This window comes from Cydia strobilella, chromosome Z (assembly GCF_947568885.1).
Source record: "Cydia strobilella chromosome Z, ilCydStro3.1, whole genome shotgun sequence".
Taxonomy (NCBI): domain Eukaryota; kingdom Metazoa; phylum Arthropoda; class Insecta; order Lepidoptera; family Tortricidae; genus Cydia; species Cydia strobilella.
The window spans coordinates 20,414,431-20,486,519 of record NC_086068.1 but is presented as its reverse complement, the minus strand read 5'-3'; the positions used below and the strand labels follow the sequence as shown (position 1 = coordinate 20,486,519).

General features: G+C 36.3%; 2 protein-coding genes and 1 long non-coding RNA gene across 3 annotated transcripts in view; all 3 read left to right on the top strand.

Moving 5' to 3' along the window:
* Positions 1-668, top strand: part of LOC134753834 (uncharacterized) — an 11,026-nt gene extending 10,358 nt beyond the window's left edge. Inside the window, exon 3 of the mRNA XM_063689775.1 lies at positions 1-668. This exon is cut by the window's left edge and continues 221 nt beyond it. Coding sequence (XP_063545845.1) covers positions 1-653 — 653 coding nt within the window. The 3' untranslated portion in view covers positions 654-668.
* A 34,785-nt stretch (positions 669-35,453) lies between these two features.
* LOC134754511 (uncharacterized) lies at positions 35,454-67,632 on the top strand. Its single transcript, XR_010128916.1, has 2 exons — positions 35,454-35,572; positions 67,525-67,632. It is a non-coding gene; the product is annotated as an uncharacterized LOC134754511 (long non-coding RNA).
* On the top strand, positions 52,069-67,632 carry LOC134754402 (CCR4-NOT transcription complex subunit 7-like). Its single transcript, XM_063690715.1, has 8 exons — positions 52,069-52,385; positions 52,493-52,597; positions 53,477-53,586; positions 59,724-59,837; positions 63,251-63,369; positions 63,950-64,107; positions 65,815-65,955; positions 66,496-67,632. Exons 2-8 carry the CDS (start codon positions 52,493-52,495, stop codon positions 66,610-66,612), a joined length of 864 nt encoding a protein of 287 aa, XP_063546785.1. The 5' UTR covers positions 52,069-52,385; the 3' UTR covers positions 66,613-67,632.
* Positions 67,633-72,089: the final 4,457 nt, after the last annotated feature.

The following is a 72,089-nucleotide window of genomic DNA, read 5'->3' as shown; positions in this document are numbered from 1 at the left end:
TCGAAGACTGTTCGTCGTTGCTCACTTGCTATTACTTCGATGACTACATCAAATACATACTTAATCCTGAACAAAATGCACCTTCCTCTGATAAGTCTAGCATTTTATATTGCGCGCATAATAATTTCACGCAAAATAAATTACTACAATTTAAATCCAACGGGACCGATGTTAAGAAATGCAATCAAATTAATAACAATCTTAAAATTAGTTGTATCGCCAAGGAAATGAAGGAATCAAAAGAAGGGCTGCCTGATCTAGCGCTAGAAGATACAAAGGTGGAATATTACAAGTCAGGGAAGCGCAAGTGTCTCACGCTATCGCGAACTCAAAGCCCGGAGACCGTGCAGGTGATCCGCGTGGACGTTGTGTGCCACCCGCGGGCCGCACCCGGTGACGCGCCCGCACCCGATGGCTCCAAACAAACCCACGTCGACAACGAAGGTGCATTTCACCCTACATCTATAACCAATGTGAAAACAAACCATTTTTCTAATAAATATCTGCTAACAAACACGATAAAAACTCTGGATGCAAATGTTTCAGGGGGAGCTAAAGTGACTCTGCTTTGTAAAACATTTAGGCTGTCGAGCAGGACTAAACCTAAACCCAACAACGAGATATCCTCCATTAAGAATCCTACTCAAAAATAAATCGTACATAAAATCTTCCAGATGTAGGAATGTAATGTGTTAGGTTTTCTACTATTTAGGTATAATATGTTAAAATATAATTTTTCCCAGATGTAACGATGGAGAACTTATTTTTTTGATAAGGTTGAATAATCTTTGAAGTTATATATTATTTCTAGATCTTCAATCATCCATTACAGTAATAATAATAAATAAACATACAAATTTAAATAAGCTGCAGTTAACACATACAAATGCATTAAACCGCTTATCATACTGCCCTCACTTTTGTTTCACACTCAAATAAATATACTATTTTTATTTTATTTCATTAAGATAATTAAATTTGATGTGACTATAAGATAACAAAAACGCATTAATAACTAAAATAATAGTTTCGGTTTAATCTTCGCAAATAAATAAGAGTATTTGACAAATAAAATCTGTCAGTACCATAACAATGTGAACTCAATGTGAACTGAATTTTTTAATGTAGCCGTACTTACCTGCCGAGAAAAATGTTGGCGAGCGACCCTCTGGCGCCACCCCCACCCCCACCGTAACTAATGGCTCTCAAACTTTTGTTCATTTTACTATTTATTTATTACGATGCCAGGTTTGGGGGATCTAGTACTTCGTAGCTGTGGCTTATTGAAGTAAACTATTACATATTCTAGGAAACCCTAAATCTAATAACGAGTGTCAAATTGAATGTTATCAGTATGGTTACTTTTGAAAAATCGTATAGAATCTCAATCAAGTATGACAATTTATTTTGTAGTTTTATTTAAATACGATGGTGAACGTTCAATTAACATTTACTGGGAGTATATGATAAGTCCTGCTCACGTCGCATGAATCACAATGTATATTAAATTATATAAGCTTGGAATACATAATTGGAGTATACATAATAGTCAATAATCATATACCGGGTGTTTCCTCTAACAGGAGCATTAAATTAAGCTGTAGGCTGTACTCCTCAAACTGACCAACATTTGTTCAGCAACTTTTAAAAATAACTTTTGTTTTGAAGTTTATTCTAAGACGCAATGTATTGCAAAATTTGTTATGTTTAAAGGGTGACAAGTAACGTCAAACACACAGGTGGCAGCGTACATTGAAAATAATATTTAATTAGTATGAAAAAGGTACTTAATCAAAAAATATCATAATTTTAAAAAGTTGCTGAACAAATGTTGGTCAGTTTGAGGCGTACAGCCTCCAGTTTAATTTATTGCTCCTGTTACAGGAAACACCTTGTATAATGGCCTTAAATAATTGGTTTAAGGGTATAAATTGTAATCATATTCAGAAATTGATAACAAGCAAGTGTCTTATGTGGAAAGTACAGAACATTAGGTACTATTATCGAAACTACATAATGAAGTGATTATAATAGAAATATTACTAGTAGTATTTCTAAATAATCAAATTTACATTGCATAATGAAAATACCGATTAAAGTAAGGTACTTATGGCTTCTCGCACTCGCCAGCCGCTACCGCGGCATGCTCGCTTCCCTCGTTCGTCTCGTGCGAGATATTATCTAACCGTCACACCATTTTTTAAAGATTGATAGTTTAACACTTAGGTATCAAGGGATTTGTAATTTTTAAGGGGCCCACTGACTATCAGTCCGCCGGACGATATCGGCCTGTCAGTTGCTTGGAACTGTCAAATTTTTGTTCTAACTGACAGGGCGATATCGTCCGGCGGACTGATAGTCAGTGGGCCCCTTTATTAACTGCTGACTTGTATTTCGGATTTGGCACTCCCCTGAACGTAAAGTGGCCGCAGCTTGTAATGTAACTTTGAGAATCATTGCATTGTTTTTTTTTTTAAAGCAATAAATTCGTAACACATGTGGTAGTTTATTTTCAATTAACTTCCCATTTAAAATAAAGTCACTTAATAAATGAGCGTTTTAAATATACTTATAATTCTTACTCATTATTTTGTAATTTAATAGATTGGTACATAGACACCGATTTTTTTAGTTCAAGTATGTTCGTTTCTGGACATTTTACAGAAATCATAAAAAAAGTAATTTAATATAAATTTTAATAAAAAAATGCGCAAATGTCGATTTTAAGAGGGTGTGTAAACTAGTAAAGTCAAGAAAAAACGGGAATGAGAAACGAACAAAACATAATGGCGCGCGAAACTTGCAACGCTAAAAGGCTAACGTACAAACTCGGCCAAGTGCGCACAAAATCACGTCCAGGAAAACATCGTGAGGAAACCGGACTAATCCTAACAAGCCCTAGTTTCCCCTCTGGTTTGGAAGGTCAGGTGGCAGTCGATTTCGTAAAAATTAGTGCCTACGCCAATTCTTGGGATTAGTTGCCAAGCGGACCCCAGGCTCTTATGAGCCGTGGCAAAAAATGGTGGGACAACGCGATGAAGATGATGATGAATAACTTAATTACTGAAAGGAAGTTAGCGTGCAGCGTTCGCGACCTGGGGTTACGTTACGGGGGACTTCACCGCGCCGCGCACCGTGCACCGTGCACCGTGCGGCTGCGTGTCGTGTCGTGTCGTGAGCCAGCGTGCGGCATACATTTACTTACCTACATTACGCCCGACCGACCCGACCGATACCCTACGATACGATAGGTAGGTGCAGTGCTGCCCAAGCTACTACCATCAAAAATAATTAGTAGCTGCTGAGTAAATTAATTGTTAAACTCATTTTCAAGTTTGTAGTTCGTCTTTGATGTTTTAAATATCGACCTACCTACCCAGTTTTTGTTTCTTTCAACTTCATAACACTACAACAAGGTTTTGGGCTTTTAACTTCATAACCTAACACAGTAGGAAAGGGGACGGCCGCTTCTTCATACAAACGTAGTCCCCATTTTCCTCTCTGGATATTGACATTATGAAAAATATTTTTGCATAATATGATGTATATTAACCATAGCTATGCCCCTACGTTAGATTTTTTGATTATTGTAAAAAAACAACAACTCTTATAACAATTAAACATTCGAAGAAAATCAAACGTAGGCATAGCTATGGTTGATATGCACTAATGGTGTCAAAATATTTCACATAATGTTCAGAGAGGAAAATGAGGAAGGACTACGTTTGTATGAAAAGGTGATTTCGCGCGGGAAATCGACTTTCGTCTTAAATATGTCAACTTAGAAGGGACATCGTGAATTCTTGACAACGTTAAATTCAATTCGTTAAAGCAATAACCTTACCTTACCAAATTAGGCTGACTGTTCGCTTAAACAATAACGTAGAATTTTTCTGACCAAACAGAAATACGTCGTGAAAAGTACCGAGAGTTCCCAAACAGTATATTTCGTATCAGCATTTCGGGGTTCGGGTAGCCGGTATTACTATTGCAAACCTCGGTGCTACGCTATGCCTTAATACTTGTAAATAAAGTGTTTCTATAAACAAAATCAAGTGAAGCAGGAACTCGGTCAGTAGGTGATTTGATGGAATCGTGCCTAGTTGATGGCGTGAAGATCCGCAGTACATGAACTGAGCCGAGATCACGAGCAGAGAAAGCCATGATTAACGATCCGAACGGAAACGTTTCCGAATATTAATTTGTAGTGGAGGTCACCGACGCGGCCTCCTAGCTAGTGTGACATAGCCGCACCGAAAGGATTGGGACGCCACGGGCCACCCCACCCGATGGGGTGAAATGTGTGTGCCGAATTTATAGGTGTGAGAGATGGAACTTCAGGGTAGCTAAAGGGTGAGGTGGACTTCGGACCTCCCTTAGGGGGGTTGTAAACCCCCCAATTTGCCCTAGTCCGGCACCCCCGCCCGAGGCTCCCCGTCCGTTCCTGTCCAAGCGATAAGAGGGAAGAGGGGTGAGCGTCAAATGGACGTTTTACGCATAATTTAGAGCAGTAAATGGATTCGAACAGTCTCCACACAGTATACCTACCGTGGAGGCATTAACGTATAGTCTCCCTGGAAGAACGACACCACCGATTATGATGATATGTGCTTCCAAGATAAGCCTTTGACAGTAAATTACGACTTGAAATGTTTTGCAAATACATAACTCGTTCTTTCTGGCACCCAGCACTTTTTCAGTGTTCTAAAACACCGAAACAATTGACTACGAGTACATTATATATGGTCAGTTTAGTAAATACTTTTCACAACTCGTGTCGATTTAAAACACTCCCTGCGGTCGTGTTTTATTTTTTCGCCAGTCGTTTCGAATTTCCTCTTTTCCGCACTTGTATCGTAAATAACTACTTCGTACTATCTAAATAAAAATACTATCGTAAATAAACCGGACAGGTGCGTGTCGGACTCGCCCACAGAGGGATCCGTCCTTTTTAGCGGCAACAGAAATACATCATCTGTGAAAATTTCAACTGTATAGCTATCACGGTTCATGAGATACAGCCTCGTGATAGACAGACCGACGGACAGACAGACAGTGGAGTCTTAGTAATAGGGTCCCGTTTTTACCCTTTGGGTACGAAACCCTTATAATAGGGCCCCGTTTTTACCCTTTGAAAGAAGAAATTCAAAATTCAAAGTGGCGGCCATTTTTTACAAACTGACTACGTGTTCGTATAAGGGTACCTTTCGGATACTCAGATATCAATTTCCATCATGATTAGAACAAATTTTCCGTCAGACGCAGTCAGACGTACCGTGTTCGCGCTACAAGTAAAAAATGCTGGGAATGAGCAAACTTGGATTACACGCATTTAGGACCAAATTAAAAAAAAAACTAATTTAATTGGCCTACTACTGACAATGCAAATCATATTTTAAGTAGGTACTTAATTTCCTAAAACTTGTTATTTTTTTCCTTAGTTTATCAGTTCCCAATTAAATAGTTACTTGATTGCAATAGGTACTTTCGTATCGTTCATAATATGCAATATTTCGTATTAATATCTCGATACGCAACACGCAACCGCTTACGTCCTCACTTTTTTAAATGACGTAGGTAAAGTACTTATACTTACTAAAAATTTTGCTCTCGCCAGTAGCGACATTAAAAGTTCAAAAATCTAATCTTGACGTGATATTGATTTTTACATTCTTTTCAGTGCAGATCACTGCCGCACACTAGTATACACCATGGGATTGGGTAGACATATACTCTGATCTGATCTATTATGATCAGTCAGATTTCTGATCCGGAATAAAGGCTGTTATTAAATGCAAGGGTGGATGGAATAATTACTAATTTAAATAACTTTCAAGGGAATAATGAATTTTATTTAAATTTGGCATTAATAAGTAACATACCCAGCACCGGTAAAAAATATAGAACCTGAACCTGGGTCCTTTAAAAATTAGATTTCGATAACCCCTCATTTCGAGGATATAATATAGAATGAACAAACCGTGTATTTACTTGTTACTTGTTACCTACATGGCATTGTTACTATTTGACCGCTGACCGCTTGATGTACGCAAGCGTTCTAACGCACGCAAAGCGGTGTCCAAAATCATGCGTTCCATTTTTTTTTCCAAAATAAAAACAATACAATACAATAGGTACATACAATATTTTCGCCAAACTGAAGACAGTTTGTTGGTGAATAATGCGCTCTCAATTTTATATGTAGGTACTCACCTACTTTCTTGTTATAACTTTATACAGAGTACAGAACCAACTGAAGGTATAAAATATACTTTGCCCCTCACTAGCTCGGAAAGCCGTCTTTTATCCTTTAAAACAAGTGGGGAAAAACGCATTTTATCCACTAGTGGGGAAAGTAATTTGACCTTGGATGGAGCGTGTTTAAGTAGCTTTTGACAGATAACAAAACGTAAAACGCTCATAATAATGGTTCGTTCGATATTAATTATCATTAAATAAATTGTTTGAGAATTTAATAAAAATACCAAATTTAGCTTTATTTAATGATTTTAAGTCATAAACCTTAAATTCCATAAGAAACATTTGTTTTTTTAAATGATGTTGAATGTAATTCTGAACGCACAAGGTGAGTCGATGCAATTTCAAAACGCGACATCTTCTCAGACACGTAAAAAAAATACACAACTTCCAGAGTTTTCTGTTATAATATCGTATTATCGTAAAAAAATGAGTGATTCCAGTGATGAAGATGATCTATAACGCCTGTGGATGTTGCACTTTCCTCGCTATAGTGAGGGGAAAAGTTTTGTGTTACACACGGGTGCAAATGTATTTTAGTTCTCGTGTGTTGATACACTCGCTACGCTCAGGATTCTATTTTAGAACCACTCGCTTCGCTCGTGATTCAACTATAGAATCCTTTCGCTTGCTCGTGTTTCAATTCCACACTCGCGGGTAAAATACAACTTTGCACCCTTGTATAACAAATAACTATAGGTTTACTCATTATTTATATTTATTAACAAGTTAGTTTAAGGTAATAGTTAGTTTAATAGTTAGCAAGTTAGTTTAACAATAATAGTTTTTTAAGGCATGTATTTAACAGATCACCAGGTTTAGTAAAATTTAACACCAAAAAAGTCGTTTTTACCACCAAAAATAATGAATGATCACCAAAATAAGAACTCCTATATAATGAGAAATGATTACCAAATTTGTTTTATCCATTTAAAACAAATAACACCAAAATAATCATTATTAATCCAAAAATAGTAAATCATCACCAAACTTAGAACTCCATTTTAATGTGAAATTATAACTATAAATTTTAATCTTGTTATCCTATTAAAGCAAATGACTCCAAACTAATCATTGTAAACCCAAAAATACTTACCTATAATGATTACCAAAATTAGAACTCCATTTTAATGTGAAATTGTAAACAAATTTTTTAATTTTGCTATCGCATTAAAGCAAATGACTCCTAATTAATAATTGTGAACCCAAAAATAATAAATAGGTACCAACAAAATTTTTACCACATTTTAATAAAAATGTGCAAATAGTTATCATCTCGTACTAACCTAACCTAACCCACTTTTATAGTAGCATTTTGTTTTTGTAAGGGTCGCAGTTCTAACGTACGGTGCGGGGTACGGGGGGTTGAGCGGGAGGGGCTAGTAATTTTGGCATCATTTTACTTTATTTGGTAATATGTATAAATTTTTTGGTAATCATAGCTGTTTATTTAGGTAAAAATATCGCATTAATTTGCTCTTCAAGATTTGGTGGTCATTCATTATATTTGGTGATCATTCATGATTTTTGGTGTTTGAATACAATTTGAAGTGCAGTCGTGATTTAAGCAGGTGGTAGTTTTGTAATTTTAGACCTTATTTTTTTGGTGTTTAGTATTTTTTTTTTGTGAAAGAGATTTCTCTATTTACACCAAAGTATTTGTACCAAAGTATTTTTTGGTGGTCATTATATTTGGTGCCGTTTTTAATACTTAATAGCTATCGTGTGTACTTATTTCATCTGACGAAGGACATGACCTTGAACCGGTTATTATAGTATTTAATTGTAGCTATGTCGCTTTCGTGAGATGAAAAAATTATCTACACCTGCCTACCCAGTACCCACCATTTGTATAGACTAACATCATTAGAAGTAATAATATATACTATGTAATATATTATCTAAGAGTATTGATATCAATCTTTTTTTGAATATCTGTTTACTGCTACATTACATTGTTCAATCGATTTGTGTAATTGATTTAAAATCTTAGGTAATAGGTGTTTGCGAGTTCTTTGGCCGTATTAATTATTAGTATTATATTCTACATATATGTACATTTCCGTTTTGTACTTAACCTGAAATTACGTAATGTTTTTCTATTAAAGCTGTAATTTTTCACGAAGGTAATATTTTTAACTTTTTATACAATAACGTGTAATTTTGTTTACTATCTGTGTTTTTTTATCCACTAATCCTTCATCATGGAAAGTAAGGGATGTGTCAAAAATAACACCGACGTCCCTTACAGTTTGTCACACGAGTTATGGCTTCGGACCCAAGCACATATCGGGCTATAAGTGGATTTGACGAGCGAGTGAAGGACATTACGCAACATTTAGCCACGTTAAATAGCATTTTGTTCGCGGCACTCCATTGCAGGACCGAGTTAATATCCTCCTGCAACGCTTCGCAATCAACCATTTCTTTGACACCATAGATGAGCTTAAGGTCGTCTGCGTAAAGGAGGCACATAGCATGTTTCAAAACTAAGTCAAGATCATTGATCATAATGTCGAATAGCAGAGGCCCTAGGATAGATCCTTGACTGACCCCTGATTGAGTAGAGTGTTGAAATAAAGCAACCATGTCTCACGATTTGCTTCCTACCACACATGTAGCTGGCGAACAATTTAAGTAACCGAGGCGAGAAGCCAATCCTGCAGAGCTTACCGAGCAACACGTCATTATCGACCCGATCAAAAGCTTTCTTAAAATCGAAATAGAGAACATCAACCTGTGTACCTTTATCTAAGTGCTCAGAGATAATACTCGTGGTTGTCAAAAGGTTGGTGTCCACTGATCGCCTCGATCTAAAGCCATGCTGCGCGTTACCGAGGAATGACTTCAGTTGGGGTGAAATCAGTGTTTTCAGGACAGATTCATAAAGTTTTGCCAAGGATGAAAGTATGGCTATGGGTCGATAGTTATCTACACGAGAAGTGTCGTTTGATTTAGGGATCGGGGTAACTCGTGACAGTTTCCATCGTTCAGGATAGATGCCCATCGCAAGCGACAAGTTAAATAAATGCACTAAGGGCAGGAGAAAGTACACTTTACATCCTTTTAGTATGTAGGCGGGAACTTTATCTGGCCCTACAGAACTACGAGGTTAAAGTTTCCTTATAGCTGTCTCAACGTCACGTAGTGTTATAAGACTGATGTGCACATAGTTTGCAGAGCAGGATGTGTCATGCAAAAGTACAGCATTACAGTCTAGTGACGGTTTATCCGACAAGAACACGCTGGAAAAGAACTTTGCAAATGCATCAGCCGCGTCCTTTCCAACATGCTCCTGTCCTTCATAGCTGACGCACGACTCAAAGCCACCCTTCGACTTTTTACATGCCCCCAAAAAGCGCGGGGATTAAAACATATATTGGCTTGCAGGTCATTGACGTAACAGTTATAGGCATTGCCTATTCGCCGCTTTATGTCAGCACGCAATTTGGAAAATTCATTGTATACAGCGACATCATTAGTCCTTTTCCATTTCTTATGAAGTGTGGCTTTCCGAGTAATGTCGCTAATAAGATCTTTACTGAACCAAACCGGATAGCGGCGAGAACGTTTCTTAGGTCGCCTTTTCCTAGGAAATATTTTATCAAACAGACCGTATACAATATTATAAAAGATGTCGACAGCTTTGTCAACGTCCTGTTCTGCCAGGACCTCCTGCCAGGACACTTTTGATACGAGGTTATAAAGCAAGCTGTAGTCACCCTTAGCAAAATCCCAGTCCATTTCAGAGTCTATGTTGCTTGGATCAACGAAATCAGGCGCGGCCCCCGCGCGACTACGGTCAAGGCAGACGAATATATCAATAGGCGGGTGGTAAGCATCGCGCTTGGGTACGAGTCCGCCCCCATTAATTTCCCTAACACCGGTAACTTGAACTCGCTCTGTCACAAGCACCACGTCAAGCTTACTTTTACAGACATTTTCAATTTCATTACACTCGGTCAGACCACAAACAGCAAGAAAATAACAATAATAATTTAAGAGACTCTGAGAAGTATGCAAAGGATTAAGATTAAGGTCTCCCAAAATAATTACGCTGTCGTTTAGCGATTCGATTACCGATTCAACTTTGTTAAACCACGACATATACACATCGTCCGCAGCACTCGGAGGTATATAGACTACACAAACGTGAACACGAGCATCACCAATCTTCAACGTAGCCCAGAGATCTTCACCACCAGCGGTTTCCAGCTCAGAGCGCCTCGTTGCCTTAATACCAGGACGGGAGGCGAGCAGTACCCCTCCACCGCGAGTGCTGGTGACCCGGTCACGTCGAAGCAAGCTCCAGCCAGCGCTAACAATTTCAGTATACTCGACAGACTCTGTCAAAAATGATTCGGTGACTGCAACGATGTCTGTGTTTGAAGCAAGGAAATTGTGTCGAAAATAATTCAGCTTCGTATTAAGACCTCTTACATTTTGATAAATGATATGGATGGTGGGCTTTGCCATTGAGTGAGAGTCGCTTGCCCCCGGATGCAGGAGTATTATGTTCTTCGCTCCGGGGGTCGACGAAAGGACCATTCCTTAATTCTCGCATTATGAGGCCACACATCCGTCGATAAGCATTTATCAAAGTACTTACTCGCTATTCCAATTTTAAATGATTTGTAATCACCTTTGGGCTTTAGTTTATCCACGGTGCATGACCCTTCAGGGCAAAGATCTTGCAAGTAAGTACGTATTTCATCAGGACCAGACAGCATGTTCCACAATTGCAAGTACTTACGCTGTTCTACACCTTTAAGGGATGTTACTCCTGGTCCCGCCGTGCCACGCAGCGAGAAGTATCGCTTGGATTTCCTACTTTTAGCAGTTTTCCACGAACCACTGTCATCCTCTTCTTGAATGATGGGATCAACATTATTAGCACCGGCCGCCAGTGAGTTAGATAGCGCAGAGCTTGGGACTTCGGCATTATAGTAATAAAGGTCCCAGAAAACTATTTATTTGATATTATACACCACTATGTTTATGTTATTTGTTTTAAATTTAGAAACTAATTTGTGGAAGTAAACGACATAAATCCTTTACAACCTTGTTCGCTTTATATACTTATGGTATAATCATTTTTAGGGCGGGTCGTAAAGGGCAAGTAAAACAATCAATAGTAAAATATGTCATTTACGGCCATCTTGACTAAACGATATGAAAAATCATCAAGACAAATGAAGGGAGAAATTATGTGGCTTGGCCGTTTCGTTACTATAAGAGCTATTGTATAATAAAAAATAATGAATAGTGGATCAGTTTTTCACCTTACGTCCACGTGACGGTAGCGAAACGGCCACGCCACATATTTTGACAAAGATGTAGAGTTTGTGAAGTTAGGGCTTGTAGAGTTAGTAGCTTGGCTTTACAAGAGATCTGATAACTTTTTGACAGTGCGAGCCTTATGGTTTCGTCTTGGCAACATTTTACATGAAAATGTTTTTGTTGGGATTTATATTTAACGGTAACCTTTACGATAATATCTTTAAACTTTTAATTTATAACTGGTCTTTTACGTCCCTTGAGCTAAGCTGTTTTTACAAGCTCATGGTGTAAAAACTGTGTCGTAAAGCCAACTTTTTAAGAGATCGAAATTTTAACTGTACAGAACGAAAGCGCTTGGAATTGTGAACAAAACTGTATATATAACTCATTTTCGCGAAAATGTCCTTTACGCCAATTGAATCCAAAGTTATAGAATTCTATTTAGATACATTCCGCATTTTTTTGTCTATAACTTTTGAAATGTTTTCATTCATTTTTCTTTACATCATTCCGAATCCAATGCACACTTATTTTTAGGAGAAGTATCTCTATTTTTCACCATTTTGAACTCGTCGACTAGACTACATTCTTGACACAAGTTGTTTTTTTTTTTTAACTCGATGCACTTTCCTCTTGGCTTTTTAGTTCGGGTTCAATTTTATTCAGTTAATGGGAATAGTACCTATACACGGTAGCTAGAAAATAAGTGCATTCCCGTTGCCAGGGAGGTTTTGGGATTATAATGAGCAACTTTTACTATGGAACAATGGGAAAATTTGTCTGTTTCATACATTTTGGCTGGTCCATTTTCTATGGGAGGGTAATTTTATTTTTGCGATTTCGTGGTTGGTCCCATAGTAAAAGTTGCTCAGTATAATCCCAAAACCTCCCTGGCAATGGGAATGCACTTATTTTTTAGCCACCGTGTATAGGATCTTACCACGCCAGTCCAAATTGTTTAAACTACCTCTTTCTAATTAGTAGGTACTCTACAAAACGAGACGAATAATGCTGCCTCGGTCGACATGTGGCCTTTTACACCGCGAGATAATTTTGTACCTAAATAATTTTAGACCGTCCGTAAAATTGTACGAAAATATTGTTACACCCATAAATGTATTTATAAAACTTGTGTTTACATCTTCGATACAAATTTGACAGTACCATAGTCCAATGTTAATACATTGGGTTTTGTTTAAAAGCAAGTTTTTCATAGATTGAGTAGTCTCACTCTACCTTGCTTCATACTAAAGTGATAGTATCTGGAATATGTAAGTATATAAACAGAAAATAGCTATCGGTAACACTCGTGAATAGAGGCAGAGTCGTGAATGTAAATGAGCGTGTAACATGCCGCGGCCGAGACCTCGCCGCAGCAGCGCTCGGCGGACGCGTGACGTTGACGGAGTTTAAGACAGTTTAGCCTATTGAATTTTTAACAACTATGCTACCCTTTTCAATTACCCACTGAAAATGGGGTTGCTACGCTGTCCAACCTCGACTGACAATCCTTTTTGCGCCAATTAATTATTAACAGAAATTTCCTAATTTAGATGCGCATGGAAAAAATCTGTCAGCATATATTCGGATTTGTTTTTACTTTGTCATTAAATTGCTTTCTGGCCTTAAAAAAAACGTAGGTAAATAAACAACGTAAATTTGCGCATTTTAATAGGTCAGTGTAAAATGTGTTCTATAAAATAACATGTTTATTCGGGTCGTTGTCGCTTTCCACATTATCTAGATTACCTAATTGTTTATCTTTACGCCCCCAGTCTATCTAATTTATACTATATTAGGTCTCACATCATTTAATAAGATTATACTCCAATTTACACTCATAAGAATATTATTTCTTGTTCAACCAGTAATCGGTCGAAAATAAGTCGGACCCGCGCAATGTATGTTTCATGAGTCGGACCCGCGCAATGTAGGTTTCATGAGTCGGACCCGCGCAATGTTGGTTTCATAAGTCGGACCCGCGCAATGTTGGTTTCAGGCCACAACTTAATGTTTTTTGATGCGATGAGTTACATAACGCAATATACAATGCGTGTTATGCGTGTTTCTTTTAATGGGGCTATTTTTAGGGTTCCGTACGCAAAGGGTAAAAACGGGACCCTATTACTAAGGCTTCGCTGTATGTTTGTCTGTCCGTCTGCCACCAGGCTGTATCTGATGAACCGTGATAGCTCGACAGTTGAAATTTTCACAGATGATATATTTCTGTTGCCGCTATAACAACAAATACTAAAAATAGAATAAAATAAATATTTATGAGAGGCTCCCATACAACAAACGTGTTTTTTTGCCGTTTTTTGCGTAATGGTACGGAACCCTTCGTGCGCGAGTCCAACTCGCACTTGGCCGGTTTTTTTTATTAAGGCATAGAAAAATAAGTACGCTTAGAGTGCTCTAAGCAAAAATTTAATTATTTTTTGAGAATATTTTAATTTGTGTTTTTTTCAAATAGACACGCTACTATTCACACTATCTCACTCAGCCTATTCACTCTATTCTGGACAATGGAGGCTTTGGTCATTTTTTCCTTCGTATATGACATTTATTTCAGTTTAAAGCTTAGTGCTCACTCATAGATACTTAGAAACTCATTTATAATTAGTTATAAGCGAACTTGGCGAAAACTTATTCGTAATGAATATTAATAAGCTTAATAAGTAAGAGTATTAAGTTTTAAGAGAGATTTTAACTTACTAATAATAATAATTTACCATACCATACCTCCCATACAATTTAACTTATTATTTAGTAAGTAAGGAAACTGATGTATGGAGTGAGCACTCTAAGCTTACTTATTTATTTTATTATTTATTTATATATATTTATTTGCTGGTCATGAAGGTGTTTTTAAAATTATTCATTAAATCATACAATGTTTCTACCCATGAAATGATGTTTATAAAGTAATCCGCTCGTAGCAATGTAATGAATGAGTAATGAGGCGATGCTACGAGTACGAGTACGAGTACTGACAAGTAAACTATCGTATTAGCGCTACGCCGCGCCGTAGCCTCGTGAAAGTCCAAGCGTACAGCGAAATTATTACGTAGAGGCTTAAAAATGTCGAAGAGATTAAAAGGTGAACCATTATCGATCAATATTTAGTAATTAAAAATACAGTTACCTAATGTTAACATAAATGTAATAATTAAATTTTATTTTCTCACTTAATTACAACTTTAAAACAATTAATTAAGGAGTTTCTTTTCAAAAGGGTTTATTTCTCTATGAAAACCATACAAAAATAAGCCTTGTGAAAAGACACACAAGGCTTATTTTTGTATGGTTTTTTCATAGAGAAATAAACCCTTTTGAAAAGACACTCCTCAATAATTCTCAGCAATCTCAGCACACAACGCACGACAAATAACCGAGAAAATATGTAAATAATTCGATACGAACATTACAGTATTATAGTTATATTATAGAAAACAAGTTTTAAGAATAGATTTTTATCAAATCAATATCTGAAACAACTTAAAATTAGCTTAAATATTCTAAAAGTTATCTTATAAATTATCTGGCATTAAAAAGGGTAACATACTTAACTGACCACAATATAATTACGGGCACCATCGGCGTTCCGCGTTCTCAAATCCACGCGTAAAGAAGATACATATTAATATGGGAATTTAAGCCGGGGAGAGAGTCGCAAGTATTCGAACGCGCCCTCCCCCGATAGCCACCTAAGTCCGAGCCCACTACTGGGCGCATGTGTGTGTGTCCGGCTTGTCTGTGAGCACAAATTTCATAATAGGTGTGCGCTGCTCCGCTCAAATTTTACATATCACATCTCAAAGATATAGGATGTTGGTTTACAGAAATTGTTGACAATTACAAAACTACTTAGTACAAAACTACTTAAACAAAAAGTTAGTCAATCCAATCAAGTTTGTTTGTCTTAATTTGTCATTTGTGTTTGTAAAAAAACACAGGGTTCCGTATCATTACGCATAAAACGGCAAAAAAATCAGGTTTGTTGCATGGGAGCCCCACTTAAATATTTACTTTATTCTGTTTTTAGTATTTTTTTTATAGCGGCAACAGAAATACATCATCTGTAAAAATTTCAACTGTCTGGCTATCACGGTTAATGAGATACAGCCTGGTGACAGACAGACGGACAGACAGACAGACAGACAAAAGGACAGACGGACAGTGGAGTCTTAGTAATAGGGTCCCGTTTTTACCCTTTGGGTACGGAACCCTAAAAAGACAAAATCTATCATATCAGAACAACTAACAGAGGTATTTTATTTTTTATTTTATTTCATCCAGTCCAGGGAGTGAAACTAAGTAGCTTTTTAATTTAGTGAAGGCCATGAACTGCCACTTCATACCTATTACAAATTCGTTTTTTTTCTACACTATTCTGTGTAATTCGAAATAAATTTTAACCTTTAATATGTTCTCACTACTGAGGTGAAAAATTATGTGTCACACGAGAGCAAAGTTATTTTACATCTCGTGTTTTTGAGTCCCTCGTTACGCTCAAGATTCTAACTTTCTCGCTTTCTCGGGACTCAAAATCAACACTCGCAAGAAAAACCAACTTTCCTCTCTTGTTACACAAATAACTATTGATACGACCACATTATTCGAAGGGCAGTTAGTATGAAAATGAAAACTATATTTACAATGCATGTGCTCAAAAAGTGCGTTTCCTACGGAGCCATAACATGCGGAAAGTACTACTTTTCCGCACTAGTGCTTTTTGCTTTAATTTTTTTTTACAGTACATATGGTGCTACTGGGTCAGCCGCATTCGAGGGAAGCCAGTGCTGTCAAACTGGTTTAACTTGGCAGATATAGTTAATACAAATTTATTTGTTATAACTTCTTAAAATGCAAGCGAAGCAAGCAATACATTAACTGTCTTGTACTAGTGCGGAAAAGAGCACTTTTCCGCACTAGTGCTTTTCGTTTTAAATTTTTTAATAATTAAACTTATTTGCCATTATATGTTTTTTTTGTTTACTCGCACAATGCATAGTAAAACATTGTATGATACACGTGCTTAAAAATGATTTTCGCACTTGTTACATAAATAGCTAAAGTATTAGGGCCTCTATGTATAATAATCAGACATCTAAGTTAAACACCATTAAAAAAATGCATTGCGTAATTTACGAAGAATAAAGTTCAACTCATGTCAAATATAAATACCAATTAAGTGGGCAATATGCTTTTTACATGTCATTACTTTGAACACTTGCAAAAGTGAGAGTTCGGTCAGAAAGTTGTTCAATTTAAGAGGAATCACCCCGTCCCGCGGAATTGGCTCGCGGGGTAGATATATCCATATCCGTACAACTGCGTTACTAATTTATCTGTAGAACTAACTATCGCCCGCCCCGCGCCCCTCTCCCGATCTACCTCGCTGTTTAAACATTTCCAAATGAGTATGCAGAAGATTGTACCTAATACACGGCCACGCGTGGCGTATTCGAACACGCCCTGGCCCTCTAAATTACTTGAGCTTTAATTAAAAGCCGAGCCATTCTGTACATGACAAGTATTCCAACAACGACCGCTATGACCTCTGATATCTCAGCCTCAGCGCCGCTTTACAAACTTAACTGGGCATACACAACTTTCATTATCTTTCAATTTCATTGTTTCATTGTTTTGTATTACCTAATCGTTTTTTAAATATGTAATTGATCTTATAGTACTTGTAAGAAGTTGTTTTTTATGCGGGTGTGGACACTTTTTAGGGTTCCGTACCCAAAGGGTAAAAACGGGACCCTATTACTAAGACTCCACTGTCCGTCTGTCTGTCACCAGGCTGTATCTCATGAACCGTGATAGCTACACAGTTGAAATTTTTACAGACAGTTGTATTTTCTGTTGCCGCTATAACAACAAATACTAAAAAGTACGGAACCCTCGGTGGGCGAGTCCGACTCGCACTTGACCGGTTTTTTCTTTTAATATATACTTAGATGTAATTAATAATATATTAAGAATAAAGTTCTATGTTTTACTAAAACTTTTTTATTGTAGTACTTACATATTTATAGATTTAATTATGGTTCATTTTACAATGATATTAAGACAGTGAATATATACGGACACCGACCAAATTATACTCTAATCCGAGACCTATTGCTTTCATTGCACACATATACGTGTAAGTACATATATATCTGTATTTTCAGTCAGACAGCCATTTCTTCTTAGGTAAGAACTCATTTAAGTGAGAATATTTAGGATTAACGTGAGATTAACTAACAACAAGTAGATGATGTATGTTACATAATGGTGGTCATAATAGCACAAGGCGAGAGCCTAAGGGCCGCGGTACAGACATACTTCAACCCGACTGCAACTTGTGTGCTGGGAAGTTCACGGCGACGTTGCAGTTGGCGTCGTTGGCGATGTTGCTGCAGTCCGTCTGTATCGGCCCTAACCTAACAATACCTACCTCCAGGCTCGCGAGAATAAACAAGTTTCCGCCAAGTGAATGAAACGAAAAGTCAACGGCCGGGAAAATTGTTCACAACTTCACAACAAACAAGTTTAATAACTCGGCGAGACCATTCATAGAGCGCCCTAATCTTAGTCGCGTCGTCGTCACCACGGCGAGGGAATTAAGCAATATAATAACGCTGAATGTGGACACGAGTAAAGTTTGGAACGCACGGACTAGAAATTGTATAAAATGTGGCCGAGCACATTTCCATCGCCAGGGGAATTTGCACAAGGAGGAAGAAGGAAGAAGCGGGGGCACCCCTTTCTCTGGGGTGTTAGGGACGTCCGTCCCTCCATATAGGGTAGGCTGTTTACAGCGCGCCGGGCACGCACGGAGCCGCTGTTCTACAGAATCAGGGATGCGCGCTGGACATCCAGGGCTGCCACAGCCCATCGACACCTCGTCTCGTTTTACTTTACTCTGCATTTTAAAGGATTCACTCATCGTTAAACTCAATCCTTTTGTACAAGTATATAATACAAGCAATTTAGTAGGCATGTATTAATAAGTATTTACTATGTTACTATATTTTAGTGTTAGTAATTTTAATGTTTCACTCAGTTGAACTCAATAAAAAAGGGCGGTATGTATCCTTAAGTAGAAGTTAATCCCATCAAAAACATAAATGTGAAATGAGAGCCAAGTTCAATATTAAGAATATGCATCGTTGTTGACTTTGCCGGAAAAAGAATTGAGATCTATATGGGTGCCAAGTTCCAGTTAGCTTGGGATGTAAAAGTTCAGTATTTGAATTGGCTAGTTTTTACACGCTATAGGTACCTATTATATTTGTCTATGTATATAGTATATGTTTTAATGGGATTATGCTATTATTGTTGTTATAATTGTTGCTGTTTTATGTATTATTATTGCTGTTAGTTTTAAGTTTCGTGACGCATTGGTTCAACTGTAATGTCATGTAAAGATTCTTATCCTTGAAATTTACTTAACCTTGTTTAAATCATATTCACTGTATCAATAAACTATTTTTATCAATAAAATAAATAAATCATAACTTTTTGTACAGAGATTATTAGTATTCATCATAGTTGATTTCGAAACTAAAATTTATTTTTGCTATTACAAATTGGTTAGGCGCTTAGTGTGTAAATAAACACTGTTTTTTTAGAAAATAATACAAAACGTAAAAAAATTACTGTTTCTTTATCTCAGTTTTGTAACAACACCACAGTTGCCCAGCTTGATGTCAAATTTCAACTTGCTTAGTCATCTGGAAATGGGTTAGGTTTTTGATGTTGGCGAGTCAGTACTTACGTCAGTACGTCAGTGAGTTAATAAGTCAGTGAGAAAAGTCTCGATTTTTAAATGTACATAATAATAACATAATAACCGGTTAAGCTATATTCATGAAATGTGGAGTTCTAGTTAGCCTTTAGGGTCTTAATAAATGAACCAAATTTCATATGTTTATGTTAAATATATTTTGAGTAACGTAGGTATCGAAAGCTGGTCAAAAGTGGCTTCAAATGGTTCGTGTAATATATAAAACACGGCCGCTGCGTTCGCCAGTTCTCTTCTTTTGAACTTGGGTTGACACGCTACCGCGTGTCTAGATACGAGTACAAGTGCACAAGCTAAGTATTTTTTCATCACACTTGCTCTAAAAAGACCTTGTTTCATGCAGGGGTACTGAAAGACAAAGGCCTATATTGTTTCCGCGGGAGTTATGGATTCTGAAAAAAAAGCTTTATTTAATGATATAACTAATTTATGCGAATCAAGTAGGTTATAAGTAAAATAATTTGTTAAAAGTCAAGATATAAAGGAGTTTAACTTTTAAAATACCGGCGTTTTTAATTAATATTTATGTTACTGGAAAACAATGAGCTTATGTCTTACAAATCAGAGTACAAACTGAATTCTTATGGCGTTCCTCAGGGAAGTATCCTGGGCCCTCTCCTATTTCTTGTTTACATTAACGATTTACCTGATACAACAAAGCATGAATGCATCCTTTTTGCTGATGATACGACTGTCATAATTAAGGGAACAAATATTAACAATTATGAACTAGATTTAAATTTTGCTTTAAAGGATATAAGTAAGTAAGTAAGTAAGTAAATATTCTTTATTGCACCAAAATTATACATTTTACATACATGTAAAACTACAAAGAAATATTTAAAGAAAAAATAGAACCAGGTAACAACAGGCGGTCTTATGCAGCTTAGCAGGAAATGTAGAACTCATACAAAAGTCAACAGGTAGTGCAAAGAGCTAAATATGGAGACTATTAAACACAAACACACAAAATTAGAAAGAATGTCATACATATATAAGCTTAAGAATTAACATTAGAAATTAACATTAGGATTAAAATTTATGATTAAGAAAGTCATTAATGCTATAAAAACAACACTTACATAACAGTTCATAGAGTTATATTACTGAGATATAGTTACATGGCTAACTCAAAATAGTTTCAAAATAAATTTAAGTAAAACGAAACTTGTGCAATTCAAATCTTATAAAGCCATAAAACAAGATATAAAAGCTATTCACGACAACACCGATATTGAAGAAGTTGATAGTACGGGATTTCTCGGAATAACTCTAGATACATATTGTAATTGGAAAGACCAGGTCGCCGTAGTATGTAAAAAAATTGCCAAATTCTGTTTCGTGTTGTGGCGACTTAAACAAACAGTTTCCATGAAATTGCTCTTATGGCTTACCATGGACACATTGCATCTGTACTAAGATACGGAATCATTATGTGGGGGAATTCCGTACATGCTGACCAAGCCTTTGTAGCACAAAAGAAATGTGTAAGGGCTATATGCAGTGCCCGCTACAGGGAATCCTGTCAACCCTTGTTCCCTAAGCTGAATATACTTACACTGCCCTGCCTTTACATATACGAGGTTTCACTATTTGTTAAGCAAAATCCAGACCTCTTTCCCACACCGGGGAACGTTTCCAACAGGTCCATAAGACAAAACCAAATGCCAATACCGCCACACAGTCTAGCAGTCAGAAAAAAGAGTGCATACATTATGTGCATTAGAATGTTTAACAAAATTCCTGTTGCATTAAATTTTTTATCAACTCCGGAATTCAAACGTAAACTCTATGAACTGTTATGTAAGTGTTGTTTTTATAGCATTAATGACTTTCTTAATCATAAATTTTAATCCTAATGTTAATTTCTAATGTTAATTCTTAAGCTTATATATGTATGACATTCTTTCTAATTTTGTAATTACTTTGACTTTTATATTCGAAATGGCGTAACTTTATAACTGGACATTGTATAAATTTATAGGTATAAATTGAACTATGTTGTAAGATAATTATTATAATTAAGTAGTAATATTAATTTTCTGTGATTTGGCGAAATTCTACTACTGTTAGTAGCGAATCAAGCCAATATACAGTGCATGTACACCTGTATAGGTAGAATCTTGGTGAAACAAACTCAAAATATTGTACCCAACACCTACATATGTAACCCAATATTCATATGCAAATTCAAATCATTCATTTATATTTAAAAATATTTTGTTTGATATAATAGCCGTTTAGTCATTGTAACTTAAGAAGTTAATTTTTACAGTAATGAATTGACCCTTATATACATACCTATATATGACACTAAGGCTATCAGTTAAACGGTAGGTTTTAGCTTCGTCAATATAAGGATCAATTCATAACTGTCAAAATTGACTTCTTAACTTACAACGACTATAGTCGGTGTTGGTAGTTGCTCTGCCTACGTACGAAGCAGTAGGTGCTGGGTTTGAATCTGGTTAGGGCATTAATTTGTGTGTGATAAAAAAGTATTTTTTCCTAAGTTATACCTAAATATAATGTATATCGTCGTCAAAATCATTTAGTATTAACCACACAATCCTTTTGGAGCTCTCTGTGGGACTATGTCGATCTGTGTAAGATTGTGCTATAATTATAATATGGGCTTCCCGCCCTTGTAACTTTTGCATTGGGTTTAAACAAATACTTATAAAAAGTGGTGGAACCATTATTACTAACTTTGCCGTAAGCTAGCTCCAAATTAAAAAATCCGATATTACAACAAAAATCAATTTAAATTTAAATTATTCAAAATAGGGATAGTTGAAACCCTAGCGCGCTAGCCGCGCTAGATGGCGCAGGGGGATGGGGTGGGGGGCGCCTGGCCGGCCGGTAACACGAGTGCGCCTATGCGAGGCATGTATCTTGGACGGGCAGATATAACAGAGAAGTAGCCCCGCGCCCGGTTCCCTGCTTGTATTTGGTATGTCAATTATGTAACTCTGCTGCGTTTTAAAATTATGTCACTTAGGCACTTATTGTTCTCAAGTTTTAAGCTTCTTCGAAAATGTTTATTGGTGCTACACAGACTTAAATGTACTATAATTGGATTTTCAGTAGTTTTTAGAGTTCCATACCCAAAGGGTAAAAACGGGACCCTCTTACTAAGACTCCGCTGTCCGTCTGTCCGTCCGTCCGTCTTTCCGTCTGTCCGTCTGACCGTCTGTCCGTCTGTCTGTCACCAGGCTGTATCTCATGAACCGTGATAGCTAGACAGTTGAAATTTTCTCAGATGATCTATTTCTGATGCCGCTATAACAAAAAATACTAAAAAGTACGGAATCCTCGGTGCGCGAGTCCGACTCGCACTTGGCCGGTTTTTTTAAATTAAAAACGCGTTGGTAACCTGGCAGTAAAGGGCGCAACTTTCAAATCAAGGGTTTACACCTCCGCCTTTACCAAATAATTTTTCAAAACTTATGAAAGAATATTATTTGATATTAACCAGTCGCTTATCACCTTATCAGTACATCGTGCGAAAGCCGGACTAATCCCAGTGTGGCCTAGTATCCGTTTGGGTTAAAAGATCAGATGGCATTCGCTTTTGTAAAAGCTACAGCCTACGCCAAATCTTGGGATTAGTCGCTGAGTGGACCGAGGGTCCATGAGCCGTGGCGAACATTTTTGACCAAGCTAGGAGGATGACACACCGTATGATATTTGTAGCACCGGTTACAAACAAAAACCTGTGACCAAGCTAGGAGGATGACACACCGTATGATATTTGTAGCACCGGTTACAAACAAAAATCTGTGACCAAGCTAGGAGGATGACACACCGTATGATATTTATAGCACCGGTAACAAACAAAAATCTGTGACCAAGCTAGGAGGATGACACACCGTATGATATTTGTAGCACCGGTTACAATACAAACAATAGCTCGGCTCCACCGACTTCACAAAAAAGGGATGATAATGATCATAGCCTATTGTAACATTTGTAACTTTATTGTTGTGGCTGGACTAGTAGCTGAGCCCACATACAGAAATTATACTAAAACAAAGGTTACAATTTTTAGATTAAAATTTAGACGTTTTTTCCATTTAAGGTTCACCGATAAAGAAATAATAATGTGTAGAGGTTACGTTAAGGTAATTTACGTTAGACTTATATTGACCGGGATATAGACCGTGATTACCTTTTGTATTATTTATGCGCTCCCGATGTTACAAAATAACACAAAAAATATTACAAAATAATACAAAAGGTAATCACGGTCTATATCCCGGACAATATAAGTCTAGTGAAACTAACCGTGAAACATTCAAAACTCTAGTCATTTACGTTTATTAAATACCTAGTATAAAATAAAAATTGTAAACTTTTATAAATGTAGAGCATATTACAAGTTGAGCAGAGCTATTTTACATGTGCGCGGACTAGCAGCCGCCCATCGGTAGGTACGGACTACGGGTACGGCAGTCGACATAGGTTTCCAACGGCGACGCTGAATAGGTACGTTTTATTACAAGTACCTACGAGTATGTAGCGCGTGTGTACATATATATGGAATAAGTATATACTATTCTACCTATCCTCTTAACACTTTACTTCAAATTGATACGAATTCAAAACATAATTAAAGTTTTATTGATTTTACCCATTACTCCCCTATGTTAAGTAGGTAGTAGTAGGTACATATAATAAATTGGTCATATTACTCCTCTAGCGGTTATGGTGGACTTAATTCATCAATTCTGATATGCCGCCCTAGAGAAGACTTACGGTAAAGCCGTTTATTCATTATGACGCACGGTAGAAAAAAAGGGTACTAATTTACATCGTCAATTTTAGATGCACTCTCACGCACACTTAAGGCGCTAGTCGCTATTGTTGGCCGTAAACTCTTACTTTCTAGAGTATATATCTGCTTAACGGTTCAACAAAAAATTATGAAAAAAATATATATTAATCTCCATTTTATGTACAACATTCCTAACGTTTGACTTCTTCCCTATGACTTATAGTTTCTCCATAAAAGGAACATTACGACAGGTCGTTTTGCGACTAACTTTGCTTATATCTCCTCAACGGTTTATTCGATTAAGGTTATTTTTAACTTAAAATAACAGGCACTACAAATGCAACGTTTCATAATGTTAAAAAATAATATTTTTTTAAAGAAATCGAATATTATTCAACATTTCGTGCGTATGCATCTCGAAAAAAGCGTGGCCGGCAGTCGTGTGCTAGCTTTGAGACGAGGAGCATGTGTCGCTCGTCGCTCCGTGCCTTCCTTGTACTCTGTATGCTTGGGCTGAGCCCAAGTGCAATAAAATTGGAGTTATTGTGGCCACAATAACTCCAATTTTAAGAGAATAATTGCAGAAAGTTGATTTGATTCTGACGCGCGCCTAATACGGTGTTTCGCAGCCTATTATAACGAAAATAATGACAATATTTCCACTTATGTTTGAGAAAGCTTCATTTGAAATATAAAAATAAAAGTTTTCTAACATGCGCGGACATATTGCCATTTTTACGTTTTGAATAAAGTTCGATTCCTAACAAAACAATAATTAATTGATTAATATAAGCTATCAATTTACGTTGTATATAGATATTTATTTATTCATTTTTAAGTTTAATTTTTTTATAATTGTGTTGGGAGATTGGGTAATCTCCAATTTATTGGTGGTGGTTGTTGATGAAAACGAACAGTGACAAGTAAGAGTCAATTGATATTCTTTTATAAGCTAATCATAAATGAAATATAAACTATAGCAAATATAAACTATTTATAAATCATATCCCTTACAATTGATTAAGCCGTTTAGTAAAATAGCGGAAGCCGCTCGACCCCAATTTCAAAGGAATACCGCAAATTGATGTACAGGTTAGCCGTTTGGCACACACATACTAGAGACCAAAACAAAATTTTTGACCCGCAGTTCCTAAAAAAATTTCGCTACTACTAATTTCGGAGTGGTAAAACATTTTTTAATTTTTTTTTTTCAAAACCCATTGAGTGTGGTATCATACGAAAGGGCTTTTTAAGGCGATTCTAATAATATATCACATCATTACATTTCGGGCATTTTTTTTAAATTAAAACAAAAAGAATTTTCGAAAAATACCAAGTTTGGGCTCCTCCAGACACGATATGGCTGATTTTTTTTTGTACAATATACCACAAATGATACGTGATATCCTCATGTCTAACCCCAAGAAAGCAATTTTAAAAATAATATCATTAGCAATTTTTTTTTTTAATTTTTCAATTTTACAAAGTGACACAGTTCTACTTCAATACCTATTTCACGAGACTTATGGAACTATACTGCAGATACGGTACATATTAATCATAAAATGATACGTAATATCTATATATCCAACGGGAAATACCTCTTTAACCCTTTAACTGCGCTTTTTCATCAGTTGGTATAAATTGTTTAGTTATTGACACAAAATATCAAGGTTGTATCCTCCAGCTACGATATACCTTACTGATTTTTTTTGTACAATGTACCACAAATGATACGTAATATCTTGATATCGAACCCCAAGAAAGCAATTTTGAAAATAATATCATTAACATTTATTTTTTTATTTTTTTTATTTTACAAAGTGACACAGTTCTACTTCAATACCTATTTCACTAGACTTATGGAACTGTACTGCAGATACGGTACATAATACATATTAATCATAAAATGATACGTAATATCCATATATCGAACGGGAAATACCTCTTTAAACCTTTAACTGCGCCTTTTCATCGGTTGGTATAGTTTGTTTTGTTATTGACACAAAATATCAAGATTGTATCCTTCAGATACGATATACCCTATCGATTTTTCTTTGTACAATATACCACAAATGATACGTAATATTTTATTATCTAACCCCAAGAAAGCAATTTTGAAAGTAATTTCATTTAAAATTTTTTAGGAAGTCCGACTCGCACGGCCGTTTTTTATTTTTGTTGCTATGGGTAAATTTGTTTTTCATACTTTTAACAAAATTTGCAGCATTGTACTGAATTTCGGGGTGTACCGCTAGGACTAATATATATGTTCGTTTCACCTTATGTGCCGTATAACCGACATCTTTAAATTTTCAAACGCTTTCGTACGAGAAAATACGAAGTAAATACGAGTAGTTTCTTTCACTACACTATGCAACAATGCTCAGGCCTTAAGACGATAGTCGCTGATGTGTCGTTGAGCGTCTCAGCGTCTCTGTACCCGCACCCCGCTCACTGCGATCGTACGTGAATTTACCACAACGAGGTTCAAAGAATAAGCTACAGCCCAGAGGCGCGCGGTTGGCGCTTTTTTTGTACAATATACCATAAATAATACGTAATATCTTGATATCTAACCCCAAGAAAGCAATTTTGAAAATAATTTCATTTAGTTTTTTTTTTAAATTTCTCAATATATAATATTGAAAAATTATACACATGAAAAATATTTAAAAAAAATCTTAAAGAAATTATTTTCAAAATTTGCTGTCTTGGGGTTAGATATCAAGATATTACGTATTATTTATGGTATATTGTACAAAAAAAATCATTAAGGTACATATATCGTATCTGAAGGATACAATCTTGATATTTTGTGTTTAAAACAAAACAAGCTATACCAACCGATGAAAAGGCGCAGTAAAGGGTTAAAGAGGTATTTCCCGTGCGATATATGGATATTACGAGCTTTTTAAAGTAACTGTCATCGCTTGTTGGCAGTTACTATGAAAAGCTCGTATCTCGTAACGTCATGTTATGTCTCGTAATGTTTGCAGTACATTGCTGCTCGGTAAATTTTCGAAAAATAATTAAAAAACTTCTTAATTAATGATTACACGGACAAATTCTATATCTGGTTTAATTTATCACCCGTATGTTACCATAATTTTCATTCTGGCCTAGAGTATAAATATAAAGAGTCTGTGCGGAAATAGAAAGGTCGTGGAATGTATTGGTTGCCATACATTACACGACTCTTTTTTTCTGCACAGACTACAAATTTGCACATGTTCTTTATTTGCACAAATGAATTAACGTGGTGGACAATATAAACCGGACTCCCCAATGCGACCAATATCTGCAAAAACTGTCGAATGTATATTTATGAAGATGCACCTTAATTTAAATAAGACTATTAACTCTGTAAAAAGTAAACATAGGTAACGCGATAAAAAAATGTCAACTCTTAATAATTCATATTTGATGAAAAAGGGATTGTTACATCATTGATTAAAAAAGAGTTCTCGTGAGGAAAATAAAGTTTGCGCGCGTATTTTTTCTTTAAGAAAAGAGGCATAGAATTGCATAGCGATTTAAAATTTAAGAAAGGAGATAAGATTTTAAAATAAAGGTTTTGAATACTTTAGGTTTTTAGGGTACCGTTCCGTAAAACGGGACCCTATTACTAAGACAGACTCCGCTCTCCGTCTGTCCATCTGTATGTCACCAGGCTGTATCTCATGCACCGTGATAGCTAGACAGTTGAAATTTTCACAAATGATGAATTTCTGGCTCCCATACAACAAACGTGATTTATTGCCGTTTTTTGCGTAATGGTACGCGTGTCCGACTCGCACTTGGCCGGTTTTTTAATATACGTCAAATCCAGATGGTGATTTATTTATTTATTTAAACTTTATTGTACATAAAATTATAAGTACAAATGGCGGACTTAATGCCGTAAGGCATTCTCTACCAGTCAACCACTGGGCCAAAAAGAGACGGTTGCAGGATTTATAATAAAAAAATTAAAACGACATACTACACTGCCCACTATTTACAAAATGAATACTAATTGATATACTATGAAATCATAAAATTAATATTCGTATGATATACTTGCATAAATATCTACATAGGTATATAAAATAAATTATACATGTACCTACTCTGAAACATTATTTATAATTTCGCAGATAAATGCTTACGCAGCATGCGCTTAAAGGCAAATTTACTCTGAGCTTTCCGGATGTTGAGTGGAAGGTCGTTTCAGAGGCGTACCGCCTCGACAGCGAAAGAGTGTTTTCTACCATTAGGCCAATCAAATTAGATTTTTTAGAAGAATTAATTCCCAGCAAGCTGGAAATCGATTTAATACCTTCATTTGGTCCTAAATGCGTGTAACCCGAGTTTGCGTAATCCCAGGAAGTGTGCATACATTTTTGCTCTTTTTCAGTTTTTTGCATTTAGTTCGAAAACGGCACACCCGACGGAAAATTTGCTTTAATCATGATGAAAAATTATATCTGAGGATCCCAAGATTAATATGAATTCGTAGTCAGTTTATTATATTTTATAGAATTAAACTATATCTAATAACTTCAAAAATTATTGTGCATCACACACTAAAATATATTATAAGAACTGAAAATTATTTTTGAAATAATTTAAATTTCTATTTTATATATTTTTTTTTTGTAAAATTCAAATAAAATATTTTTTGTTTATTTAATTTTTTAGAACATACAAACTATAATAAGTGCAATTTGGTAAAAAGAGATGCGTCGTTCACAGTTACAATACCTCAAATTAAAGCACGGTTTCCCCTGTTTGTTTACGTGATCCCTACTTCGATGAAATATAAAACACTCCCTCTCACTATGGTTGTGAAAAACTATGAACACTTGAGCATTTGTTTTTGTTGGTAAAGCTTACGCGCAATTCTTGCCTTCTCGCCTTATTTAGTAGGGGGGCGTGCCTCAACAGGTGACACTAGAGTTTTAACAAGTACATATCTACTATTATATCGAGGACTTCTATAATGAGTACATCACGAAGTGAAGATACGAGTATTCCAAGCAGTAATAACCAATCCGTTGTACTATCGCTAGTGAACTCTATAACACTGTCATAAGGTTCAATGCTGGCTGGGTGGTTACTCCTATTTTGACAATAACCCGAGCTTCAGAGAAGGCGATATTGAAAATATAGCGATGTTGGGCTAGGTTAGTTTAAACTTTAATAAAAAGATACAAAATACTTAGGTTTCTAGAAAAAAATATTTAGCGTGGAATCACGTAGTTAGGTACCTCCCTACTAGTACTTTTCCTTTTACTACCCGGCCCAATACCGAATTACCGACATTGTGTGCTCAACATATTTACATATATTGTACCTAGTTAGTTGGTTTATTCCTTTTATTAGTTTCATCATGGCGGCTATTTCGGTGTGACTATACTAAGTATCAGGTGGCATAGGTATTTTAAATTGACTGACCCGTTCATGTATGAGTCTGGAAAACGACATATTTTCTTTCGCTTTCTCGAAGCTACACGCTCGTAGCATAGTAATTAATACGTCGTAGCTTGTAGCTTAGTTTTCCCGGTATCTAACGAAAATGTTTGACAGAAGTGTAACGACAATATGTCGTAATTAGAGCTGAATATCTATCTAGTGGAAAACTTCCATGTCGTTTCAGTGTTCAGAAATATTTTCTAGCTCTATTACAGGTACACACAGCTGCAAAAGTTCATGCCCACTTTATAAATGAATTAGATTTTTAAAGTATGTACTTTTGCAGCCCGCGGGTACTATGTGATGTATGGGATGTGTGTTATTTTATCTCATAAAGAGTAGGTAATAACGAGGCGAGCGCAATAAACAGAGATCCGAGCGTGCGTTCCGAAAGGCAAATCTCTGAATTCAATTAAGGGCGCACATTTTTCGGACATAGGCGTCCGGGCCGAGCAAGCTACAGCCCTTCCGCCGCGGGCTCTCGCCCCCGCATTGGAAAATTTTCTCTCGAAAATTGAAGATATTTCGTGCCTGCCTCCCCGGGGGCGACTCGTTTCTCGACACTTATGGTCGGCGTCCTCCGGGTGTGCAGGAGGCTTTTTACATAAAGTCCACACGTATAGGTATCGATCGAGGGCGGCCGGACAGGGTGTACGCAGATGACGGCTCCCCGCTGCCCCCTCAGACCCCCTTGCTTCCCCCTTTCATTATGTAAGTGCGTAACGCGTGCTCGCGCGGACCTGATTAGGGGGCCTCTTTTTTAACTGACCCCCTCACTTGGCGGCGGAAACTTAATTTGAGAGTGTCCTGTGAGCTGCGATTAAGTTTCGTTAACTATGCTATAAGGCCTGGAAGAGTTTCAGCTCCAATTATCCTTTTGGCCATTTCCTAATGAAGCCCTAATATGCTCAGCAAGTCTACTCGGTTATTTGACATCGAATGCCTAATCCACAAACATGACAAATAAATCTGGGTAACCTATAGACATCAGATATCACTTTTTTACTACTTCTGACCTGCGATTAGGTATTGAAACAAATATGTAGTTTTATAAGTAGCTAGAGTCATTAGGATGACACAAATCGTGATTCCATTTGGTTAACAATCACGAACTAAAAACAAAATTATAAATTTTATGGAGTGTTTACATTTGTAGCAATACTTTATAGCACAATCGGATTAGGTCTAACTTCAAAATCTCTAGAACAGTCCTGAAATTTGGCATGTGTAATAAATTAAAGGCCCTTTTTAGGGTTCCGTACCCAAAGGGTAAAAACGGGACCTTATTACTAAGACTTTGCTGTCTGTCTGTCTGTCTGTCCGTCTGTCACCAGGTTGTATCTCATGAACCGTGATAGCTAGACAGTTCAAATTTTCACAGATGATGTATTTCTGTTGCCGCTATAACAACAAATACTAAAACCAGAATAAAACAAATATTTAAGGGGGGCTCCCATACAACAAACGGGATTTTTTTGCCGTTTTTTGCGTAATGATACGGATAAACTAGAAAAAACATATAGAAATAACTAAAACCAAAATCTCAAGCTTCCTATATGCACTGTACAACCTTCGTAGGACAACAAACTTAAAAACTGCTCTATCGGCCTATCATGCATTAGCACACTCGCGGTTAAGTTACGGAATCATGCTGTGGGGCAACAGCACAGATTCCGAGGATTTATTTGTCATGCAAAAAAAATGCGTCCGAATAATGGTTGGCATTCAACGCCCTGAAAGCAGCAGACCCTATTTTGAGGAACACGGGATACTGCCATTGCCGTGCCAGTATATCCTATCATTAGCCATATATGCGTGGAAATATAAATATTTATTTAAGGAACCAAATAGTGTCCGGAGAAAATATCAGCTTGTTATCCCCCCTTCCAAAACAAAAATGCTATCCAATAGAAAACTATGTAAGAAAATGTTGATATTTACTGATCAAAATTTTGTATTAAACTCAAAATTTAAACTAAGAAAAGGGAATTTAGAATGTTATGTGTCAGAAATAGTATGAAGGTTGATAGTGTAACGCTTCGTACACGTGGTACAAAAACTATAGCACAGGTTTACAGTATTGGACCTACACCTTAGGTCAATATTTTGATCACATGTTTTATAAAACTTATTTTACAAGTTTTTTATTCTTTATTTACTTGCAATGTATCTATATAACTATGTATGTTTGCACGGGTCAAATCTTGCAAGCTAAATTTGACCCACTTTCTGGTTTCCGATGAAGCTAAAAATTGGCACACATACGTAAGTTGCGTGACAATGCAATATTATGGTACCATCCAGCTGATCTGATGATAGAGACAGGAGGTGTCCATAGGAACTCGGTGATAAAACAAGGCAACCTAATTTGCAAACCAAACCGTGTTTGGGATTTTTGGAATTGTCTAAGTATTAGTTGTCTGTGAAAAGAAAAGTACAGTCAGCGATAAAAGCTTGAACCAAAAATGAAATATTTGCCAAACATTTTTATAACATGAGGGATAGAGTTACCTAATCAAGAATCTCGATAGAGTATTTGACTTGTTTTGTAAGTGTACATCTTAGTGCATGTTGATATAGTTGATGTAATTGAAGCCTTCATCATTAATAACAGATGATGTCCCAGTGCTGGGCACAGGGCTTCTCCGCAAGGTCATATTTAATCCTTCTGATCAAACATTATTTTGATAAATATTAGAAAAATGTTAGTGAGTCAAGAATAGTGGAACCGTAATTTGAAATGTTAAATCCTAGATTGAGTTTGAGGACAAACTCCTAGATTGTCAGGATGGCCGAATATTAGATGTTGAGGATATCTCAAACAGTCTTTTAGTTTTATTTTTAAAATATCTGACAAGTGGCAGATGGTTTGCGGCGGTTTTGGACAATAATGACATTGACAGGAGATTAAGTTAAGACAGAGAGAAAAACGCAAGTTGTTGGATAAGAGATTTGTATTGTTTTAATTATAGAAAACTCAAAATAAATAATCTATTGTAAACTAATTTGGAGTTTTAGTGAGTGTCTTTTAATTGCTTGTGTTCATTCACTGGAGGTCTTACCCTAACTGTAGTGTCTAGTTTTCTTTACATAAATATTACATAGTTAAGACCCCAAAATAATACTTGTAACACGTTTTAGTAGTATATATTAATACGTGCTAATATATAATAACGTTCACCCGAGCATTCTGTTTGTGGAATACTGCACGTATACTAAGTACTAAAACGGGATCCTGCAGAAAACCGTATCTGCAAAAAACGGGGTGTTCAGTGGGAAATTGCCCTCAAAGTTAAGTGATTATGAATTTACAAGAAGGTTATGTAGAAATTTAAAGAGTCTAAAATCACGTCCTGCATTTTCTGTTTCTGAACATCCAGACGGCCTGCACAAGCAGACGATATTATGCTAGTGAAATACCATTGTGTATATCATGTTGTATACCATTTTCTTGTGGAATTTAATAAGCTATTTAATAAGCTTTCACTTTGCCATACACGATAATCATATACAATCCATAGCTACAGAGAAAAAACAAAAAAGTCGTATATTTTTTCACATTCCGTCTGATCCCCGTGGTCCCCGAAACTCAAATTTTAAGACACACAAACAGGGATCCCAGAAATTGTAGGTGTCAAATTTGATTACAACTCTATTGTCAAACCCCAATTAAGGCCTAAAAACTGTTTTTTTGCAATCACATTATTTAGCCCTAAACATTTTTTGTCCGTAAATTTTAGTAAATTTGTATTGCATAGCACTCGTGTAGCAATTATGGATTTACTGATGTCTTTTTATTGAAATCCGTTCAATAGTTTAGGCGCTGTCATTGTCATTTAAAAAAAAACCGTCCAGTATCCTTAGATACAGGGTAAGTACTTAAACCCATAACCCTACTTTCTGGTCTGGAATGCGAATTTCTCCAGAATGGTACTCATTTTCCAAGATCGCTGCGATGCCTCGAGGTACCTAAATATCAAACGGTGTGGACATGATGGCCTTTAATTTATATACATACCAAATTTCAGGACTGTTCTAGAGATTTCGAAGTTAGACCTAATCCGATTGGGGTATTAATTAAACTAGATAGATTGGATATTGTTTATCACTCCTACAATACAAACGTAATACATATTAGTTAACCAAATAACCATACAATGAAATGTCTATGACCCACAACGTTAAGAACGAACACTTGAAAAACACTACCCCTGCTGTATTCGGGTAGCAATTTAAGGGTAAACAACCCAATGATTAGCACTGGAATGTACACTAATGCCGACAAAAGTGTAAATCTGTAGATATACTAACATATAAAAACAATAGAAATGAGCATTCCATTATAACACCTACACACATAGTAAACATAAAAGTAAATAAAAAATCTAACTCGATTTGTTTCATATGGAATCCCCTCCTTTTTGGAAATCGGTTAAAATGTATAGTTTGGGTAACCTATGTCTATCCCACTATGCATACCGGTCGTCGTGGCAACAAGTTCCTAATTTTCAAGTGATTTTCTAATGTTGTAACAGACATATATGGACATATTCATGAATGACATATAACAGCGGCAGTTATCTTATCTCAGCCGGGAAATAACAAATGAGTCATCAAAGTTAAAGAATACTTCTCATCAAAATCAAGTCAGTAGTATTTCGACGCTAAGATGAAACATACATACGATAAGCGCATAAATACTTAAATAATAAACTTTAAGGATTTTGATACATACATATATATGGACTGCTGATATCATAACCCCTTCCTTTGGCTTTTAGTCAGGTAAGGAATGTAATATAGGTATGTTAGTAGTGCCCGTCTCAATTTACCTGTAACTGACAGGCACACGAAAGCGAGTCGCGCGAGGCTGGGCCTAATCCCAATAGAGCATGATTTCCACTGGACGGCTCCTAAAAGAGCCCGAAAAGTTGAAAACGAGGAAAATGGGTTGGTATCTGCATTAAGTATTCTATAAGACGAATTGTACAAGAAAAGCAAAGTCTTGTTTAAAACGGGGATCCGAGGCTTATATCGAACTTTTCCAATGGCCGGAGTGAAAGCATTTTTAGGGTTCCGTAGCCAAATGGCAAAAAACGGAACCCTTATGGATTCGTCATGTCTGTATGTCTGTCCGTCCGTATGTCACAGCCACATTTTTCCGAAACTATAAGAACTATACTGTTGAAACTTGGTAAGTAGATGTATTCTGTGAACCGCATTGAGATTTTTCACTCAAAAATGGTGGGCCAGTGATAAATGCATTTAATTTTTTTTTAAATAAATAATAAATTTTTATGATTTTAAATAAAAATTATAATTAGAATTTGAGATAAAGAAATCAATTAAACGTATTAAAAATTAAATCAACAAGATGTCGTCCGTAGCGGTTGCGGCACTCTTCCAGTCTTGCTTGTAAATTTTGAAAGACTTTCGTTAGAAGTTGCGGAGATATTGATTGGATTTCTTGACGAATATTCTCCTTTAATTCTGCTGTGGTTGTCGGATTATTGGAGTACACTTTACTCTTCAAAAAGAAGTCTGCCGAAGTTAAGTCAAGGCTCCTGGGAGGCCAAGCAATGTCACCTCGCCTCGATATCAATTTTTGAGGAAACATTTTACGCAAAACTTCCAGGGTCACGTTACTTGTATGGCAGGTGGCCTCGTCTTGCTGAAACCATGTGTTGTTGTTGTAAACATACGATTCGTGAAGTTTCGGAGCCAGGAAATCTCTTAACACGAAAGTCTTGTTAAGTCTTTCAAAATTTACAAGCAAGACTGGAAGAGTGCCGCAACCACTACGGACGACATCTTGATGATTTAATTTTTAAAACGTAAATTTTTTTTTTTTAATTCCTTTTACACTGGCCCACCCTGTAGAAAAAAAAACAATAAATTTTGTGGGTTCCCCATACTTAGAATTGCAAAAATCAAAATTTTTTTGTCATCAAACCCATACGTGTGGGGTATCTTAGGGATAGGTCTTCAAAAATGATATTGATGTTTCTAATATAATTTTTTTCTAAACTGCATAGTTTGCGCGAGAGACACTTCCAAAGTGGTAAAGTGTGTCCCCCACATTTTACATTACCATGCAAACCTCCACCGAAAATTTGTTTGAACCAGATCTAGTAAGTAGTTTTTTTTAATACGTCATAAATCGTAAACCGCAATTTACCTTTCACTCACGTTTCACATAAAAATACATTGTTTAAATTGTGTAATGTACGGAACCCTCAGTGCGCGAGTCCGACTCGCACTTGGCCGGTTTTTTTGAATAATTTAGTGTCTAAAGTATTGTTTTCAAAGATTTAAGAACCTGTTATTTATTATGTTTATTTATACATATCAGTATCTGAATTTGTTATAAAGTAAGAAAATGTATGCTCCCAAAATTAATAAATATCTAAAATCTATTTGTAAGTAAATCGTCATCGCCAATGCCACCAACCGATCGTTTTATCTGGGACCTAACCGTACGTTAGTGTGACAAAACAAGTAAAGATGAGCAAAGAGTGACGATATAATAAGATAGAGCGGTACTGTCATAGTACATTTTGTAACCACTGTAAGTTAACTGCCATCTATCGACATACTTTAAAACTAAAAATTAAAATTTATAAAAATACGTTACAATGTATTTAAATATGGATAAATGATTTATTTAATTGCATTAACTATTTTTATATGATTTTGACCCATGTTCTTTCACTGATATGCGTTAAAATTATAAATAACAAACGAAACCGTCAGCGCCCTCTATACGAGAGTAGGCCAAAACTAGTGGCGCCATCTGATAGAGAATCAAATTTTCGTGATTTTCGAGGCACGTTTTTTCCTTAGACTGTATCATAGAGTAACTTATACTAGAGCGGTACTGTCATAGTAAATTTTGTAACCCCAGTAAATTCACTGCCACTTTAAAACTAAAATTGAAGATTTGTAAAAATACGATAAAATGTATTTAAATATAGATAAATGATTTTTTTTATTTGCATTAATTATTTTGTTGATTTTGACCCATGTTCTTTCACTGATATGCGTTAAAATTGTTAAATAACAAACGAAACCGTCAACGCCATCTATACGACTGTAGGCCAAAACTAGTAGCGCCCTCTGAACGAGAATCAAATTTTCTTGATTTTCGAGGCACGTTTTTTCCTTAGACTGTATCCATCTATTACGGAGTTATATCTATCTTTGACTGTATGTATCCATGGCTATTACGGAGTTATAATTATCTATGTTTGATATGAGTAACTGTAATGTGGCCATACGAGTATGTAAACCTTATTGCAGCGAGAAGATAAGATCTATCAATTATCAGTTGATCGTACCTACTTTTATAGTAGGGTAAGTAAGGACAGTAAATGTATGGAGCAGTATGCACTTTAGTCTCACTCAGGCAATGCCGCTTGGCACGATGGTTCCTTAGGTAAAGCAAAGCTGATTTGGCCCGGTAGCCCCCCCCCCCCCCCCCAAAGAGGGGGGGAGGGATCGACTGCCCAGGTCCAATTCGTCCAGGTCTTAGCAACTAGGGCAAGTAATATATCATTTTCGTGTAATTAAGGGTCCAGGAATTTATTTTTACAAGAATTATTTTACCTTTTCATAAGAAAAAATGTTTTTGTGCAAAAAATGAAAATGTCATGTATTTTTTTGTGACAATTTTGGCTGTTACAATCATAATAATGGCGAATAACACTTAATAATAAATTTGACTATGTTGCCCATTTATTTTTCATTCTGAAATACATCAGTTCAAAGGAGGCATTCATACATTTTTTTGTAGGAAAAAAATAATTTATTTTATAGTTGTGTTTAATTCATGATGAAAATTTCAGCTTCATATCTTTAGTGGTTTAGATTGTATGATGTCCGGGAGTAAGCAGAGTAAGGTAGAGTTTTGATGTTTTGATAGATATCAAAATGTAGATAGGGGATAACTATTATGAAATAAAAATGTCTTTAGCTCAAAAACATGTAGATCCTAAACTACTGAAAATTTTAAGCTAATAGTTCGAACATCGATTAATTATAATAGGTATGTCAATTATAAAATAAAATTTGAAAATATCAACCCTTAAGGGGGGTAATTTGTACAAGCTTTTATCGCTGACTGTACTTTTTTCCACAGGTAACTAATACTCATCGAGAGAATTCTAAAATCCCCAAATACAATTAGGTTTCGTTGTTTTATCACAGAGTTCCTATGACCACCTCCTGTCTCCGTGGTACCATAATATTGCATTGTCACGCGACTTACATATATATTTGTGCAAAAGCTGGAAATAAAAGGTGTCAGGGGTATACCACTCGCACTCTTCATGGATTACCTGTACGGCAGGCAGCAACGGGTTAAGCTGGGCGAATTTTGTAGTGAAAATGAGAACGTGCTGTACGGCGTGCCCCAGGGAAGCGTGTTAGGCCCAACTTTATTTTTAGTCTATACCTATATAAACGACCTCTGTGACATGACCATTCCTAAAGCTGACATATTCTCCTATGCTGACGACACAGCAGTTATATTTTCTGGAAAATCTTGGGATGAGGTTGAAAGTGGTATAGCTAAAATCTCGAATTGGCTAAGGATAAATTTGTTAACACTAAACACGAATAAAACAAAATATATTTGCTTTAGTATAACAAAGGAGGGTAGTTCGGCGCGTTCGCGATAGCAAGCTTCTGCTGCATGTGCTCTGTGTTTAAATAAATAGTTAAAAGTGTTTTTGATAAATATCAGCAAATAACTGTGAAATATAGTGAAATACTCTAACACAAGTGTTATCCAAGAAAAATAATATCAAAATAGTGAAAATTTGTACTAAAAGTTAAAACAGTGTATCATCCTACCCACAACACACTAATATCAACTATATAATTTTATAGAATAAAAATACTTTAATAAATATCAAGTGTAATAAATCAAGTGGTGCTAAGTGTATAGTCATTGGTTGTGACTCCTGCTCGACCAAACTCTGCCAAGAATGTGCAGGCCTCTCACCAACAGAGGTGCGCGTGTTTGAGTTAAAAACAATCCAAAGAGTGGTTCAATTCTTGTGCACGGACTGCAAAAAAACGATGCGCGAGCTCCCAAACATTCTGCAGTCTATACAACAGCTCCAAAAACAGGTCGAAGATTTGAAAAGGCGCAATGACATTGCGAGCCGGGAAGAGGTCATTCAAGAGTTGATTGAGCGGAAAAAACGGGCCAAAAATGTCATTGTCTTCAATGTACCTGAAAGTTCGTCTAACCAACCGGAAGAAAGGAACCAGCATGATGTGCGAGAATGTGAAAAAATTGTAGCCACTATAACCGGGGAGGTCAACATGTCCGGGGTCAAGGTCGTGCGTCTCGGAAGCCCAGGTAACAGTTCACCCAGACCGAGACCAACCAAAATCATATTTAACAACAAATACGACGCACTGAAGATTCTTAAAAACAAAGGCAGGCACTCTAATGGCAAGAACATCAAGTCTGACCAAACACCTTCACAACAAGAATACCTAAAAATTCTACGCACAGAATTGGAGGAACGCACCAATGAAGGAGAGGAAAACCTTACAATTAAATTCATAAACGGTTGCCCTAAAATAATAATTTCATCAAAAAACCAAGCCACCCAACAATAACACCAAAACAAACAACAACATGCAAACAAAACAATACAATTCTACCTATCTTAGACAATATTATTATAGGTATATACACTAACCTAGGCTCGTTACAACCCATATGGGCTGATAACGGATGTCGGGGCTTTTAACCTCCGTGGCGACCTGACATAGACCGACTGACTGACTGGCTGACTAACATACATAATATTTGGAATATTGGAACGACCGACATCTAAATTCAAAATTAGACATGACAGCCAACAAGACCAGTTGACGACTAGTTCTCGACAGATAGCGGACGACGACAGACGCTACAACGGTAGACGCAGTACTGCCGCATCTGGAACGTTGGGTGGAAAGGAGGCATGGTACGCTAACTTTCCATATGGTGCAGATACTTAATGACCATGGATGCTTTGGTAAGTACCTGCGACGCATAGAGAGGGAGGAATCCCCCATGTGCCATGAGTGTGGCGCACTGGTAGACACGGCGCGTCATACTCTCGAAGAATGCCCTGCATGGGGACCCCAGCGGGCCATCCTTCAAACTAAAGTAGGAGCAGACCTTTCGTTGGCGAGCATTGTTAAGGCCATGCTCGACAGCGAGGAGGCATGGAAGGCGATGGCCTCCTTCACTGACGAAATTATGTCGCAGAAGGAGGCAGCGGAGCGTGCGCGTGAGAACGACCCTAACGCGCATCCACTCCGCCGACGACGGGCTGGGGGCAGAGCCAGGCGCTATGCGCGCCTGCTGCCTCCACCGTAGCGGGCTGCGCAGGGCTCCGGGGGAGTCCCTGCGGTTTTTCTAGCTCACAGGACGGGTCACTCACCAAGTGGCACTCAAAAATACTCACGGCCTGCGGGCCGCCCGCCGGGGCGCATGCGGTCGAATGCTGATAGCGACCCTGCGGCACCCCATCTAAGGCGGATTCGGCACTCGTTGGTGGTTTTAGACGGTAGTCCTCTGGTTAGTCCGTCATCCCTCCTGGTTCCCCCGGACCAGGTAGCATGCGTAAACGCATTTCCCCAACGTTAAAAAAAAAAGGCTTGTTACAACCTAAATTCGACCTACTTCATACTCGTGTTCTTACATGCAAACCCAAGCCGATAATCATAGCTGTGACTGAAACATGGTTAAATGTGAATATACCCAATAACTTAGTGAGTATTCCGGGTTATGATCTATACAGGAAGGACCGGGTTGACAGAAGAGGCGGAGGCATCGCTGTGTATGTTGCTCAGGAGGTATGTGGATTACAAATACTAGCTAAAGTAAATACCAGCTACTCTTCTCTCCAGTCTATTGACACGCTATGGTTAGATATAAATTTAAACCAATACAAATTCTTATTTGCATGCATCTATCGACCAGAAGATTCTTGTATAAATGAAGAAAAAATGTTGATAAGTGAGATATCCTCTGCGTCCACATCGTGTAACGTCATCATTACTGGAGATTTTAATTACCGTGAGATAACCTGGGCATTAGCAAACATTCAACATAGCGACAATAGAAGAGAGTATATGTTTGAGGAAATGTTCGTACAAAGCAATCTGTATCAATTGGTCCAAAAAACCCACTCGACACAGAGAAGGCAACCGGTCTTCCCTTATTGATGACCAGTCATGACGAACGACGAAAACCTTATTACAGCTGTTAAACACCAACCGCCTGTGGGCAAATCCGATCATGATTTCTTGCTACTGTCAATGCAAATAGAAAACAGTAATACATTAAGTAAAAGTATAAAATCGAACAGGAAAAACTACTTCAAAACAGACACAGAGAGTGTAGACTCGGCCTTATATGAACGCAATATTTTAAATTTAGTAAGCACACATAATACAACTAACTGCAAATGGGAAGCATTTGAATCCACCTTCCTCGAGGTGGCCAACAAGCACACACCGAACGCGAGGCCACCGCGCAAACCACCACTGAAACCTTGGATTGACAAGAATATAATACAAAAAATACAGGACAAACGAAAGGCATGGGACAAATATGTACTTACAGGATGCAGAGATGATTACTAGCACTACAGAACACTTAATAATGCACTTTTAAGTTTAACTAGGCAGTCTAGAACTGATTATGAAAGCCGCATTTTAAATCTCGGACCTAAGGCGTTTTACGCCTACATTAGAAAACAACTAAGCACAAAAGTTTCAGTTCCCCGTGTTATGCATGATGGAGACAAGACAGTAACAAGTGAGGTTGACATTGCGAATGCCCTCGCCAAACGTTTTGAAAGTAACTATGTTAAGGAGCCACACGACACGGTGCCACCTATTGCATGCCCTCGGATCCAGGAATCCTTATGTGACGTCACTATTTCGGAAGATAAAGTTTGGAACAAATTGAAGAAGCTACGTGAAGATACTTACATGGGCCCCGACGGATTCTTAGCAGTCTTGCTAAAGAAATGTAAAGCTATTCTACCATCTCTTACGCATATAATGAAGGAGTCATTTCACACATCAAGCGTGCCGCAAAAGTGGAGGAACGCTTTAGTGACACCTATCTACAAAAAGGGAGACAAACTTAACGCCAGCAACTACAGACCAATCAGTCTAACTTGTCTAGCAGTTAAGCTAATGGAGGCTATTATAAACGACGAAATAAGGCTATTCCTAGATAGGAATCATATAATTGTCGACCAACAACATGGCTTTATGAAGAGAAGATCCACTGTCACTAACCTACTAGGATGTGTCAAGGTCTGGTCTAGCCATCTGGATAAGGCAGAACCAATCGACGTGATATACCTGGACTATGAAAAAGCTATTGACAGAGTGCCCCATCGTAGACTCCTGGCCAAACTCGAGCACTTTGGCATAAGAGGAAAGCTTCTACAATGGATAGAATCATTTCTAAACGACAGAAAATTTAGAGTACGTATCGCTGACAGTGTTTCTGACGAATTTGATGTCTGGAGCGGCGTCCCACAGGGATCGGTCATCTCAACCACAATGTTCAGCATATTTGTTACCGACTTACAAACCACCATCGAATCCAACTTCAGCTTCTTTGCAGATGACTCTAGTTGAGCTGTTTGTAAACCCCATGATAGACCATAGTAAACTACAGTCAGATTTGAACCGAATTAGGGACTGGTGCCTAGACTGGCTTATAAACCTCAACGAATCTAAATGCACAGTCCTCCACATGCACAAAAATAACCCAAAGTTGCCATACACTTTAAACAGCGTAGCGTTAGCAGGAACCACGACCCAACAAGACCTGGGAGTCATAGTGTCTAATGATCTCAAGTGGGAACCCCATATTTCACGAATAGTAAAAAAGGCTAACTCTATAATCTACATAATTAGAAAAGCTTTTCGTATCCTCACCACCGAAACAATGCTAAAGATATATAAGACCTACATAAGACCAATTCTGGAATATGGCTTTCAGATATGGAATCCATACTTCAAAAAAGATATTGACATGATCGAGCGAGTGCAGCGTAGATTCACTAAAATTCCCGCACAACTAAAGTCACTTTCATACGAAGAAAGATTAGTCAAGCTGGGCCTGACAACACTGCAAAAAAGGCGTGAACGCGGCGACTTGATCGAAACGTTCAAAATAATTAACGGATATTACGACTGTCCAGAACTAAGCGATCTGTTCGCTCGAAACTCAAACACGCGCACAAGAGGACACAACCTTAAACTAATAACAACAAAGCACAAAACAAATATCGGCAAACACTATTGCAAACCGAGTAGTAAAGGCCTGGAACAAATTACCCTCAGAAGTTGTGAACTCTGCAAGTGTTAATCAATTTAAAAATAGACTAGACAAACTATGCTCACTGTGCTAAGTGAACTATGATTTAGACGTACCAGCATCAGCTGCCTGTCTAAAATGAAATAATAATAATAATAATTCCACTCAGCCTACTTTTCAAATCGACCTTAAAATTCACTCGTGTCAGCAATCTAACAAAATATCTAGGTGTACTCTTGGACCAACACTCGAACTGGTTATTCTCACATTGGCCAAATCACTAGTAGAGTTAGGAAAATGATCTGGATATTTAAGACGCTGAGGTACATTACTCCATGTAAAGTGAGCACAAGTTTAACCAACTCCCGCAACGTTTTAAATGAAATTTATATATCTCTGGTATAATCTATAATAGTGTATTGTATACCGGTGTGGGGAGGGGAGGCGCAGCAAAAAGTCGTCTCATTGACCTGGAACGAGCTCAACGTGCACTGTTAAAAGTCATGTTTTTCAAAAAAATAGATACCCTACCGACTTGTTATTCCAAACCAGTGGCCTACTTTCGGTCAGGAAGTTATACATACTACAAACAACACTAAAACACACAAATTATTACCATATAACCCTAACTACAAAAATAATAGACGTATTATCTATGTAGCTAAGATTTCACGTACAAGATCGCACTTTGCAAGGTCGCAATTTAACGCAAAGTCTGCCTATTTATATAATAAAATAAATAAAGAATTAGACATTCACTCAAAGTCACACCGAGATTGCAAAACACTCCTTACTGCGTGGCTAAAAACAAAATCATACGAAGAAACGGCAAAACTACTAATAACAGAATACTAAATAAAAACTTTTATAAAAAAAGATAAACCGACTTCAAAAAGGATGAAATAAAATATTATCCTTTTTAGGGTTCCGTGTTTAAGTATATGCGTTACCGATATGTTTGAAGTCGGTGCCAAGCCAAATTTTAAACCATATATTCATAGGGATTTTGGTGCAATTCGATAAAGATGCGGCTATATAAGTATGTACGTTGGATTACCTAATGCAGCGTACTACGTAGGCGAACAACACGCGAATGCGAAGCGGCGCGGCACGGCGCCTTAATTAATCCTTTGATACCTATATAGAAGTGTCCTACGTGGGCGATCTCGTTGCGAACGCGAACGAATTGGGCCGGCCGCGCCGTGCCGCGTCGCTTCGCTTCGTGTTCGCGAGTGTTCGCCTATGTAAGACGTAGCGTTACACGACGACAATAAACTGAATAAACGAACTTCCTGTACACCTCAGAACAGAACACACGGTTGAACCTTCTTGGCGCAGTTCGTACCATGCTTGTCGGCACGTTAGTGTAAATCTAATACGTTTTGTCGTCGTATTTTTTTAAAGAGCATTTCTTACTAATTCTTAAACTGAGTAACGGGACTGAGTTATTTTCTGTCGCTTATCCAGAGGACTACATTTCAAAATATAAAACAATTCAAGGAACCTTCATGCAAAATTTCAGCTAAAGCGGTTCAGTTGTTTAGCCATGAAAAGGTAGCAAAGAGGCAGACATAATTGCTTTCACGTTTATAATATTTGTACAGTTGTAATGGGATTTATAGACATTAAACTGATTATTTTTGACTGGTATTGTTACTACTTGGAGTTCTTGGCTTGGCACCGACTTCAAACATATCAGTTGGTAACGCATATACTTAAACACGGAACCCTAAAAAGGATAATATTTTATTTCATCCTTTTTGAAGTCGGTTTATCTTTTTTTTATAAAAGTTTTTATTTTTCCATTTTTAGTTTTAAGACATTGTTAAGAGCGTGACGCATGAATGAAAAACATAATCATGTTTATCTGTAAATTCGTAAACTTTATTAAATAATCAGAATTTTCCTCGAGTCCGTCTGGGAAATCATTCCTGTCAGTAAATCCATTCTCCGCCCCGCCACTGACCCAATCCCTCAAACCCCCCGATCACTAACCTCACAGCACATCAACCCCTGATCACTGAACCCCTCGACCCTAAACCACCAACCCTTCAACCGCCATTCCCCGACCCCTAACCCCAGACCCCTTAACTCCTAACCCCCAATCCCTTAACTCCCAACCCCTCAGTCTCCGACCCATCAACTCACCTTCCCTCAACCCCCAACCTCAAACCCCCCAAACACTAATACCCTCTACCTTCACCTCTCAGTCTCTTTGGTTGTTTCCAACACTACCTACATCAAAAATCATAATACACATACGAGGGAAGTTATCAGTAGCCTTACCACGAGTTTGACATTGATATATTCGCTATCGTGTGCGTAACTTACTGTTTATGCATCTCGCTCGTACTGGCGTATTAGTGTACAAAGTAAGTTACGAAGAATATTTAGTGCCAAACTCGTGGTTAGGCTACAGTTGCACTACATCAAATTGGTGGTATTGGTGAGGAAATGCTTGAGTTACTTTAGAAAACACCGAAATTACCATACACGTGCCTTTAAAAATTGAGGAGTTCCCTCAATTCCTCACGGATTCCATCATCAGATCAAAACCAAAAATATTACGAAAACACCTTGGAGAGGTAACTTCTTTCAAACAGAAAAAGAATAACTCAAATCGGATCATGGGTGCCGGAGTAATCGCTGAAATCATTATCATCAAAACAATCATCATCATCAGCTCCACTTCATCAAATTGGTGGTTTTCTAGAAAAAATGATCAAGTTGCTTAAGAAAACGACCAAATCACCATACATGTGCCTTTAAAAATTGAGGAGTTCCCTCAATTCCTCATGGATCCCATCATCAGAACAGCACCAGATTAATGTGGAACCACCTTGGTGGTAGTTCCTTTCAAACAAAAAAAGAATTGTTCAAGTCGGACCACGGGTCTCGGAGTAATTGCTGAATATCCTACATTAAAAAAATCATCATCACTATCTTCAAAACAATCATCATCATCAGGTCCACTTCATCAAATTGGTCGTTTTCGAGAGAAAATGCTCAAGTTGCTTATGAAAACACCCAAATCACCATACATGTACCTTTAAAAATTGAGGAGTTCCCTCAATTCCTCAGGGATCCCATCATCAGATCAGAACCAGATTAATATGGGACCAACTTGGAAGTAGTTCCTTTCGAACAAAAAAAGAATTACTCAAATCGGACCACGGGTCTCGGAATAATCGGTGAACATACATAAAAAAAAAAAAATAGCCACAACCGAATACAGAATCTCCTCCTTCTATGAAATTGAAGTCGGTTAAAAAAAAATAGGCAAACGGACAGAACAGTCTATCACACACACACACACACACACACACGTTTTTCATGCATTTATAGTTATTATTATAAATTATTCAAGTTACAATATCATAAGTTTGTTAAAATTTAGTGTGTTAAATGGTCATTTATGTTGTTTTAGTTTTAGAAATTAATCTTTAGATTTTAAATTTTTATTTGTACAAATAGTTTGCTTTAACCTAGGGAAGAGCGTGCCTCCCGACATAGGCAATTTTTTGCTTACCGGGCGGCTCCATCACCTAAATCATGGCAATTTGTGTTTAAAACAAATAAAGATTTTTGTATTTGTATACAAGTTTTCAGCTTCGTCGGAAACCGGGAACTGGGTCAAATTTTAACTTGCAAGATTTGACCAGTACAAACATACATAGATTATTAGGTACATTGCAAGTTAAATAAAAGTTTGTAAAAACGACAAATTTGTACCTTAAAAGGGCAAAAACGCATGAGAAAATCATTAAAACATTATATTTTTACTTTTAAAATGCCAAATTCCGTGTTTGTGGCAACATTTTTAATCTTTGACTGGAAATAGTTCCATTTGTACGGAAATCGTCACCGCCACGCGCTATAAAAAAATTATTGTACGAAAAAAATGTATGAACTTTAAAATTATATTTTCTAAAATGATAAAATGAATAAATGGGCTACATTTTCCAATTTTTTATTTAGTGCAAATCGCAACCCTGTGATTGTAACAGCCAAAATTGTTACCAAAAATTACACTACATTTTTTTTTTGTACAAACAAAGCACTTTTTTGTATGGAAAGGTATAATCATCATTCCAAAAATGAATTCGTCGTCCCGAAAATTATATATTACTTGCCCTAGTTGCTAAGAGTAGGAAGTAATATAGCATAGATTGGACCTGGGAAGCCAACCCTTTCCCCTCCCTTTTTGGGGGGTATGCACGGTATGATCTGGTGGCTACAGGGCCAATGGTATTGAATGGTATGGTTGGTAAATAAGTTCCTATTATATATTTTTATTTTACGCGTTGGTTGTGCAATATTACTTACATAAAATTAGCAGCTGACTGTACAGTGTACCTTCATTTCAAGTCAATAAATTTCGGCGAAGCATTACGATTTACGATACAATAAGTATAATCCCCACCTCCATAAACTAAAACCGGTCAATTCGTATTCTGGAGACCGCGAGGAACACATCAATACCAGTTTTAGGTATTTAGAAGAGGTCTACGAAATCGTGAGAAGACGACTTGTTTTATATCTGTCTATAGTAGACTACTGTGGAAATTTTGAAATTTCACAAAAACCGAACACAAAAATAATGTATTCCAATTTAAAATGGAGCTATAGTAATACTCATAATAAAAAAAATCGCTCCAACAATCTTCCAAAATCACCTTTGTATGAAATCAAAACCCATCTCACCCCAATTACGAGGGACTACGGGGTGAGGTGGTTTTTCCTGTTTATCGTCAGTTATGAAATGGAACTACCCAAAATAAAATAAAAACTAAAATACAAACGTCCGGAACACTTCATAGAAAATGCCCCATTTTAAGACTATCTGGAGCAAACTGTGTACGGACAGCGAGGCGAAAAATTACCGGGAATTGCAAGATCCTACTTAGACACTTTACCTCTGGAATATCTTGAATTTAAGTCCAGTTGGATGTTAAGGGCAAAGAAGGAACACTGACTGAGACGCAAATATGAACAAAGGTAAAAAGAAGAACAACTCCAAAGAGAATCAGAAGCTGCAAGTTTTTGCACTTAGTCTATTACTATTTCATACTCAGAATAATAATTAAAGCAAAGAAGCCGGGCAAAAATAAAAGCTTGGTAAAAGGTATCGTATTCACAACACGCTATCACTTTTTGTCTATGAGTGAGTGAGACAACAATCCGCAAGTACTTTCGTTTTTTTCTGTATTGTCATAAGATAAAATACTGGCTGAACATGGTCATTCTGTTCTGCGTTTACCTCCTTACAAAGATAGATATAACTCCGTAATAGATGGCTACAGTCTAAGGAAAAAACGTGCCTCGAAAATCACGAAAATTTGATTCTCGATCAGATGGCGCCACTAGCTTTGGCCTACTCTCGTATAGAAGGCGTTGACCGTTTCGTTTGTTATTTATAATATTAACGTATATCAGTGAACGAACATGGGTCAAAATCATATAAAAATAATTAATGCAAATAAAAAAAATATTACAATTTACAATGCATGTCCTCGAAAAGTGCGTTTCCTACGGAGCCATATCATGCGGAAAGTACTACTTTTCCGCACTAGTGCTTTTTGTTTCCAATTTTTTTTTACAGTACATATGGTGCTACTTTCTCGCACCAGTGCGGAAAAGAGCACTTTTTCTGCGCTAGTACTTTTTGTTTTCAATTTTTTAATAATTAAACTTATTTGCCATGATATGTTTTTTTATTTACTCGCACAATGCATAGTAAAACATTGTATGATACACGTGCGTAAAGATGATTTCCGACTCGTATTCCTTTATACACTCGCTCGCTTTGCTCGCTTGTGAATAAAATTCCACTCGTCGAAAATCATACACTTTCCGCACTTGTTGCATGAATAGCTATATATTTAAATACTTTTTCAAAATTGCTTTCTTGGGGTTAGACATGAGGATATAACGTATCATTTGTGGTATATTGTACAAAAAAAAACAGCCATGTCGTGTCTGGAGGAGCCCAAACTTGATATGTTTCGAAAATTCTTTTTGTTTTAATTTAAAAAAATGCCCGAAATGTAATGATGTGATATATTTTTAGAATCGCCTCAAAAAGCCCTTTCGTAAGATACCACACTCGATAGGTTTTGGATTTTTCTTTTTTTTTCATACAAAAAAAATAATGAATTAAAATAAACCACTCCCCCCCCTCAACGAAATTTTTTTAGGAACTGCGGGTCAAAAATTTTGTTTTGGCCTCTAGTATGTGTGTGCCAAACGGCTAACCTGTACATCGATTTGCGGTATTCCTTTGAAATTGGGGTCTAGCGGCTTCGGCTACTCCTAAACGAACTCCTTACGGATTTACGTTGTAGCGAGAGAGACTGGTGCTGCCACCTATGAACAAGTTTGGGAACCAATCAAATTATTTTATTAAATATTTTGATTTGTGTTTTTTAAGTAGTCACACTACTATATATAAATTAAAAACTGTAATAGATGTCATATATTAAAGAAAAAGTGACGAAGCCCTCCAGTGGTGAAGGCTGGATTCGAACCGGCGTCTACCTAAATTTACCTAAGTTTACCTAAATAAGTACATATAGTTGGTCAAGCAAATCTTGTCAGTAGCAATGTAAAGCAAACTAAAGTAGGGCAACACTCAAAAGACTACTACTATTTTTTTTCCCGCTAAGCGCGCTCTTCCTTCGTACGTCAAGTCAAATTGCCGCTCGCGGTTTATACTTTATTGAAACATTTTAAAATTGTTATTATTATGCAGTAAAAACGATGTTCATAATCATAATACATATATTTATTGTGACTATAGGTATATAAAAAAGGTGTTACATTTCAGGTACCTGCAACCACTGAGCAGTCACTGGTAGCGTATCACTGTAACTATTCCTCTCACGATTACAGGACTTATTAAATATCAAATATGTGGACTAAATATTTACATTATTGACATGATTTTGTTTTAGTAAACTTAGAAGACATAGACAGAGAGCAAACAGAATTGACGCCAATTTAGTAATTAAAGGAGCTTGAAGATAATAAATATGCCACTTGTTAATATAAATTATTGTACTTAAAGAATGTCACATGCCTGTGTAATTTTTGATATGGTTGTATATTATACATATTAAAAATAAAAACAAACAATTTATATTTTGGTATTTATTTATTTTAAAGGTAAATAAGGTTTAGGTCACTTTAACTTACACTATAATTCAGGTCATTCATTGAAAGAATAGGTATAATGAAGTTACCAATATTACAAGAATAATCTAATCCATTACTCTCAATATTTTTGTTAAATTTCAAATGCCTAATAAGTTTATTTTCGCCTTGGTTGCGTTGTACATGTACATAAACCACCGTAGATAATCATTGTCATAATCATCTCAATTGTCTGAAAAAAATACTACGAACGCCTTATATTGGGCGAGTTTTAATCCTGCAACAAACATATGTAAGGATTAGGTAGATGTTGCGAATGAACGGTTCTAAATACTGTTTAAAAAGTTTACCTTTGTAAAGTCAAATCAGTCGCTGAATATATTAGACATGTGGCCTATGGACGGTTTCCAGGACTCCATTTGTGGCCTTATTCGATAGATTTAGGCATACTTTTTAATTTTATTTAACCCTAAAGCAAATAAACAGCACATAAACAAAAGTTCTTCCAGTAATTATCATAACCTCAATTTTTTGAAATATTTACCATCAAAGAGCATGATTATACATTGTTAGGCACCTTAAGTTTATGCACATTTGTACAATCTTATTTAATATATTGGTATTTAATGGTAACAACAGAAATTCTCTTAAAATAGAAACTAATCAGAATGTAAACAAACAAGATGGCGATCCACATTCCACAGATAAAACACCGATGACACGCGATTTTGGAATTATTCGAACACAGTGTTTTGCACCCGCGATTTCTCAAATTTGCCGCCTTTTTCTACTGACAAGATTTGCTTGACCCACTATATATCTTTATTTCGGCATGTTTAATTATTTGGTTGACGTAATGAGAGCTATATTTATTCTCTCTGACTTCCTATGCATGAATGAGAAAAGATCTTGGCCAAACTATTCATTCCAACATCCTAATATCCCACATTTATATGACTTAAGGTCACCCTAATTAGAAAGAGAGGCAACCGCCCACTTTGACCTCTCATGTGGAAACACTTTTTGGCCCGTGTACTCCATCCGGTTTATTAAAATCTACATCCGTGGAACAGACTCGAGATTGTCGTCCTTTCTATACCGTCCATAGTCCAGCGGACTGATAGTCAGTGCGCTCCTTTAACCCTTAATTTGGCAAGAAACAAAATTATTAAATTTACATTAATTACATATTTTTATTTATTGTTTATATCTTGGAAATGGATAAAAAAATATTTAAAAAAATATCAATCGAAGGCTTTCCTGGAAATCACATGTACAGTATAATTGACAAAAACCAATGCTCTTTAAACGTAAAGTGTCAAATATACTTAACAAATTGCATAGTAGAACAGAACATGAAATTAAACAATATGTCTATTTTTAAGTATTGTAATCAAAATAGCCGGATATAATAAGAAACTTAACTTGACATTTAGTTATTCATTGTTAAATACTTGTTAGAATATCACAACATAAAATAATGCATAAGCTAATTAGTTTTCGCGTAAAAATATGAATAAACACAATAAATACCTGGGCACAACACAGCGTTTCCCTCTTGCACATAATTTTGGTTTCAAATTGACAGGTGTCAGTGTGCTGGCGCACAGTTAATATTTTTTTTCTAATTGGTAATTATAAGAAGATTAACATACGATTTAAAATAAGTGACCTTTACTAAAAAAACTATAGTTTGTCAAAGGACAGTCTCATTTCAAACATAGACAGAGAGAATCATACTATCTTTGTCTTACACTAGTACTAGCACTAGCACCCAAGAGAAAAAGATGAGTAGGTATAGTTTTTCTTGTTCTTATTTACTGACAATTTGGTTTGACAAACTATACATTTTTTCAAAGATAGTGTCCAGTATTTTGGACTGCGCCAAATTAAGGGTTAAACTGATAGATATTTTGATGCTTGCAATACTCAACCCAAGACTCAACTGTCTACTGTCTGTCATATTGAGATTATTGAGAGGGACAGCGTCACTGCGTCAGCCTTTCGGTTTTCGTTCCGTGATTTTTTGGCTTAACTGCATTTATTTAGTTGAACACGTTAGGAGTAATTTATTTTGCCAACAAAGCAGCTATTTCTTTATTAAATCGTGTGAAATGTTACTGATTGTAAATCATTACATTATTTATGAACTTTACTTTCACTGTAGGGTGATTAGCGTTTTATTTTAATTTGTAAAATTTACATGATATTTATTTATGAAAATACTAAGGTTTCGGGTATTTACGTAAACCACGGCGTCGAAAAAAAACGAGATTTCCTCCAACACGGAGACGGATTACAGATTCAAAGTAAGTTTTCTGTAAATTTTACTTTCATCGAATGGGAGGCACTTTTTATTACGTTACGTTTAGAACTTTAAAAATGTAGCCTATTTAAAACAATGTTAATGTTTTAGATGCCCGCCGCCAGTTTCGGGGCTCAGCTTCCCCCTCTTGGCGACGGGGGCATCAAAGACGTGTGGAATTCGAACCTACATGAAGAATTTCAAATAATTAGACAGGTATGTAATGAGTAATGACAAACTTTATGAACATTATTTGTTAGATTTACTATTTACAGTTTCAAAGTAGTTAACAAGTTATAAACTTATGCTGTGATTTTTTTATGCAAATGCAGCTTCAGCGAATGTGTTGATTTATCAAAACCTACAATACTATAGAAAACATTTCACACCTTATTTGTATGTCATGAGTGCAATGAATAATATGAAGTCTTGCTTGGCTATAATGCAACATAAGATCAAGTTACACATACAATGTGTAGCATCTGCTGTTCAGTCAGGTTCAGGCACTCAAATTCTAAGACACAAGGCAAGCATATCTTTATTTTCCAAAGATGATTAGAAATCTATGACTACAGTATAACCAGTGCTGTTCATGAATCAAGTATAACTGGATCGGTCATAAGGGGTAGGGGGAAATGACTGAACGGGATAGTCTTATGTGGTCTTTCAGTAGGAGTAGCAGAGAAAGCGCTGTTATTGTTTGTCCTTGCCACAGTCTCACATGTTTTTATTCACCACTATAAATGTAGTATGGTCTATGGTGGGTGGGCTACATGGTAATCTACTGGACCAATCATATTGTTGCATTGAGTTTGTGTTGTCCCTCATGCTCATGGGCGCATGTGTATAGCTGGTCTATGTTTACACTACAACATTTGCTTAGTGTGGAGCTAGTGTGTGTAAGATTGTATGCAAATATTTATTTATTTTATTTTACCTACCTGACGCCCTTGCCCATGTGTCTATTATCTGACAATGTGGATTATTATTTCTGTGTATACCAGCTATTGTACATCAGTTGTCTGTGCTGTAACTAATGTGACAAGTACTGTGTATACATGATGTTTAAATAAAAAAGGTTTATGTTTATAATAGGTGGTGCAGAAGTACCACTGGGTTGCTATGGACACAGAGTTCCCCGGTGTAGTGGCACGCCCTATTGGTGAATTTAGGTCCACGGCAGACTATCAGTACCAGCTACTCAGGTATCTTTAATAAACACTTGTCTTTTGCATGCTTTTTAGGTTACTCAAATTAAGCTTGTTGTGTGGTTTTGTGATGGATATTAGTTTAAGTAACTATAATGACAAAAAGAACATCATTAATACAAAATATAAAAAAGGGTAATAAGGATAGGATGGTGTTTCTTGAAACTAGGGCCTGTTTGGTTTACTAAAACTTTAAGTCTAAACTTGTAATATAGATAGAATTCTCTTTGTAACCTTGCACGATCAATCTCTTTTTCTCAATTTCCATGGTTGAAAACTGAAATGCATAAAGCCAGCAAAATAATATTTTCACCATGAATACTTTGAAAGTTGGTGATTGAACTGTAATTGTAAATTTTTTCCCCCCCATGAAAAAAAAATCTACAACTAATTATGCGCCAATTCTATATGAACTAGGCTTTACTGTATGTATACTTATAAGAACTGAAGAGTCCCCTTGATTCCTTGATGGAGTTCTGAGGTAACAAACATTAGAAATAATAAAACAAAAACATACAACCAAATTGAGAACCTTAAGGGGCCCACTGACTATCAGTCCGCCGGACGATATCGGCCTGTCAGTTAGAACAAAAATTTGACAGTTCGGAACAACTGACAGGCCGATATCGTCCGGCGGACTGATAGTCAGTGGGCCCCTTTACATCTATGTGTGGCGGAAGTATGCTATGCTAAACTTATATGTGTAATCTGCAGACTCCATACATTTGGTGCCTTTGACGCAAAATCGACGTCACGCTGCATATAGGCTGATTCAATTTACATTTTTCGTAGTCATTTATTACGTACATATCAACCTCTTTAGTTAACCGCTATCGATATTTAAAATAAGCAAAGATAAGATATAAAGTCTGTGAATGACTTTGATGACTGATTGTCATTCACCTATTAGGGGCGGCTGAAACGTTCGCGGCCTTAGAAAAATAAATGAAAGAGTATTAAAGTATATGTTTTTATTTTACAAGCTTCTTATTAATTTACAATGTACCTATGTAAGTAAGTATGTATGTAATTTGTAACTATGTTTGTACGGGTCAAATCTTGCATGTTAAATTTGAGTAATTTGACCCACTTCCCGGTTTCCAATAAAGCTGAAAATTTGCATACATGGGTAAGTCAGATGACAATACAATATTATGGTACCGTCGAGATGATCTGATGATTGAGACAGGTGTTGGCTATAGGAACTCTGTGATAAAACAAAGCAACCTAATTGTGTTTGGGGTATTTTGAATTGTTTCGATGAGCAAAGATAGATATAACTCCGTAATAGATGAATACAGTCTAAGGAAAAAACGTGCCTCGAAAATCAGGAAAATTTGATTCTCGATCAGATGGCGCCACTAGTTTTGGCCTACTCTCGTATAGAGGGCGTTGACGGTTACGTTTGTTATTTATAATTTTAACGCATATCAGTGAAAGAACATGGGTCAAAATCATATAAAAATAGTTAATGCAAATAAAGAAATCATTTATCCATATTTAAATACATTTTAACGTATTTTTATAAATCTTAATTTTTAGTTTTAAAGTATGTCGATAGATGGCAGTGAATTTACAGTGGTTACAAAATTTACTGTGACAGTACCGCTCTATCTTATTATATCCTCTTTGCGATGAGTAAGTATTAGTTGCCTGTGGAAAGAAAAGTACATCCAGCGGTAAAAACTTGTACCAAAAATGAAATTTTTGGGAGGCTAATAATTTCCCTATTTGAATCATTCTCGTGTTTTGCTTGCTCCGTTTTTATTCGGTTACACTAAAATTAATAGAGGAATAAAAGTTTATATTATATCCTTTTACGACATTTACTTTTGTCTGACAGTAGACAACAGCTAGTTGCTAAGTTACAATTGCTATTTTATAAGTTGCTATTTCTGAAGGTTAATAAGGTCTACGTCCCTAAATTTTTGCATGAAATTATAAGCAAATATCAGCCATAATGAATTAAGTATGGTAATTTTTAGTTGTAGATTATTTGTATAATTAATGAATTAAGTATTGTATCCGTGATGTTCAAGAACCAAAAGTCGTATGCTGATTTTAAAGAGTATGAACTCTATGTACTAGGAATAAAGTAGAATTTTGCTAATGCTGTATATTAATGCATCACGCGACATGCTAAAGGCAGTTCATTGAATAGGGTATTTGACAACATTAAAAATATATAACGAATTGCTGTCATCCTGAAAGATAATAAACTAATAAAGTATATTTCACTATATTTGAATGTAAATTATGTTTAGTTTTTGGAAAATAAACGAAAGAAAATTTAATATTTTTTGAAATTTCATCAGGGACGTGAACGCTCTGTGATTGGTCAACGCTCGGATGACGTCACACGCGGGTAAAAATTCTGGATTGCCTTGAGTGTTTTAACTGTTTTATTTGTATTTAGTTAATTTTAGTTATTGTTCCACAGTTTTCTGATATATTCCGATTTATCCGTATATCTAGTAGCAAAATATTCATAAGAATCTCAAAATGGAGCCGAAATATGTGAAAGCTGATAGCGCAACCTACCAGACAGACGCATTAATGGTTGCACTTTTCTTTAAAGATAATCCGGATTACTGTGCTGCGTAACTTAGAAATGTAAAAACAGCTATGTGAGTATACGTAGAAATTGTTTATTGTTTATTTTAATACGATGACGAGAATAATATCTCCATACTGCACTTTAGTTTGAAAGAAAAAGTATGCTACTAACTACCTACTAATGCTGAAAGAGTATAGAGTACCATATTTATTTACAGTTAAATATTACTTACATCGAAGTGGTCTTCACACATAAAAACATTTATATGCGCTAAAATGCTCTTTGGGTCTCTTCGCGCTAGTTTTAAACTCATTTTTCTTTTTTTGGGATTCGTTGAAATGGAAACAAACGATTTGTCTGGATTTTTTATAGTCTAACTTAAACATTGCGGCACTATACACCATTTATATACCATTTTACAGTGAAATAATTAATTCAATGCACATAAACCATAAGATTAACTAAGGTCATTGACTGAGTTTACTTGCGCGTGACGTCACACGGGTCACGTGATTAGCCCCTTTGCAAAAACAGCGTTTAAGGCGCGTTCAAAATAAATAAACTTAAACATTGTTTTTTTATATTTAATACAGGAAATTCCACGGAAATATCAATGTAGTGTAATTATTAAGTCATAAACAATAAATTAAAACAATTTTCAAAAATTAGTCAAATAGCCTATTGGTGCAACCTGTACCGACGATACCTAATCCTTATTCCGCGCTTCTTGGGGTTCTATGATATTTCGGAAATATGTCACATCCTATTTCTTTTGCCACAATTCTAATTTCATTTTTGTTAGACCCGCATCTAACATCAAAGCCAAAGCCTTTTCCGGACTGAAGACAGGACATTTTACAGTTTTCTCGAGTTTTTTTACTACCACTTAAAATGACCTCTCCAGGGTAGCTCTCACACAAACTCTCACTTTGTTTCGTTTTGTACGACTGCAACACTCTTCGAAATGTTTTTCTGGGCGTCCATTTCGATGTCGTTTTGAAGGTCCCGGTTCGTCGTCTGCGCCTCTGCGGTATTCGAACCTGAAGGCATCATATCTACTGAAAAAATACAATTAATCAGTCCTTGTTTTTCTCAAAACAATACTTTCTCGTTCTTCTTGATGCAGCTTGCCACTTTTTTGTGAAACAAGGTAAAAAGCATTTCCTCAAGCCGTATAGATTTGATCTAATGTTGCTTCGGAAAGATTTAGATATTAATTTTTCAGGCTTTTAATGACACTTATGCGCATCCCGTTCACTTGAGAATCTTGAGATAGCAATTTCAACAAAATTTTGCATTTTAAATGCTGAAACTTGCCATAACTACTAAGTAGGTACAATAACGCAAAAAAATAGACAGTTGAAATTTTTACAGATGATGTATTTCTGTTGCCGCTAGAACAACAAATACTAAAAACAGAATAAAATCAATATTTAAGTGGGGCTACCATACAACAAACGTGAGTTTTTTGCTGTTTTTTGCGTAATGGTACGGAAACCTTGGTGCGCGAGTCCGACTCGCACTTGGCCGGTGTATTGATGGTTCGCTCGCTGTCGCTTGGAAGTAATACTCTTTGGAATAATGAAAATTGGCAAAATAATGACCATGTTGTTTTCGCCCAAGCCATACTCAAATTAAGCCACAAAGTCACTAATATTATATAACATATATAATAAATAGCTTAGTATATGCTCCTGTAGGTACGAACGCTGTAAAGGGTTCGAAACGTCGGGATGTATTATAAATTCAATATACGCGATATAATCCGTTTTCATCATAGTTTTGTTTCCTGTAGGTAACTAAAATAAATATTTTATATACTTTAGCGTTGGTTTCAAAAATATATGACTTGCAATAAACAAGTTTTTTCACGGAAAATCGGCATGTGTACAACATCGTGTACTTTGGTCTATTAATTTACAAATAAATAATACACCAAAATGAAAATCCATTCACTAAAGGGCTGTACAATTATTCTACTTGTAGATTTAAGATATATGAATGACTAAAGCTGACCTGTATAATTTGGACTTTATTCCGGCCTTGAACCAATGTGCGTCGCCGTACCTTGTCAAACAGTGTCAGCATTTTTGGTACCCAGCGCGCAGTAATTTTTTTCATATGTAAACGTTCATTTAAAATGTGTAGTCCTACCCTTTCTTTACTAATTTGTAGTTTCTTCGCTATCTGCCAGAGCTTAATTCTTCTGTCAGCCAGAACACATTTTTCCGCTTTTTCAACATTTTCGTCAGTGACCACCGTGACAGGCCGCCCATGGCGGAGGTCATCTTTACAGCTCTCTCGTCCTTGTTGTAATAAACGAGCCCATTTTTTTTATCAGTGTACGAAGAGCTTAAATGATGGAGAGTATCATCAAAAACGATTTTCCTTTTTTTACAAGATACTTAATAACTGCGCGATGTTCAAATTTATCAACATTTCCGCATTCGACAGACGTTGTTAAGTTTATTCCCGCACATAACGAAAAGCGAATATTTTTTTTAATGGCGGCGATTTTTAAACTGCCAAAGAGGCGGGGAAAAAAGTAGCATTTTTTTTCTTTTTTTTTAGTTTACGCCGCGAATATTAATCAGGCATAGTACATTAATTATAAAGTCATATAAAAATTGAAGCGCTGGTGGCCTAGCGGTAAGAGCGTGCGACTTGCAATCCGGAGGTCGCGGGTTCAAGCTCCGGCTCGTACCAATGAGTTTTTCGTAACTTATGTACGAAATATTTATTACCAGTCGCTTTTCGGTGAAAGAAAACATCGTGAGGAAACCGGACTAATCCCAACAAGGCCTAGTTTCCCCTCTGGGATGGAAGGTCAGATGGCAGTCGCTTTCGTCAAAACTAGTGCCTACGCCAATTCTTGGGATTAGTTGCCAAGCGGACCTCAGGCTCCCATGAGCCGTGGCAAAATGCCGGGACAACGCGAGGAAGATGATGGTGATAAAAATTGAAATAGTTATTTTTGGAATTGTGATTTACGTTTGGTACCATTGTAACATTGAGTTATTATTACTATAGAGAGGAGACGACATACCTAAATTACCAAACAATGAAATTGTCGCAATCACAACCTGTACCGGTACCGCGCTTACGCGTTTAGGTCGCGACATTCACGCTCCGCTTCTATGGTTTGATGCCAAAACAGCATCAACTCATGGCGCAAAATACTGGTTCTCTGAGCCGGACAACGTATAGAACCTTAGTAATAATAGTTCAATGCATTGAAATAGATCATAACTTTATTATCACAATGTCATCATTAGATGAATTTTGTAACAATTATCCGTATCAGTAACAAATTACTTGTAGTGTCAAAAATAATAACTGTACGTGAAAATACATTACTTTTATGTCAGCCGCACCAAATGTACGGAGTCTGGACTAATGTGTATGGAATAAGTACAGTAAAATACAATACAATACAATACAATTGATATGGTTAATTTTCGTAATACAATGGAATCAATTTACTTAAGACTTACTGGTTACCATTTTTTGCAATACACTCAAAACTTCATGTGGTTAACAGTATAATTGTCTACACTTTAGCCATTTTCGTTTTTAGGTGCAATGTGGATTTGTTGAGGATCATTCAGCTGGGCCTCACGTTCATGGACGAAAATGGTAAAACACCGCCGGGCTACACCACCTGGCAATTCAACTTCAAATTTAATTTACAGTGAGTGTCTGTGTTCTATAACATTTTATTCAATATGTTCTATAATGTTTTATTCAACTCAGTTTCTCAAGTGTTTAGAATTAAAATGCATTTTTGTATCCTAGATACTAAAATAACATTGGCTAATTGACCGAGCGTTAGCGAAGCTCTCAGTTTCAGATTGGGCATAAATGCTTTCGACTCCGGATATTCCCCTGTACAGGTCGCATTTCTTAACCGATTCTCGTGAAATTTTGTAAGCAGGTTCGATAGTAACATACCTAGATTCTTTTTGTTTGCAAAATGTTCAAAATAGCGGAAATTGGGCACAAATAACTCACGCATAGTGTTGTTAAAATACTAGTCTTTAAGTCTTTTGAACCTTAACGACTCGCGAACCTTTAAGGCTCAAGCTTTGAAAGCTAGAGCGTTAAAGGTTTGCTCACAAAGCGGTTTAGAACCTTAACGACTCAAACTTTTTATGACTTGTCAAAATGAAGGCTTTAAGACTCGGGCCCCATAGGGAACTCTAGCTTTTTAACTTAAGCGCAAGCCCCCGAACCTTAAAAGCTTGTGTCAAGCTTAGAGCTCATACGTTGAGCTCTTTTGCAGAAATTATTTTTGTGTAGAGAATTTACGAATATTATAATATACCTATATATATCGGAAGAGTAACTTAACATCAGTTGACGCATTTACTGCCTGCAACGTATACAGGGTGGACCATTTAGAACCGTGATTTCGTTGCGTATGTACATCCAGAGACATTTTCTATGAAATTATATTTTAAAATTTTCCCGTTCCGTTCCGTCCTATATGAGTGAGTCATAAGAAATAAAAATAAAAGTATTTAAAAAAATATTTATTACTTAATTAAGACTGGGTGATTACTTGAACCGCTTGAACGTTTAAACTTATAACCGCCTCCGCTATTGACTAATTCATGAACGCAAACTAAACAACTAAGAGACAAAAAAACAAAATGGTTTCTGCAGAACTGTAAAAATGCCGCGGCACACATTTTTGGACAGACAGACGAACGGACAGACATGGCGAAACTATAAGGGTGCCTAGTTGACTATACGGAACTCTAAAAACGCGATGTCATAATTATCTTTTTCTGTTTTTCCCTATTTCACAACAACGTATTAAATTTCACCCTACCCTATAGCATAGGTTGATCTTATTTGTTAAAAGCTTTTACTTTTTGCTCCAAACCTTTACTGCTAAAAACCTTACAGACTTAAACCTTCAAAGCTTAGGAGGCTTTAAAGCTTGAGGCCAAAAGACTCGAGGTTTCTTTGCTCGTAAGCAGCAACACGAACTCTTAGTTCGAGTCGATAAGGTTCCGAGGCTTTAAGGTTCGAGGCTTTAAGGCTCAGCAGTCGCGACTCAAGTCTTGTAGTTTACGCCTCAAAGCTTAAATCCACAACACTACTCACGCAACATTAGGGCTCTTAAGTTAAGACTATTGTGAATTTGCTGTGTCAATTGAGTTTTTGGACTTATTTTTTATTTAGTTTACTATTCAATGATCCTGTACCTCTACCATCAGCTGCCAGAGTAAATTTCAGAGAGAAGCATACTATCTTTGTCTTACACTAGTACTAGCACCCAAAAGAAAAGGATGAGTATAGTTTTTTAGGGTTCCGTACCCAAAGGGTAAAAACGGAACCCTATTACTAAGACTCCGCTGTCCGTCCGTCTGTCTGTCTGTCTGTCACCAGGCTATATCTCATGAACCGTGATAGCTAGACAGTTAAAATTTTCACAGATGATGTATTTCTGTTGCCGCTATAACAACAAATACTAAAAAGTACGGAACCCTCGGTGCGCGAGACAGACTCGCACTTGGCCGGTTTTTTTTGTTCTTATTTACTGACAAGATTTGCTTAATTTACTAGATTTACTAACGTAAATAAGAGATAATATATTTTTTATTTGGATGTTTGTTACCGTTATATCATGTTAAAGCTGTAACACACTACCGCACCGCGATCTTGGTGCGCCGCACAAAACAGATATCTCGTTCTCCCTCTCACTTATGGGTGCGGCGCACCAAGGTCGCGGTGCTGTGCGGTAGTGTGTTACGGCTTTAATATGATATAACGTTAAAAAACATCCGAATAAAAAATATAGTTGGTCAAGCTAATCTTGTCAGTAAATAAGAACAATAAAAACTATACTCATCCTTTTCTTTTGGGTGCTAGTACTAGTGTAAGACAAATATAGTATGATTCTCTCTGTCTATGTTTGAAATGAGACAGTCCTTAGACAAACTAAAGTTGGTCAAGCAAATCTTGTCAGTAAATAAGAATAAAAAAACTACACTCAACCCCTTCTTCTGGGCGCCAGCACCAGTGCAAGACAAAGACAGTATGACTCTCTCCGTCTACGCCCGAAATGAGACAGTCCCTTGACAAACTATATATTTCATTCAAATATAAACTTAATGCATGAGGCTAATTGCATCTGTGTATTTTTGTTGTGTTTCCAAGTTGACAGAAATGTCACGTCGGAAACGCACGTAGGTAGTATGGCTTAGAGCTTTAGCCTGTCCAGATGGACAAAGAAAAAAAAGGAATCGCACGTATTTTCCGATGACATCTGTCACGTTTATTCGCGTAAAGTATTTACCTAGAATACAGTCTGGCAAAAAAGAGTAGAAATTAAAAAGTGGCAACACTGTAGTGTCGTCCCGTTTTTCTTAGATTGATTTGAAAGGGACAACACTACAGTGTTACCACTTTTTAGTTTCTACTCTTTTTTGCTAGACTGTAATTCTGGCTCAGTTTTCGTTATATAGTTAGAAAGAGAGCATTTTAGGTGTGAAGTTAGGCATGTATCGAAAACTAACGTAAAAACGTTTGTGACTCATGGTACCAGTTGAATTTTTTAGTTTTTTACGTGACCGGTAGAGGCACTGTACAATTACTCCATACATTTTCCGTAACTTTCTCACTATCGACTGTTATTTACGGAACTCATGAACTGCTTTTTATACCAATTCTGCACTAAACAGACAAATTGGTTGGGCAAATTGGGACAATTGAACTGTCACTGACTAAAATATTATCGTATGCCCATTTATTAACACGGTCAAAGACTTAAATGGCATGGTTTTTTATATGTATATACCAAAAGCCGGAAACCAAAAAGCTTTTTATACCGTTATCTACTAACTTGCTACGCGGTACGCGAAATTGTAAGGAAATTTAAAATAATTATTTCTTACTGTGTCTATAGTTTGGCACGAGTTATTAGTCAGTGGAGCATAGGTAGAGAGAAACATACTGTCTTTTTCTTATGCTTAGTAGCTAAAAAAGGGGCGAGTAATTGAGTATAGCCTACTCTGTTACTGACAAAACTTGTTTACCAGATTATATTTATTGTATTTTTATATAATTAATTAATTAATTTGATTTGTTTTACAGAGAAGACATGTATGCGCAGGACTCCATAGACTTATTGCAGAACTCGGGGCTCCAGTTCAGGAAGCACGAGGAGGACGGCATTGAACCGCTAGAGTTTGCCGAGTTACTCATGACATCAGGTACCCTTTAATAGAGTTTGCCGAGTTACTCATGACATCAGGTACCCTTTAATAGAGTTTGCCGAGTTACTCATGACATCAGGTAACCTTTAATAGAGTTTGCCGAGTTACTTATGACATCAGGTACCCTTTAATAGAGTTTGCCGAGTTACTCATGACATCAGGTAACCTTTAATAGAGTTTGCCGAGTTACTTATGACATCAGGTACCCTTTAATAGAGTTTGCCGAGTTACTCATGACATCAGGTACCCTTTAATAGCTTACTTCATTTTAAAATTATAGTTTATTGACTGAATAGGCCTGTTTACATTGGCGGCCTTTCAGAAAAACCAAAACGTTTTATTAGCTTGTATATGATATCTGTTGTTAGTTACTTTAAGTCAAGTAGCTATTAAAAGTAATTCGGATACAGTTTCGGACTAAACTTTATACATTGTAGAACAATGCCAGTTAAAAATAAATAAAGACAGGAAATGTGAAATTTAGCTGTGACATATCACATAACCTACTCATAATATATGTACAGTTTTTTCAAACTATATTATCTTGCTTGTAACTATATTTCTTATTTATATGTAGGCCTTGTTCTTATGGACAACATCAAATGGTTAAGCTTTCACTCCGGTTATGACTTTGGCTACCTGCTAAAGCTGCTCACCGATCAGAACCTACCGCAAGACGAGAACGACTTCTTCGAGAGTCTACGGCTGTATTTCCCTACAGTTTACGATGTCAAGGTAGGTTCTATTTCACTCCATGCGCGGCTCAATATTCGTTTTAATTTCAATCGTATATAGTAAGTTCAAAGTACGTTCAAATATACTTTATTCATATAGGCCGAGCAACAAGCACTTATGAATGATGAATAATATGTACATATATGTATATTATCTTAAGCTAATTATCAGAGCAATTTATTGATGTTAATATTATTCCATAATACTATTGAATTATTATACAGATCAAATTATACAAATCAAACATATATAAAAAAATATATATACTAGTCTAGAACGTTACTAGAATAAAATCTAAATGTAAAAAAAAAACAACAAAAGAAGTACATACATTGCATTTCCTCATCATTAATCAAATATACCTAATAAATAATTAATCGTTTCGAATCAAAATTAATCCCACGTTGTTTTATCATTCATGTAGTCTTGTGTGGTATAATAAGCTTTAGAAATAAGTTTACGCTTTACATCATTCTTAAAAATTGATTAATTGATAATTGAGTAATATGGTTTGGAAGTTTATTCTAAAATCTTACACAATTACGCATGAATGATTTTTTGACATGTTCACCTAGAGTGTTCGAAGCCTCAATAAAAACCAGATAAAAATAAATAAATTATGAAGCCGAGTGAAGGGCACTGCATGCCTATGTTTATTTCTAGTATTTATATTACGAGTCACAAATTTTCCTAAAATTCACAATATTTTATGTACATACAGAATATTCTTATAGATGTGACATGTATGTGTGTGTGAGTGTGTGTGTGTGTGTGTGTGTGTGTGTGTGTGTGTGTGTGTGTGTGTGTGTGTGTGTGTGTGCGCGCGCGCGCGTGCGTGCGTGCGTGCGTGCGTGCGTGCGTGCGTGTGTGTGTGTGTAATAACTGTAATATCGACTAATTCCAATTCCTTATCCTTCACAATGACACTTGTTTGCACATTCCTTACGTTATATATAAAGGCTCCAAAATACCTAGACTATTATAAATTACTATTCAGCTACTAATTTACCAAAAATCGTACTTATCATTGCCTTAACAATCACCAGAAAAAAGTCTAAACACATAACATAACCAATATTTTAAAAAAGTCATTTATTGTCGCAAAGAACAGAAAACTTCGAAAAACAGCAACGCACAATAAGGTCTACGTACAAAAAAGGGTTGTTGACTGTACTACTGTGTACATCACGCATCAATAGCATTAAAAGTATTACCATACCCTCGTTAACGGGAGATATATAGGCTGCATGTTTAAATAGTCCGAGGGCAAATAAAACTTTTTTTAAATCTTAGTCGCAAACGTGGTGTATGTAATTAATTACCGGAAGATATCGTCATTTTACTTTTTAAATATGTATGTAGGTACATGCGTGTGAGAATTTTAATTCTGATTTCTGGTACATTTCGTGTACGGCTAGTTCTTATTATGAAGGAATAAAAAGGAAAGCATTTGTTTTTACTAGAGTTTTTACTGTTAACCTAAAATTTTGTTAAAATACATAAATATTTAAATTAGGGCCGTTTTAAAGTTGTAGAATACGGATGCTTAAAACTTGTTTGGTTTAGGATATATCTGAAATATGCCAATATCGAGGAGCTAAGGAGTGGGCTATCCGAAATTCCTTTACTCTAAGAAATATTACATGTTATTGCACTTATTGCTTCAAGAGCCAGGCAAATATTGAGTGAGACTGAATTTGTTTCCAGTACCTCATGAAGCTCTGCAAAAATCTGAAGGGCGGATTACAGGAGGTGGCAGACCAGTTGGAGCTGCGGCGCGTTGGGCCGCAGCATCAGGCTGGTTCCGACTCTCACCTCACTGGGATGGCGTTCTTCAAGATCAAAGAGGTATTGTTGTGCTCTTCAGATTAGTATGAATCTAATAAATAAAACAGTGTTTATTATACATATAACCATTATCAATCAATCGAAAATACTAACAGTCTTTTGCTCTCTACGAAATATTATTTGATTTAATTGTTTTGGAATTAACCTATGTATATAATATTGTCTTCGGTTACCGCGATAGTTACTCATGAAATAAAACTATGTAAACGCAGTCACCCGTTGACCACGAACGCTGTAAAGGGTTCGAAACGTCGGGATGTATTATAAATTCAATATACGCGATATAATCCGTTTACATAGTTTTATTTCATAACCTATGTATAATTTGTTAATACACTAACACGTTTAATAAGCTTTTATTTAGTATTACCAGTGCTAGTGTTTTCCTGGTGTAAATGTAATCATATCTTTGTTGATCTCGTAGTTGGGTTTATCCTTGTTATATCGGAAAAATAATCATTTGGAAATAAATTTGGAATATTAATAAAGTTGATACAAGTGATGCACGTTAATAACATAGAATCGCTTGTTCGCTTGCAGATATTTTTCGACGATAACATCGAGAGCTCAAGCGGGCACCTGTACGGTTTGGGCGCCCCGTTCTCCGCGTCCACGAGCACCTTCCAGGAGGGCGGCGAGGCGGGCACCTCTTCCTGATCGGCGGAGGCCGGCGCCGGCGCGCCCGCCCCGTCCCCGCGCCTCTACCTGCAGGAGTGAGCCGCGCCCGCCGCTACCGGCGCCCACGTTCCTGCCTCGAGTGCGTCACTGACACAATACCGTAGACTCTAAAGTGAATGGAACTCGCATATGAATATTAATTGAAAATGATTTACTAATTATTACTGTGCGTCCTCGGTTTTAAAAGTATTTTACAATTCGAAAAGAATGGAAATATTTTTAAAATCCTAACGACATTTATTTTTAAATAGGTGATTCGTATTTTTATCAATTGTCACATGTATTAGTTACGTTTTTAAACATAATTTTAAGCTTTCCCTATTATTTACATTTATTTTAGTAGTTGAATGTCCATATAAAATGAAGTATGTAAGCCGGTATCGAACTATTTTACAGTGGTAAACATTATTTCACTAAAATGAACTTTGATAATAACATTATTTTGGCATGTATTTATCAGATCACCAGACTTAGTAAAATTTAACACCAAAAAATCGTTTTTACCACCAAAAATAATGAATGATCACCAAAATTAGAACTCCTATTTAATGTGAAATGATTACCAAATCTGTACCATTTTTGTGTTCCGTAGCCAAATGGCAAAAAACGGAACCCTTATGGATTCGTCATGTCTGTCTGTCTGTCTGTCTGTCTGTCCATCCGTATGTCACAGCCACTTTTTTCCGAAACTGTAAGAACTATATACTGTTGAAACTTGGTAAGTAGATGTATTCTGTGAACCGCATTAAGATGTTCACACAAAAGTAGAAAAAAAACAATAAATTTTGGGGGTCCCCAGCATACTTAGAACTGAAACTCAAAATTTTTTTTTTTCATCAAACCCATACCGTGTGGGGTATCTATTGGATAGGTCTTCAAAAAGATATTGAGGTTTCTAAAATCATTTTTTTCCCAACTGAATAGTTTGCGCGAGAGACACTTCCAAAGTGATAAAATGTGTCCCCCCCCCCCCCTGTAACTTCTAAAATAAGAGAATGATGAAACTAAAAAAAATATATGATGTACATTACCTGCAAACTTCCACCGAAAATTGGTTTGAACGAGATCTAGTAAGTAGTTTTTTTTTAATGCGTCATAAATCGTAAACCACAATTTACCTTACGTTTCACATAAAAAATACATTGTTTAAATTGTATAATGTACGGAACCCTCGGTGCGCAAGTCCAACTCGCACTTGGCCGGTTTTTTTATCCTTTTAAAACAAATAACACCAAAATAATCATTATTAACCCAAAAATAGTAAATGATCACCAAAATTAGAACTCCATTTTAATGTGAAATTATAACCAATTTTTTTAATTTTACTATGCTTTTAAAGCAAATGACTCCAAACGAATCATTGTAAACCCAAAAATATTAAATGATCACTAAAACTGTTCTAGTTTTAATGGGTAATTATTACCAAAATTTTTAATTTTGCTATCTTATTAAAGCAAATGACTCCTAATTAATCATTGTAAACCCAAAAATAATAAATACCACCAAAATTTTAACCACATTTTAATTAAAAATGTGCAAATATTAACATTTCGTTATACCATTTCATTATCTAATCCACTTAACCTTTTTCTAGTAGCATTTCGTTTCTGTAAGGGTCGCAGTTCTACCCTAACCTAACCCACTTTTCTTGTAGCACTTCGTTTCTGTAAGGGTCGCAGTTTAAACCTAACCTAACTCACTTTTCTTGTAGCATTTCGTTTCTGTAAGGGTCGTAGTTCTAACCTAACCTACCCACTTATCTGATAGCAGTTCGTTTCTGTGAGGGTTGCAGTTCTAACCTAACGTAATCCACTTTTATAGTAGCATTTCATTTCTGTAAGGGTCGCAGTTCTAACCTAACCTAATCCACATTTCTTGTAGCATTTCGTTTCTGTGAGGGTCGCAGTTCTAACCTAACCTAACCTAACCCACTTTTCTTGTAGCATTTCTTTTCTGTAAGGGTGGCGTGTGACTGAATTGAGGATTGGGTCGGGCGAGCTCGGCGCGTGCGGTGCGGTGTACGGGGGATTGAGCGGGAGGGGCTAGTAATTTTGGCATAATTTCACTTTATTTGGTAATATGTATACATTTTTTGGTAATCATAGTGGTTTATTTAGGTGAAAATATCGCATTAATTTGCTCTTCAAGATTTGGTGATTATTCATTAGTTTTGGTGTTTGAATACAATTTGAAGTGCAGTCGTGATTAAAACAGGTGGTACTTTTGTCATTTTAAACCTTATTTTTTGGTGTTTAGTTTTTTTTGGTGAGAGATTTCTTTATTTAGGGTACCAAAGTATTTTTTGGTGGTCATTATACTTGTAGCTTGTAGCCATTATTTTTTAACAAAGACAATGTACCACTCAACGCAACTGAAGCGTATTTTAAGTGCTTAACACAATTCCAGAAATAAGCAGGTCATTTGTCCTTCCCGAAATTATATTGATGTAAATACTAAATATCATTACATTCATTACCTATTCTTAGAGCAGCTTGCCTCAAAATGCATGTAACTATGTACCTACCTAACCTACTCACGTCGGCACGCTCTAGATTCTAGAACATAGACATAAGAAATGCCTAACATTGTGGCTCACGTTTCAACATATTTTGACTGTTGCCAAACTGGTATTGTGAGTTCAATGAAACCGGTCGGTGCTTAGTTTTAATTTTGTTTGATGTTCACACTTTTATAAAAATGGCTTCACGCCATAGCGTCGCTTGCAGCACCGAAGTAAATGAATTGATTTGTTAAATATTACAGTGAAAGCTAGCGTCCACGTTATGACGAACCATACATGCAAACAAATATTATATATATATATATATATATATATATATTATTATGTTATTGCGCAACTGGCTCTTACTCTAACTAAAAGCTTGAAACCGCAAAAAGACATCGCATGTCGTCTTGTTTGGAACACATGCACAAGACACAGCCTAATGAATGGGGCATTGTGTACGAACAAACATCTGGTTCCTATTACTCGGCTTGGACTCTCGGGAACAGTGTTTGATATTTTATTGTATGACGATTGGGATGATTGATATGTTATTGTGTAATTAAGATGATTTTACTTAATTTTTGTATACTATTTGGTGCGTCTTTTTTACGTGTCTTATACTTATTTATAATCATGTATTAGCTCGATACGAAGCTTTTTTATATTTTGACATTAATATAAGGGATATTTTACTTAGCATGCAGCAATATCATCTTACTATTGTACAGAGAAAATTTGGAATTCATTCATAAATGTATATGCACTTTTGCAGATGTGTGTACATACTTGCATATAGGATTACTTATTATTATTTCCATAACGTGCCGCCGCTAAACATGAAAATTTGGTTTAAACTAACTTATGTAACCATCATCTACATCGAATTTCAGAAATTATTAACGTAAATAATCAAATAATAATTTAGACGAGTCTAAATACTTACTTATATTTATAAAAACTTGATTGAAATTCATTTGTGGTAAATACTTGTAAATATATAGGTAGAAAATTTTACTTTTACGGTGTTTCAGTTCTTCTTATAACAAATTAAGACGCTTATGATCTCGGACGATGTCCATGACTAATGCGGAAGGACTGAAGCATTTATTGAAGTCGACAATAGTAGCAAAACGCGAGCGGCGTAACTGAAACAACTTACTGTTAATAATTTTAAGAAATTTGTTCGCCACTAATTACAAGCAGTTTTCGCCATTTCAGATTAAAAATCTATGAGTGAAATAAATGTGGTAGTGCTGTTTGAGCAGATAGGAACAAACAAATACCACGGTACATCAACTGTAAGTCGTGACGCAGACGAACACTAATAATACCTGTTTATAGGCCCACAATTAGTATTAACTGATTCTTTACTCAGAACTGAACATGGGATAACGAAACCTGCAATTTTTGGACGTCAGTTTTAAACTATTACGTGTTAAAATTGGTGGTGAGTGGCAGCTATAATTTACCTACACAGGGTGGAAAGGTTTCTAGAACAAATAATTAATTTGTTTATTTACCTTTAATTCCGACGTTTCGACACTGGTTTCACTGGTGATGTCGACGCTGCACAGTTGTCCGCGACCCCATCGAGAGTATCGAGACAGCAACTACGCACTGGGGGCCTAGACAAGATGACAATCGTACATCCACAAACGGCAAACGAATAGAAACATGTATGTTGACGATATGGTACCAAAAGTCACGTGACTTTTCCATTATTTAAGTTTTTGATTTGAGTTTTCTATCAACGATTGTCATCTTGGCTAGGCCCCCAGGTTTTCGAGTGGACGTCTGGGCCCGTGTACGGAATTATTCCGCATACGGATGTGGCCGCACTGACCTTATACTATACATATACCTAACCCAAGAAATGTTTCTTTGAAGTTAACAGAATCAGAAAAGAACCTGTAACTCCTGTATGTAGTGAAACAAGTCGGAATGTTGTAGCATGTAGTACTTCTCCTTATTTGAATCAATTTTGTAATGGAACTGTTTACACCTTAAGGTTTCCTCATTTGCCAGATTAAAACTGTTGGCTATCGTGGCTTTTATAAAGATAACTCCAGGAAATATGTAAAAGAATATTTTTAGAAATTACTGTCGAGCAACGAAACAATGTTTTTAGACCATGTCTTTGTTTAAAATAACGTTATAGAGCAAAGTTTAAACTTATCTTTTCTGATTAGATTGGACAAAATGGGTGAAATAATTACTAGATTGTTGGAACTTGGATGACATTAACAAGCCGGTAGGTGGGGGAGAGAGCTTATTAATGAACTTGAAAGTTATAAACTGATTTAGTATGCAGTTTATAGTCCGACAAGAAATTGTAGACAATTATTGAGGGCGCCACTTCCTACGTAACTGTCACATTTTTAACGTAAATGCTTTAACATGTCAACAATTTAGTATGGAAGTTATTTCTTGTTCCATTTTATTTAATTTCTACTATTTTATGTCGCACAATAAGCTCTACCACGCCGGCACTTGTTTTCTATGTGCTGTCGCACTTGTAAGAGAAGTTAAAACATTCCGGGTATTATTTTGCCTGAAGTATCTATAGGTATAACACACACGAAACGGCGTTTGCCGGGTTTTTTAATCTACAGTCAATAGGTATTAAAAGTTGTATACAAAGAGGTTCAGTACAAAGTGTGCTTGTTTTCATTGCTCGTTAAGCCCCATTTAGACTGTTCCAGAACTTGCAGGCATGCGAACAGTCTATATGGGGCTTTAGTGTGTGATGTAAAGCTAACACACCCTAACATTCGCCACCTAACCTATGAGACATAGCCATAAACCCACAAAATTTACTAAGGAGGCGGCTGATATTAGACTAATGTTACCCACATCAAATGCTGATCATTAGTTATGACCAATGTAACTATCGTTTCTAAAATATAACTTATAGTTTGTAATACGTTTGTGTACCTAAGTTATTTTGTTA

Excerpts from the sequence above, each read along its gene's own strand:
- LOC134754402 (XM_063690715.1), top strand. The coding sequence starts at position 52,493 with ATGCCCGCCGCCAGTTTCGGGGCTCAGCTTCCCCCTCTTGGCGACGGG. Across the intron at positions 59,838-63,250 it reads AACTTCAAATTTAATTTACA|AGAAGACATGTATGCGCAGG; the intron begins GTGAGTGTCTGT and ends TTTGTTTTACAG. Across the intron at positions 64,108-65,814 it reads CTACAGTTTACGATGTCAAG|TACCTCATGAAGCTCTGCAA; the intron begins GTAGGTTCTATT and ends ATTTGTTTCCAG.